Source organism: Theobroma cacao, chromosome 5, assembly GCF_053813885.1.
Source record: "Theobroma cacao isolate CCN51 chromosome 5, ASM5381388v1, whole genome shotgun sequence".
NCBI lineage: Eukaryota > Viridiplantae > Streptophyta > Magnoliopsida > Malvales > Malvaceae > Theobroma > Theobroma cacao.
The window spans coordinates 35,734,663-35,806,751 of record NC_142643.1 but is presented as its reverse complement, the minus strand read 5'-3'; the positions used below and the strand labels follow the sequence as shown (position 1 = coordinate 35,806,751).

The 72,089-nt window shown below is 33.8% G+C and overlaps 3 protein-coding genes and 1 non-coding gene across 5 annotated transcripts; 2 read left to right on the top strand and 2 right to left on the bottom strand.

Moving 5' to 3' along the window:
- Positions 1 to 10,984: 10,984 nt before the first annotated feature.
- LOC148762821 (small nucleolar RNA R71) lies at positions 10,985 to 11,091 on the top strand. Its single transcript, XR_016026775.1, has one exon. It is a non-coding gene; the product is annotated as a small nucleolar RNA R71 (small nucleolar RNA).
- Positions 11,092 to 18,539: 7,448 nt separating this feature from the next.
- Positions 18,540 to 23,073, top strand: LOC18599020 (target of rapamycin complex subunit LST8-1-like). Its single transcript, XM_007028796.3, is given in 12 exon segments — positions 18,540 to 18,682; positions 18,774 to 18,890; positions 19,474 to 19,575; positions 19,709 to 19,821; positions 19,933 to 20,002; positions 20,541 to 20,618; positions 21,282 to 21,398; positions 21,488 to 21,582; positions 21,702 to 21,781; positions 21,896 to 21,955; positions 22,742 to 22,854; positions 22,856 to 23,073. Coding segments are annotated over 11 exon segments (1,083 nt in total). The 5' UTR covers positions 18,540 to 18,682; positions 18,774 to 18,782; the 3' UTR covers positions 23,003 to 23,073.
- Positions 23,074 to 23,412: 339 nt separating this feature from the next.
- On the bottom strand, positions 23,413 to 44,141 carry NRPA1 (nuclear RNA polymerase A1). 2 transcript variants are annotated; one of them, XM_018121650.2, is made up of 21 exons: positions 43,967 to 44,141; positions 43,640 to 43,809; positions 43,142 to 43,301; positions 42,764 to 43,063; positions 41,126 to 41,398; positions 40,854 to 41,024; positions 39,685 to 39,850; positions 38,195 to 38,382; positions 36,654 to 36,917; positions 35,518 to 35,606; positions 35,143 to 35,290; positions 34,813 to 35,031; positions 34,209 to 34,568; positions 33,970 to 34,114; positions 33,227 to 33,435; positions 31,912 to 32,114; positions 30,642 to 30,840; positions 30,297 to 30,556; positions 28,903 to 29,043; positions 24,899 to 25,703; positions 23,413 to 24,255 (listed from the first exon to the last, which is right to left on the bottom strand). In XM_018121650.2, exons 1-21 carry the CDS (start codon positions 43,982 to 43,984, stop codon positions 23,665 to 23,667), a joined length of 5,079 nt encoding a protein of 1,692 aa, XP_017977139.2. In that variant the 5' UTR covers positions 43,985 to 44,141; the 3' UTR covers positions 23,413 to 23,664. The 2 variants fall into 2 exon arrangements, with proteins under 2 accessions (XP_017977139.2, XP_007028854.3); XM_007028792.3 differs by having other exon boundaries at positions 33,227 to 33,426.
- A 21,938-nt stretch (positions 44,142 to 66,079) lies between these two features.
- Positions 66,080 to 67,563, bottom strand: LOC108661988 (uncharacterized). Its single transcript, XM_018120985.2, has 4 exons — positions 67,249 to 67,563; positions 66,958 to 67,104; positions 66,485 to 66,867; positions 66,080 to 66,398 (listed from the first exon to the last, which is right to left on the bottom strand). The coding sequence occupies exons 1-4, from the start codon at positions 67,561 to 67,563 to the stop codon at positions 66,080 to 66,082; spliced, it is 1,164 nt and encodes a 387-aa protein (XP_017976474.2).
- Between the last annotated feature and the right edge of the window lie 4,526 nt (positions 67,564 to 72,089).

Sequence of the window (72,089 nt, the reverse complement as noted above, 5' to 3'; positions counted from 1 at the left end):
CCAAGCAATGGAGTGGCTCAGGTTCTCCTCCCTTCTTGTGTTGTATCGTAGGTTCAAAAGAAAAAAAAAGGTGCCATCGTGATTACCACATCATTTGGCTAAGTAATATTATTTTAGAATATTACTTCGTTCGATTGTGTTAAAACTCCAAAACAGATCCATGGGATGCGACATAAAAATTTTTTGTTATGTTTCATTTTATTTTGATCCATTTTATTTCGCTATGCATGTGTGATTCGATCGCACACTCTTTTGCTGTATTCTTACAAATAATGGATGCTTTAGACACATGATCGGTAGTAAGGAATCATTCAAAGAGTTGAGACCAAGGAAGCAAGGCAATGTAATTTTTGGTGATGACTCAAAAGGTCACATTGAAGGTATTGGTACAATTGCTAAAAATTCTTCCTCTTAAATTGAAAAAGTTTTGTTTGTTAATGGTCTTAAGCATAATTTGTTAAATATTAGTCAACTTTGTGATAAAGGTCTTAAAGTCATTTTTGAAGTCTTAATTTGTCATGGTATAAATGTTAAGACAAATAAAATTCATTTTTTGGGTCAAAGACAAGGCAATACATATGTTGTTTATCTTGATGAATTGTCTTCAAATAATGTATGTTTCATGGCTAGGAAGAATGAAAGTGCTTGGTTATGGCATAGGAAACTTGGACATGTTAGTATGAACACACTTGCTAAATTGTTATCTTTAGGTCTTGTGGTAAAACTCCTTAAGTTAAATTTTGAGAACAATAAACTTTGATATACTTGTGCAAAAGGTAAACATAGGAGAGTCTCATTTAAATCCAAAAAGAATGTGACTACAATTATGGCATTGCAACCTTTCCACATAGAATTTTTTTAGCCCAATTAGAACTACAAGCTTAAGTGGAAAGAATTATGGTTTGGTAATTGATGACTATACTAGGTTTACATGGGTTTACTTCCTTGCACACAAAGATAAAGCTCTAAAAGTATTTACATCATTTTGTAAGAGAGTTGAAAATGAAAAAGGATATGTTACTTCAAATGTTGGAAGTGACCATGGCAAAGAATATGAAAACTTAGGTTTTGAACAATTATGTGATGAAAATGGTTATGGTGATAACTTTTCAGCCTCTAGAACTTCAAAGCAAATGGTGTAATTGAAAAGAAGAATAGAACTTTAAGAGAAATGGTTAAGACTATGTTGTGTGAAAATAACTTACCTAGATATCTTTGGGTCAAAGTCATTAATACTTCATGCTACATCATAAAAAGAGTAATGGTTAAACTAATGCTAAAGAAGACACCCTATGAGCTTTATAAGAACAAGAAACCCAATATTGCATATTTTCATCCGTTTGGCTGCAAATGTTAATTATTGAATAATGGGAAAGATAATTTAGGGAAATTTAATGCTAAAAGTGATGAACGAATTTTTCTAGGATATTCTTTAAACTCTAAAGCTTATAGAGTATTTAACAAGAGAACACTAGTGGTTAAAAAGTCAATATATGTGTTATTTGATGATTCTAGCCTTTCTTCTAAAAAGGAAGATTATGATGATGATGTAGGTATCATTCAAGAGAAAGTTGAAGAGCTTAATCTCAACAAAGAAGGATCCAAAGAAGGTGAAAAGGCATCACAAGAAGAAGAGTAACATATTAAACAAATCATTGAAGAAAAAGAACCTAGCTAGCCCATGGTAAGAAAATAAGTTGATGAAAGCAAGATTATTGGTGATCCCACTCAAAGGGTAAAGCAAAGAGCGAGAGCCAAACATGTTTGTGAGTATGTTGCTTGTATTTCTTAAATTGAGCCTAAAAATATTGATGATGCATTAAATGATGAACATTGGATTTCAACAATGCAAGAGGAATTAAATCAATTTGAGAGAAATAAGGTCTGGGAACTAGTACCTAGACCACATGATTATCCCATTGTAGGTACAAAGTGGGTATTTAGAAACAAGATGGATAAACATGGCAATTTAACTAGGAACGAAGCTAGATTGCTAGCTAAGGGATATAGTAAAAAAAAAGGTATAGACTATGATGAGACTCATGGACCCGTGGCTAAGTTAGAAGCCATTAGGATGTTATTAGCCTTTGCATGTTACATGAACTTTAAATTGTTCCAAATGGATGTGAATAGTGCTTTCTTGAATGGGAAAATTAATGAAAAGGTTTATGTAGAACAACCACTCGATTTTGAAAGTCCAACCTTTCCTAACCATGTGTTTAAAGTTAAAAAGGCTTTATATGTTCTAAAACAAGCTCTTAAGGCTTGGTATGAGACACTTTCTAAATTCTTGATAAACAAAGACTTCGATAGAGGAAAGGTAGATAAAATACTCTTCATTGAAAGAAAGGGCAAAAATCTTTTAGTGGTACAAGTATATGTTGATGATATAATATTTAGTTCAACTAATGAATCTCTTTGTCAAGAATTTGCCAAAGTAATGCAAGGTGAATTTGAAATAAGCATGAAGGGTGAGCTAAACTACTTTTTAGGATTGCAAATAAAGAAAAGGGAAGATGGCACATTCATCAATCAAGCCAAATACACAAAGGACATGGTTAATAAATTTGACCAGAGCCTACTCTACTCCAATGATAGGTTCCTTACTCTATCTTATTGTAAGTAAACTAAACATAAACTTTAGTGTAGGTCTATGTGCTCAATTCCAATCATTTCCTAAAGAGTCTCATTTAAGTGCAATTAAAAGAATTTTTAGGTACCTTAAGAAGACATCTAGTTTAAGTATTTGGTATCCAAGGAATTCCTCTTTTGACTTACACTTTTTTTCAAATGCTAACTTTGGAGGTTGTAAAATAGATAGCAAAAGTACTTCCAATACTTGTCAATTTTTAAGGAAAATGTTGATATCTTGGTTCTCTAAAAAGCAAAAATAGTGTAGCACAATCTACCACTGAGGATGAATATGCAGTAGTTGGTAGTTGTTGTGCCTAAATCCTTTAGATGAAACAACAATTAGAGAACTATGGCATTACAATGAAAAAGATTCCCATTAAATGTAACAACACTAGTTCTATTAACCACACCAAAAACCATGTTCATCACTCTAAAACAAAGCACATCGAAATTAAACATCATTTCATTAAAGATCATGCTTAAAAGGAAGATATAGTTTTAGAATATGTAAATACTCAAGACCAATTGCTGATATATTTACTAAGCCATTAAATAAAGAGGCTTTTTATAATATTAAAGGAGAACTAGGCATTATGAATATGCCTTGATTAGATTACATGCTTTTTTACTTGAATTGTTGATTAATTTACTTGTTTAAAAGTTATTATGAATGTCTGTTAAATTTCTACTTACACAAATATACGTATCGGAAAGATAGTATAACGATAAGCAAAGTATCGATCCCATAGAGAATTAATCTAAAATTTTACTAAGTACTAAAATTAGAACAATTTAATCTTATCTAAACAATCAAAATCAAATAACTACATTAATTAAATAAAACTAACTAACCAAAATTTAAACTAAAAATGGAAAATCAAAGTAATAATAACTCGAGTAAAATCAAATCAAACCAGCCTAGGATTATAATATCCCTCACACTTTATCTAAATCTTAACTTTCTTCCTCAACTTATTTCAATGGGTTGAATTGTTAACCTAAAGTCCTCAATTATTTATAAAGGTCTCGTCTTATAAAAATATATATTTTAATCAAAATACTATATCCTTATATGATTTGAAATTAAAATAGATTCATTAAGTTCACGCTCTAATCTAGCTATATGTGGCCTATAGGTATATTCTATCCTATACGCAAATCAATTAATATAATCATATGCTATCCCAATTTTAGTTTACACTAAACCCTCTTTCCCAAATTTGTTTAGGTTCCTAAATCAATTTAATTGGTGATCAAGCAATTAAAAGCATTAAGAACAAATTGAAATAAACAATTTAAATCCCATTAAAGATAAGCAAGAAAGAGATTAAAAATTCGGATTACATGTGAGTTCAATTGCAATCCTAGAAAAATAAAATTAGTTACTCATAAGTGCAAAGATAAATAAAAATATGTGAAGTTTAACCATTAAGAGTAACAAGAAAAATAAAAGCTAAGGAAGAAAACAAAACAAATATTTGCAACCTTACTCTCCAAGTTTTAGCCTCAACTTCTAGCTTGTTGAATCTCTTAGGGTTTTCTCCTTTAATGTTTCATAAAAATATCCTATTTATACTAACAAACTTAACCTAAAATCCCCTAAGTTAACCTAATGATTCTAATTGGGCGTCAAATTGTAATGAGGGCCCAAAAATCAAATATCATCTTTCAAATTTCTATTCCCGCAATAGTACGCCTTATCATTTTTCGACATGATTTTCTCTATCTTTGAGGCAAAAATGGGCAAAGTGATATTCATGAAAGTTTTAGGTTTGTCTCTTAACTTTTCAATAGTCTAAGAATCACATCATTTGAAATCTTATAGTGCGAGTTATGGTTAAAAAACTGAAGCATATGCAAGCAGACTTCCAAGTCTTTCAACACCTTACTTTTCAAAATTAAGCTCAATTCCCTTAATTCCTACAAAAACATAAAACCCAATAAATAATAACCAAATTAAAGGAAATAAACATAAAATTAAAATAACTCATTTAAAAATAAACTAATTATAAAAATAAATAAAAATAACTAAATTATAATTGAAATTAAGGACTTAGCTAATATTTAATAACAAAATTAGAATAAAATAATTCTATAAATTAGAATTATCACACCCCCATACTTAAAATTTTGTTAGTCCTCGAGTCAAAGAGAATAAAACATAAAAGAATTTTTTTGAGAGATAGAAGTATCAAAGCATGATTTCTCAATTTTTCTCTTAGAAATTATCTTTAATTCCAACTTAAGGTAGCATACAGCTAATTTTTATAGTCAAGTATTAATTCAAGTGAAAACTTATTTTTCTAATAGACTTCCTATGTGTGTGTGAATAATCTCTTACAAAGAATATCATGCAATTCGGATTAGTTTATGCCAAATCTAAGCATAGGTTAGTACAAGGATCCCATAAGTTTGTTTTTCATCTCTCTCTCTACTAGTGTAGAATAATACTTATTCAAGGAACAATAGGTTTTTATTAAGCTTATAATGTAAGGCTAGGGTCAAGGTATGATAAAGGATATTTTTATACTCACATTCACCCTAAACACTTAATCAATCTAGGACCTATAAAGAGCTTAATAAAATTTTATAGCACCCCCAAACTTAAAGTATACTTTTCTTTGTACAACACATTTTATTTCTTTTCTTTTCTTTTCTTGTTTTAACTCTCAAGCTTATTTTTGACAATTACAAACAAGGGATAATTTTTCTAGCAGCCACCATCTTGTTTTTTTGTTTTTGTTTTTTTTTTTCACCTTTCTCCCTCAATTTATCCTTAAGCTCAAATCACTCTCTAAAAAGATTAAAATACTTAGAGGGTGAAAAGTTCAAATTGTTGGATTTAAATAAATAGACTAAGGTTAACATAATCGTGTATTTACCAAGAAGACGTAAATTAGGTTAAAAAGGATGACTAAGGATAAATATAACAAAGTAAACTTAAAAAAGCTCAAACTTTACAAAGATAGCATAAATCATTTCTTATCCTAAGTGTTATCTAAGATTTTACCTCGAGATAGAATAAAACAAATTTTAGAATTCTTGAATTCACTATACTTTTCATCAACATAAACTTTCTCTAAATCACATAAAAATTTTAAGTAAAAAAAATATGGCGCTCAAATTATTAAAAGTCACATTCTAAAATAAAGCTAACACAAGAATATCACATAAAACTAAATCATAGCCATATGTTTCTCAAAAGCTAAGAATCACAAGATAATCAAATTATCATTTTAGGATTGGAAAAATCATGGATAAAGTGCAAACTATCTCAATTTTTTAAAAAAATTATAAAAGCTAAAAATAAAAACTAACTAAACATGCAAAACAATAAAGCAAATAAAGATAAATAAAGACCAACAATTTTAAAAAATAACGACACAAAATAAACTAAAGACACCCCCCGAAACTTAAAACGAAATATTGTCCCTAATGTTTAAAGAAAAAGAAAAATAAAAATAAAAGAAAACAAAAACGAAAACTCCCCTTTTAAAGTAGCCATAGAAGGAAAACGGTCTAGATATCTTCCTCGTTATCATCATCTTCAAGTCTAGCAACATTGGGTGGATCATCTGCAAAAGAAAGTAAGCAGCCATTTATTTTTTTTAACTTTTTATTTTTTTATTTTTTTAATGGGACACCTACAAGAAGAAAAAAAATTAGTAATTAATGACAATAAATAATAAATAAAGAAAATAAAATAAATTAAAGTAAGCAAATTAAGTTAGAAAGCTTATGTTGCCTCCTAGGAAGCGCTTGTTTATAGTCACTAGCTTGACTATAGCACCCCTTTTTGCAGTTCTTCATCCTTGAAATATGGCATGTGGCTTAGCCCATTAATCAAGAATGTGCTCATATCCTCACTATCAATCTCAATTATTCCACAAGGATAAGCCTTTACTACTTTTAAAGGACCCCACCATCTTTCTTTGTGTTTCCATGGAAAAAGCGTGAAGTATGATCGAGAAAGTAATACTACTTGTTGTCCAACCTCAAAAAGACAATTAGATGGTGGTGGAGGATGCTCTTTCGATGACTTTTTTGTTGGTCCCAAAAAACGTGTTAGAAGGGAGGTGAATAGCACTTTTGAAATAACAGAAAAATTCTTTCCAAGAAAAGAGCTGATCAAGGGAATTTGAAAATGGAAGTTTAAAGCTTGTTGGAGGAGTGATTTTAGAGTTAAGAATAAAAGAAAAATAAAAGAAAGTAGACAAAGTGCAATGATTTATAATGGTTTGGTCCCCTTGTCCTACATCCACTATCTTGATCTCCCAATCAAGTATTTTCAAACCAATTTACTAAAATCGGTGGAATTCCTAAGCTTCCACCAAGCTTTCACAATGGCTTTTCACAAGCTCAGCACAACGTTTAACAATAGTTTTCACGGGATCAACCAAAACCCAAAACTAACTTTTCTAAGGCTAAGTTAGAACCTACAACAACAACCAAGCTGACCCAAACTTGATCTACCCTTTAGAGTGTCTCTCACACTCTAAGTAAACAAGAAATAGAGAAAAGATAAAGTACAATTAATCTCCTAGTTGATCTAAGGTGTACAAATTTAAGCTTAAATACTTTTTCAAAGGATAAGAGTGAAATACAAGTGTAAAGAGAAGGTTTTGGATCTTTTAAGCTCAAAATCACTTTAGATAGCTTTTCTATATTATTTTTTATTGTTGGAAAGGATTTAAATACTTGAAAAATCACTTTTAGCCGTTAGAGATAGAAACTAGCCGTTTCTGGCCATTATTTTGTTCTTTTGTGCTTAAATTCAAATGTGCATACAATACTTCATTAACTGGTTAAAGGCAAGCTTTAACCCATTAAGTCTTATCTAACTTGCACATTGCTTCTCTATGTTAACCAATTAACGACAGCTTTAATTAATTAATAACTTTATGTTTTCAAGCACCACTAAGTCTTATCTAACTTGAAAAATTAGTGGAATTCCTAAGCTTCCACCAAGCTTTCACAATGGCTTTTCACAAGCTCGGCACAACCTTTAACAATAGTTTTTCACGGGATCAACCAAAACCCAAAACTAACTTTTCTAAGGCTAAGTTAGAACTTACAACAACAACCAAGCTGACCCAAACTTGATCAACCCTTTAGAGTGTCTCTCACACTCTAAGTAAACAAGAAATAGAGAAAAGATAAAGTACAATTAATCTCTAAGGTGTACAAATTTAAGCTCAAATACTTTTTCAAAGGAAAATAGTGAAATACAAGTGTAAAGAGAAGGTTTTGGATCTTTTAAGCTCAAAATCACTTTAGATAGCTTTTCTATATTATTTTTTACTATTGGAAAGGATTTAAATACTTGAAAAATCACTTTTAGCCGTTAGAGATAGAAACTAGCCGTTTCTGGCCATTATTTTGTTCTTTTGTGCGTAAATTCAAATGTGCATACAATACTTCATTAACTGGTTAAAGGCAAGCTTTAACCCATTAAGTCTTATCGAACTTGCACATTGTTTCTCTATGTTAACCAATTAACGGCAGCTTTAATTAATTAATAACTTTCTGTTTTCAAGCACCTTCAAGCACAGTTTTTGACCAACCTCATTTCAATAGATTACTACTCCTTTTAACTAATTGAAGCTTCTTTCCATTAATCTTTAATTGATTAAAATGGGCTCCAACCAATTAAGAATTCTTTAACTTTAAATCTTTTGGTTTGGTGCCTTAGATGATCATTAATATTTTGAATTTGAATTTAAGTTTTGGTGCTTCTTGACACTTTAACTTTGACCTTTAACTAGTTAACTATTTTCTTTTACTCGATTAAAAGGCTTATGTATTGCATCCAACACCCGCTTAACTAATTAAACTCTGTATTAACCAGTTAAGACCTTTTTGTCTGTCCTTAGTGTAGCTCTCATAATTGCTTTAATTGATTAAGGATCTGTGTTAATCTATTAAGACTAATCTATCTTCATTAAGGCTCTTTCTTCTTTACTTGTTTAACTAATTAACCCATATTGCAACTGAATAAGCATCTTGACTTGCTTTCAAATACCAAATATATTAATGCATTTAAGCTTTCTCCTGCACACTTAAATAATATAATTAGACACCAATGAATGGGAATGTTTTGTTATCATCAAAAACACATGGAGTCAACACTCTCTCTCTCTTATTTTTGATAATAACAAAACACTCCTAGATCAAGAGTGTAATGTCTATGTTCAATATGAATGGTTCAAATCTTTATGCGTAATGAGTTGTTCCTTTTTAGTTAATGCATCTAGTTTTCTTTAAAGATTTGCAATAACATATTTATAACATCCATAGTAACAAAACAAGATACATTGAATATCCATAATAACTAGCACATAATATTCAACAAAATCATAATAAAGCATCACACACATAAATTAAACATGAAGACCTATCAAACTCTATTTAACTTAGTCTTCCTTCTCTTTTTTTTTATCATTATTAAAAAAGAGATTTAAAACTCTCCCTTAATGAATACATCTAGATTTTCTTTAATCTTTAAATCAAACTTTAATGAATGGGAATCATAAGCACTCATACACATAAGTCATACAAGCTTATAGATATAGTTCAATAACTTCAAGAGTCAAGCTTGTAACTACGAAAGAACAAATGTATGGGAGTTCATTTCAAGAACTTGTCAAGGATCACTCAAATAATGTTCAAGCAAATTTGATCATTTTGTCATAATCAAAACTATAATAATTTTAATACTAACATTGTTGGGTTTAATATTTGGAGGTGGTGGCTTAAACTCAAAGATTAGTGCTTGCTCACTAATAGACGGAGAAATAGGCTTAACCTTGCCTTCATCAACTAAATCCACTTCATAGCAACTATTTGTATATGGATACTTGATTGCATTGAAAATATTAAACTCCATTACCTCCTCTCCAACTTTAAAAGTTATCTTGCCTTCCCTGACATTAATGATTGCACCAGCAATAGCTAATAATGGTCATCCCATGATTAAAGGAATATTCACATCCTCTTCTATCCCAAGCACAATGAAGTCTATCGGAATGTAATGATGCCCAACTTTAACTAACACATCTTCAATCATTCTCACAAGTATTTAATTGTTATGTCGGCTAATTGCAAAGAAACTATAGTAGGTTGTATCTCATCAAGTCCAATTTTCTCAACAATTGACAAAGGCATAATTGAAACACCAGTACCCAAATCACACAAAGCTTTAGAAAATTTAAATTTTCCAATAATATAAGGTAAAGAAAAATTTAACTTTGGTGGAAGCTTGTTTTAAAGTATAGCACTGCACTGTTCAATAAGTGCAACTATTTCAAAGTCTTCCAACTTCCTCTTATTAGTTAGGATCTCTTTCAAAAACTTAACATTACTTGGCATGTTTTCCAAAGCTTTAGCAAAAGGAATATTGACGTGAAGCTTCTTGAAGACATTAAGAAATTTCTCAAACTACTTATCCAACTTTTGCTTTTGCAGCCTTTGTGGGAATGGTAGTGGAGGATAATTTGCTTAAGACTTAACTTGATTTTTAGCTTTCCCATTATCTTTTTTTTCCTCTTCAACTCCTTTTTCAACAATTACCTCTTCATCATCCACATTTTTCTTTCACCCTTTCAACTTTTTTTTCCACTCCTAAAGGTAATTGCATTGCATTGTTCCTTACTTTCGAATTGACTTGTGTGTCACTAGGTAAGGCACCTTAGTGTCTACTGTTGATGGAATTAGCAAGCTATCCCATTTGGGTCTCAAGATTTCTCAAGGAGGCTCCGTAACTTTAAATTATAGCATCGTTCTTTGATACATATTGCAAGAGAAGTTCTTCACTTGGAACTTTTCTTCAAGAATTGGTGGTCTAGCTTGTTGTTGAAAACCAAGAGGCATGATGGGTTTTTTATTAAAAGGCCCTAGGTTGCTATTCCATGAAAAATTTGGGTGGTTTTTCTAAATAGGATTATATGTATTGGAATATGGATTATTTTGTTGCCTGTTAAAGTTCCTCACAAATTGGATTGATTCAGAATTGTATGGACGTTGATCACTTGAATGGCCATCTCCACACATCTCACATACTACAAATGAATTTTGAACCACATGAACTCCCAGTGTGTTAAACTTCTTAGATAACGTAGCCACTTGTGTAGTTAAAACACTAAGTGCATCAATTTCATAAGCTCCAATAGCTTTTCTTAGACCAAACCTTTTTGAAGGCCATTGGTAATTATTTGAAGCTATCGCTTTCAACAGATTATAAGCATCTGCCTCATTCTTTTCCATTAATGCCCCACCAGTAGCAGCATCAATTATGGTTTTTATTGAACCAACTAGCCCATTGTAGAATATATGAACTTGTAACCAATCAGGAATTCCATGATGTGGACATCTTTTAAGTAGTTCTTTAAATCTCTCCCAAGCTTCATACAAGGATTCACCCTCAAATTGTGTGAATGAGGTGATATCATTCCTCATCTTTGCAGTCTTACAAGTGGAAAGAATTTTGCTCCTCCCATGTAGTAATAGACCCATTGGGTAGTGAATTGAGCCAGCTCTTTGCTTTATCCGTAAAAAGAAAAGACAGAAACAATCTCAATTTGATAGAATCATCAGTTACTCCATTATATTTGAAAGTATCGTAAATTTTTAGGAAATTAACCAAATGAGAATTAGGATCATTACTTGGTAACCCACCAAACTAGACTGAAGACTAAATCATTTGAATGTAAGCTGGTTTAATTTCAAAATTATTTGCATTGATGGAAGGTCTTCTAATGCTTTGGTGCAAGCCTTGCAAAAAAAAAAAAGAACAACATAATCCTGCAATGCTCTATTTTCTTCAGGAACCAGATTAATGGCATTATTACCATTGTTGTTGTTATCCTCAGCCATTGACTGATTTAAAGTTGTAACTTGCAAATTTTCCCTTCGATGTTTTTTGAAAGTTCTTTTTATCTCAAAATCAAAAGGAACAAGATTCAAGTTGTTTCTTTTTTGCATACAATGACCAAAGATATCCGCAAGCAAACAAAAACTATTATTAAAACAAGAAAAATAAAATTTGAAGTAAGACTAAATTGCTTGGTATTAGTATTAGTAAAAATTATAGAAACAATTCCTTGACAACGGTGCCAAAAACTAGTCAATTAAATTTTTACCTATGCAAGTATACATATCGAAAAGATAGTATAATAGTAAGTAGAGTATCGATCCCATAGAGAATTGATCTAAAATTTTACTAAGTACTAAAATTATAACAGTTTAATCTTATCCAAACAATCAAAATCAAATAACTAAGTTAATTACCTTAAACTAATTAACCAAAATTTAAACTAAAAAGAAAAATCAAAGTAATAATAAGTCCGATAAAAATAAAATCAAACAAGCCTAGGATTACAATATCCCTCACACTTCATCTAAATGTTAACTCTCTTCCTCAACTTATTTCAATGGGAGGAATTGCTAACCTAGAGTCTTCCATTATTTATAAAGGTCTCCCGACTCCTTATAAAAATTATCTATTTTATTCAAAACACTATATCTCTATACGAATTGAAATTAAAATAGATTCATTAAGTTCAGGCTCTAATATGACTACGTGTCAAACCCTGTTCTATAAAATAATTATGATGTCATTTACATGCTCAATAGAATGGTCACATATTTAGGAAGTTTGAGAAATCGTTAAAAGACGATATTGCCCCTAATGGTATCATTAAGTCGATTAAGCCTCGAATTAGTTCAAATAAGAATTTTAAGGTGAAATTAAGAGTTTCACAGTTCAGGGATGACTCAAAATGGTAATTCAGAGTTCGAGGATCAATTTGGAGTCAAACCGAAATTTTCACTATCCAAGGGCAAAATGGTCATTTGCCACTTGGGGACAAAATGGAAATTTTTAGAAAAGATTTTTTTTGGCCCCATTTGACTTATTGGAGTATGATTTGAGTATTGGAGTACGATTTGAAGTTTAGAAGTGAAAAATTTTAATTCCGGTATAATTTGGAGTATAGGGGCGAAATGGTAATTTTGTCACCCTAGGGGCAAATCGGTAAATTTTCACATCGACATTTGTCCAGACCAAGGGATTTTATTCATCATGGAAATGGATAAACATGAGAAATGTGTGGTGGAGAATTATAGAATTAAAAGTTAAATATTTAAAATTTGAACCAATAAGGAAATGCCATGTGTCATGTTTTTATTATTTTATTATCTCTTTATAAAAAGGCAAAAAAAATCAGCCCATTTCTCCCATAGTGATCAGCCAAACCAGGAGAGAGAGAGAAATAAGAACAAACCCTAGAGTGAGAAAATTCAAAGAAAAAGTGTGATTTTTCAAGGAATCAAGTGTTTAAAGGTATGATTTTTCAAGCTTAGCTTAAGATTTATCATTTTCATGCATTTTCCATCATTTTTCACGGTTGAATCATGTGATTTGAGGATGAATTCAATTTTGAAAAAATGGGTTAGGAGAGAGAAACTTGTTAGATTAATTTGATTCTAAGTTATGTTAGTGTTTTAAGTTAATTTAGCATATTTAGGAACAAAACAACAAGAAAAGAATTTATTTTCCTCCATTACCATTATTGGCTGAATTTTCTAGGGGAATATTGACTGCTGATCTTGATGTTTATTTGAGGAATTATGATGAATTATGAGCCTAGAAAAATAATGAGAATTTTCAGAGCAAAAATAAGAATTTTTACCCACTAGGGTATTTTCGTAATTTGCTATCGGGACTGATAAATTGAATCTCATTCACAGTCACTAAGGTAATTTAAGTATAATTGGAGTGTAAAAAGTGAGAAGAATTGATTTGGAGTTAAATTAGAGATAATAGGCCGAATTAGGTCAGCACCGCATTTAAGCGATAGTTGGATAAGTTGCATGTCATATCATGCATATATACCGAGCCTGAATTGATTTTATAATGGTCAAGCATTGATGTGGTGAATTATGTATTGTACATTGTGGATAGGTGGTGAGCAAATTACACTGGTAAAAGTACAGAAATTGTGCTTGAAGACTGGGATTAGGAGTACATCGACTCCTAGAACTGTGAGTGGACAATTTATCGTCTTAAATATCTAGAGTAATTATACTTGTTTGATGCTTTTATTGAATGGTGAGTTTAAATTATAAAATATTATGTTTTCCAATTAAAATGTTTTTTAATAAAAATGATATTTATACTGGTTTTGAAATCAAATATTGTTTTGGGAAAATTGAGTATATGGAGATTGTGTTGAAATTTATGATTTTATATGTTATTGAAATTGTGGCTTATGACACTATGGTAGCATGATGGCTAAATTTTTGAGGTTGGCATGAAATATATGAACAGTTTTAGATTGGTCTTGGTAGACTGAATTACATTTTATTCGCCATATTATGTTACTGGAATTTTTATGGGTCTGGTGGTATATTAAACGGTCACTGCAGTGGTGGGGGTTTCCGTGGATTGCCTATGAGAGGGGTACAGTAACCTAATTATATACTTACCTCCGGGGGGAGATGTTGGGTGAAGTATCTCTTGAGGTATGATTTGAGTGCACCTCACGTTCGGGCCACCACGTGAGAGTGAGACTCAGCCAACACCAAGGAACAGCTGTGTGTTAGATGTGAAAACATGTTTATGGGTATGGGTCATTGAACAGCCTTGGCGGTCTCAGTGGGATACCTTAACGAAGGTACCCATGAGAATGATTCTGGCAGGGGCCAAGTTTAAGAAACTCATAAGTTAGGAAAATTTTGATGAAAAGAAATTGTTTGGTATAGATTGAAATGAATTTTGCGTTATGAACATTATTGAGATATAACGTTTTTATATTGTCTCCATCTACTCGGCTTTAGATGCTTTTAATGGTAATTGTTTACTCACTGGGATTATGTAATCATAATCTCACCCCTCTTCCTATCCATTTTTCAAGCTCAGGATAATTTGTTGATAGTTGATTAAGACGAGAATTAATCTCGGAGTTGTATCTTAGAAAGTAAGGGTTCGTAGCCCTACATCTTTTTAGTCAGTTGGGGGTCCACGTGTCACTGTAAAAGTAATTTTATTCTTCAGTTATTTTATTTAAAGTATGTATGAACATATTGAGCTTTTACACCATATTTTTGGCGGGTTTTGGTGTTTTCGAAGAAAAATGACGAAAATACCCCTATGAGCTAGAAAGTAATATTTTATTGTTTTGATTTGGAAATGACTTATGATTTTTTTGAAATGTGAGATTTAATAACTGTCGCTCACTAGGGAGATGCGGAAGCTGATGCTAAGTCTTGCAGGGTTTCGATCGGCATTCGGGGTAATGAGTGCCTATCGGGACGTCACGGCGGTTGTCACGGGCTCGATGGGAGTTTCGGATCGTGACACTACATATGGCCTATAGGTATATCCCTATCATATACGCAAATCAATTAATATGATCATATGCTATCCTAATTTTAGTCTACACTAAACTTCCTTTTCCAAGTTTGTTTAGATTCCTAAATCAATTTAATTGGTGATCAAACAATTAAAAACATTAAAAACAAATTAGAATAAACAATTTAAATCCCATTAAAGATAAGCAAGAAAAAGATTAAAAATTCAAATTAGATGTGAGTTCAATTGCAATCCTAGAAAAATAAAATTAGTTACTCATAATTGCAAAGATAAATAAAAATATGTGAAGTTTAACCATTAAGAGTAACAAGAAAAATAAAAGTTAAGGAAGATAACAAAACAAATATTTACAGCCTTACTATCCAAGTTTCACCCTCAACTTCTAGCTTGTTAAATCTCTTGGGGTTGTCTCCTTTAATGTCTCATAAAAATATCCTAGTTATACTAACAACCTTAACCTAAAATCCCCTAAGTTAACCTACTGATTCTAATTGGGCTTAAAAGTGTAATGAGAGACCCAAAAATCAAATATCATCTTTCAAAATTTCTATTCCTGCAACAGTACGTCTTGCCATATTCCAACATGATTATTTTATTATAACGTAATGCAAGTTATTCATCTAAATTTGACTTTAGGTATAAATTTTTTTGAAATTTTTTTTATAGAAGGAGAATTCAAACTTAATTTTTGCAAAAAAGATAAATTAATATACATATTCTATAATCAAAAAATCAAGTAAAAAAATATTTATATATATTTTTTAACACCATAAATCTTGTACATTTAAATATATGGCTTATGAATAAGAATATCAATAATCTACTTAAATATTTGTATTTTTTAATTTTTTTTAATTTAGTCCCTCAACATCTCAATTTTGTTCAATTTAGTCCTAGCACTATATATTTTTGTTCAATTTAGTTCCTATAACGTGACTGAATTTTTTATTTTGGAAATTTTTTTAATCTGTTATGTGGCACTGACATGTCAGCATGTCAGTGTCACGTCAGCATTGCTTTGCTATCTTATTAGTGCCACATGGCATTGCCGCATCATCACACTTGTGCCACGTGGCATGCCACGCCATCACTTCAATGCCACATCATCAAAATATGCCACCTCAGCACTGATGTCATCGCTAACGTCATCCCCCTTAACAGCAACATTGGATGGCATTAGGGAGAGGGACTAAATTGAAGAAATTCTCAAAATTAAATGACTAAATTGTTTCGATTTTGAGTTCTATGATTAAATTGGATAAAATTGAAGAGTACAGGGATTGAATATGTCTTTTAGCCAAATTAGAACTCGTCAAGACAAAATGGATGACAATCCAATGAAAAGAAACAAAAGTATTGTGGGTCTCATAAATAGTGAGCGTAACACTAACGAGACCTATAATATATTATTCCTCATTGTGATAATGTGCCAAAATCTCTTGAAAATTCAAAACCTCGAATTAGCATGATGAAGAGACCAAGAGAGGAACTTAAATGGTTGCAAGATCACTATGTGTTCAACATTGACGAATTATAATTGCTCTAAAGGAATAGTTTAGAAGATCCTAGAAGCGTGAAAAAGGCAATAAGTCAGCACAATGCTGAAAAATGGCAAGAAGCCATGGTAGAATATATAACCTCCATAAAATATAATGAAGTTTGGGAGTTAGTAAATCTACCTCTAGAAAGGAAACCATTAGGTGTAAATGGATGCTTAAGAAAAAGTATGAAGTGGATGGCACACTTGACTAATATAAGGTCACCCAAAAATACACATGGCAACTTGGAATAGATCACTTTGTGGATACTTAAATCTCCAGTTGTGAAATTGCAGCAATTCAAATGATAATGGCTATAGTAGCGAGATTGGAATTAGAATTGCATTAGTTGGATATTAAAACTGCTTTTCTAAGTGGAGAATTGCAAGAATATAGGATAATAGTGCAGGATACAGCGTGATTAGGAGGTTCTGTATAGGGTTATAGGTTGGCATGTACACTTTGATTTCTTTGAAGGGTTACGCAGATAGTAACCCATCTTAAATGAAATACTTTTGGCTTATCCAAAAGGAAAATTTTGCAAGAAGACATCTTCATGAATCATGATGCAATCGGAAGGGTTCAAAGTTAAAAGACGTGAGCACAAAGCGTATAAACTAAAACGTTTGCTATATGGGTTCAAGCAATCTTCAAGACAATGGTACCTCAAATTCCATGAAGCACTAGTGGAATTAGGGTATGAGATGAGTCTTGGTGTTCATTGTGTATATATATGCAAGCAAGATAGTAATTTGACAATTTTATCATTATATATGTAGATGACATATTGTAAGCAAGTAATAGCATGGAAATGCTAGAGGAAACAAAGTTGTACTTAGGATCTAGATCCGAAATGAAAGACATAGGCAATGCCACCTACGTGTTCTTGGTATTAAGATTAAACGAGACAAAAATAGAAAATTGCTATATTTGGATCAAGAAAAGTATCTAGGGAAAATTTTAAGAAAGTTCAATACAAAGCAAAACAAGCATGTGGAAACTCTTACATGTAAAGGATTGGAGTTAAGCAAACATATGGGTCCTCGAAATGAGCAAGATTCCCTACTCACATGCTGTGGTAAGTCTAATGTTGTTCGTGACAGGTACAAGACGTAGCATTTGCCATGCAGTGGGAGTGGCGAGTTGATATTAAGCCACCAGCCAACCCATGGCTAGTGGTTAAAAGGATTTTCAAACACTTAAGGGAAATAATATCTTGGTAAGTAACCAATAAGGGAATAGCATACTTTTTCCAAGCTCGTGGAATGAAGGACATCTCATAATTTGTCATCTTACAATTTGAGAATCTACCGAAGTTGAGGTATCATCAAATTTAGACTTGCAAGTAACCACATAAGGCAATAACCAATAACGCGTTTAATTTTTGAAGCTTAGACATGCTGAATTGTCATCAATGCTGAGCTTGAGGGTTAGTTTTTTAGTAGCTTTTGGAGAGCAAGCAGCTGTCGACCCCCAACTGGAACCTGACCATCCATGCCTTGGATTAATTCCCATGGATCAAAAGAGTGATGGTGACAAATATAGACCACAGCACAGACGTCGCCGTCATGTTGCTTGCTTGAAGCCCAACATCCCAAGAGGGAAGTTGTGCTCATTTCTCAATATCTTGTCAACTCCGGTGGACGTCATTGTCATTTCTACTTGAGTGCGTAGGCATTCAATACATCACCAAGGGAATTTTTTAGCAAGTAGTCAAGTGATCTTTTTCTGTATGTTAATTGAAACTATTGCGTTATTGTTGGACTGACCATCCTTAATTGCTGAAAAAGCTTTGAAGTTGGAAGATAATTGTCTTTTGTCTTAATGGATGTGAAATTTATGTACGAGAAAGACTTCTTTATTTATTGTTAATTTTTTTAATAAATTTTAAATTAGATGTCTTGTAATTAAAAAAAAAAAGTGAAAAAATAGGAAAAGAGGAGCTTTGTTGGGCCGAGTTGGACCTGAACAAAGAAGTCAAAACATCTGACCTAACCAGCCCAGCTAAAAACAACAGGACGGTGCCGGCGCTTCTTCTTTCTGTCACTCTATTTCTCTCCCTCAAAAACCCTAAACGATTCTCATTTCCCGATGTTTATTACAATCTCTTTTATCACATGATCCGCCGGTAATTAAGCTCGTAATTTACTCATTTCTCTCCGTTTCTTTTCTTCGTTGTTCAAAATTTGTATTAGCCTGAGGATTAACTGTTAATTAATGATGATTAGCAGGAGATTAAGATGACACAACCGTCGGTAATCCTAGCAACCGCTAGCTATGATCACACTATTCGCTTTTGGGAGGCGAAAAGCGGCCGCTGTTACCGTACTATTCAATACCCTGACTCGGTCAGTTCTCTCTTTTTTCTCTTCTTCTTTCTTTCAAATCTGTCGTTCATTCTTGCAGTTCCTGTTTATTGTAAAATGTTATTTTTTTAGGAATTATTTAATTTGTTGAAGGGTGTGCACAAGCGTTGTGAATCGGAGGTCTTGATTTCAAAGCTCTGTCCCCCAACTTAATTAGCAAAAACTATAAAAAGAGGCGCCGGCATTGTAATAAATGATTGATATATGATGATCACACAAGAAAAAATTAATGATCTTCACGTTGGAATGACCTTAGGCTGGTAAAATTGGAGGAAGAACATTCATGTAGCCAACTCTAGCTAGTTGTGTGGTAGATGCTGAATTTGCATTCTTCTATGTTCAAATTATATTTAGAAAGTGCTTCAGGTAAAGAGATGAGTAAAGGAAGTTTTTGATCCAACTTAGCTTAGTTGTGTGTTTCTGCAGGTGTAAGTGTTTTAAGGTGGAACATCTAGATGTTTCCCTTGCTTTCTCATTGACCTAACCGTGCTTTTTCAACAGAAAAATTTTCTGTTGGCTGTAAATGTTTCGTGTGGGATTTAATTTTGCTGTGTGATGCCTGCAGCAAGTTAATCGGCTTGAGATAACCCCAGACAAGCGCTACCTGGCTGCAGCTGGTAATCCTCACATTCGCTTGTTCGATATTAACTCCAACAGCCCTCAACCTGTATGTTTCCCTCTACTTTTTGCTTCATTTTCATAGTGATCTATTTTTCATACAATTATTCTTCTTCTTTTCATGCCATTGACTTTTGATTTGGCATCATATTATACTTCTATACATAATGATTACATGACAGGTAATGAGCTATGATTCACATACAAATAATGTTATGGCCGTAGGATTTCAATGTGATGGAAACTGGATGTATTCTGGTTCTGAGGATGGCACTGTAAAAATTTGGGATTTGAGGTAGGTTTAATTGTGCCTAAAGACAAGACACCTTTTATATATTCACTTGAGATGCTTTTTCTTTATTGTGGATATTATATAGACTTATTCTCATTTTTAAGTCTAATGCAGAGCTCCAGGTTGCCAAAGGGAATATGAAAGTCGTGCTGCTGTAAATACAGTTGTCTTACACCCAAATCAGGTGATATATCATGTAAATCTTGCAGTGTTTAGTTGCTTGAATCCTTTGCTGAATATGCTATTATGTTCCACATAATTGTAGTTATGAAAGAAGATATATGTCTGTATGATGCAGATTATGTTCATAAGTAGGGATTATGTTGGCTTTTCTTAGTTGTAAATTCCTCCTTTTAGCTTTGGGTTTACCACTGTTTCTTTGTTAACATGTTTGTGTTCGTTACTGGATTCATTATGTACTTGTGTGATGATTAACGAGCCTACCTGTTTCTCATAGTCTTCATGCTTATATGGGAATTGGAAAATCCAGTTTGTAGTAACAAACTTATTGGTGGTTTCTAATCAAAGAAGAATAAATTGTTGGACAAGTATGTGAGATTGCAGTTAGCAGATTTCAAACATTTTAACATTCTTCAACAGCATTTACCTGTTGAAGCACATTTACCCAGTAGTTCTTGTTGATGCTCTTGTTCATTTTCTCTCACTTGTACAGCATTGATTGTTAGAAATGTTTTCTTGATTGCATATCCATGCTTTTGTAGACTGAGTTGATATCTGGTGACCAAAATGGCAACATTCGTGTATGGGATTTGACAGCTAACTCTTGTAGCTGTGAATTGGTATTGTTTTCTCTCTAATATCTTTCTTATAATTTTTTATTTCTTTATCTTGGATTTGCTGCTTTCAGTTAAGAACATATGTTTGAGATATCTCTTGCATCAACATGAACTCTGTGCTTTCGTGGGCATCTAGATTGCTAGTTCTATACCATATTAAAACTTGTGTTTTGTTAATAAAATAATAGGATTTTTTTTTATTTTCTCATTGGAAAAATTATGAAAAATTTTTAAAATATATCTATAAGTTTCTGAAAGATATCTGCTTTAAAGCTGTGTGGATGAGCTTGGAAACACTCAGGGATAACTGTTCTGGTCATCGCATGAAAAAAAAATAATCGATTGAATTTCGGACTGCAGTGTTAATAAATTTAGCCAGAAATTGTTTTTATTACTTTTGGGCTGTTTATATCATGTCCATACACTTAAATGGTTTTACTGTACCCCAAGCTAGCTGGAAAAGCTATAATAGGCATCCTGGTCCTATGTCTATCCAGAAAGGCCTAATATATATGCTAAGTTTAGGTCTCTGGCTATTCCATTTGCATCATCTGCTTCTTTCCCTGTCCTCCCCCATTCCCCACCCCCCTTTTCTGCATAGACTCAGTCAGGCACCTCAGAATGGTGTACATTAAGTAGTCATTATTATGAATTTTGTAAACCTAGGTGCCTGAGGTTGATACAGCTGTGAGGTCTCTTACAGTCATGTGGGATGGAAGCCTGGTAGTTGCTGCAAATAATCACGGGACATGCTATGTTTGGCGCTTATTAAGAGGAAATCAGGTTACAATTTTATCTCTGATTTAGTCGTGGTATCTATTATCTATCAACTTAGCTTGTTTTGCCTTATAAGGCATTATTTTTTCTTGCAGACTATGACCAACTTTGAGCCACTTCACAAGCTACAAGCACATAATGGATACATACTCAAATGTCTCCTTTCTCCTGAGTTTTGTGAACCCCACAGGTTCTACTGCTTAAGATTGAATCCTTTATTTTTTTTTTTCGTTTTTGACTTCTTACAGGCACCAATTATTTGTGTCTGCACTAAGATGCTAGGGTAGTTACCGTTGACATATCTCTCAGATATTTGGCCACTGCATCTTCTGACCACACTGTCAAGATATGGAATGTTGATGGCTTCACATTGGAGAAAACTTTAATAGGTATCCACTGAAGTCTCAACTTTTAAGCCATGCTATCATTCTGACCACACATATATTCTAAACTTTAAATTGATTTTGAAAGGTTTTTGTTTGTTTTGTGTTATTACTTATTAGGACATCAGCGCTGGGTATGGGACTGTGTTTTCTCAGTGGATGGTGCCTATCTCATAACAGGTATAAAATTGCATGTCCAAATCATTACTTATTAGGACATCAGTGCTGGCTTTAAAATTGCATGTCCAAAGCATGGACACTGGCCTCCTTACTCCATTCTTCATAGCTGCTTTGAGGTGATGGGTTTTTTGCTAAGTGCTGCACTGGTCAATTAACACCGGTTTTCCTAACTATTTGGGTGCCGTCACTACTTTTATGTCATCCACACATCTCGGGCTGTAGTTCCTCAAAAAGCATGCCAGAATCACTAGATTCTGGTATGACTATCTGATGTTACTGGCCCTAACATGAAGGCATCTTGCACTACATATAACAATGAATTTTATCTGTCTCTTGGCACATGCTTGCTGGTTTATTTTGTGAAGATTCTCTTCTTCTTCTACTTTCTTTAGGGTCTATTAGTATTTGCACATGCTTGTTTTGCAGTGGCCTGCACCTTGATCTGATAGGCTTACACACCCTAAAAATTTAAATTTTCATTTGCCTCTTTCTTTCTCATCCCTTTCATTGTCTCTTTTCCTTTCAATTATTTCCCTTATGAATGGATTTTTTATATGGCTTAAACGTTCCATACTATTTAAAGAAAATGAAGAAAATGATCCTAACAACCAAAGTATTTTTTTCTAGAAAATGTTTCATCACTCATAGATTTGTAGGTAGGTTACACTCTATTAAGTTAGTCAAGTGCCTTTCAAAAAAAAAAAAAAACAGGTTAGTCGAGTAGCATGATTTTGGAGCCTTCCTAAAGTTCAATTTTGATCCATTTTTCGCAAATTTGGCATGCAGCTTCTTCTGATACAACAGCTAAGCTTTGGTCCATGTCAAGTGGTGAAGAGATTAAGACGTATCAAGGACATCATAAAGCAACTGTTTGTTGTGCACTACATGATGGAGCTGAGCCTTCTCCATGTTGAAGCTAGATTCACATTCCATTTTATCCCTTTGTACAAGTTGTACAGTGATTTTAGTTGTGAGTTGTTACAAAACGAGCTGTTTGATGTTGTATTGTTTCTTCCCACATCAGTCCTAGCTAACATTCTGGAGTAGCTGCGATATCTGACTTTTACCTTAAAAATAGAAGTAATAATCTAAAAAATAATAAATTTTTAAGTCGAAAATGTCTAGCAATCAATTATTATACAGCATAAACCAACTGCAGCTGTGTACATATGATTAATACAGCATGGGTAATTCACTTGGCTTTTTGTTGCTCTAATTTTGCTAGTATTGCCTAGAGGTACAAATGCAATAATGTAGCTGGCCTTGGCGCTTGTGATATGCCGGAGAATTGGAAAAAAGTAGGCTGAAGTGGAGCAAATGCAAGGGGTAGTGCATTGAAATTGCATGCTTTGGACGCGTGGCATGAGGCAGCTTCATGAATTAAACAATGATTAATCTGCACTTTAATATACATCGAAGATTTTCCAATCATAAGGACTTTAAATAAACAAACAATATAAGAACCTTAAAACCTTCCTTTAGATATTGAATTGTTTATAAATTATATTACACATTACAGACTTGTGTGAGGACGAGTCCTTAAACTTTGTAAGCCTAATACAATAACCAACGCAATTCTTACCTGAATATTTTTTCCCCTTACTCCATGCGGGGAAAAACTAGCTTCAACAAGTCTTTTTGTTGTCATAGCCATGGATGGACTCCACTCTACAAGCCTTCCAAAAAAAATAGTGAATGTCTAATATACATCAAATCTCTACTTTCTGCATCAAATCAAAAGATCCAGTCCCCATTTTCACTGGCAATCCAAGGCAGATTCTAGATGATGGCGTTTCCAAATTGTCCACCAGCCCATGTTTTGCTGCTTCAACAATGAATTTAGAGGCAGTCTCAAAAGACATTTTGCTGAAAGGTGATATCGACTCAGCTATACCACCCAGTCGGCTCATTGGTCGATACCTTCCAGAATGGGTCATAAAATCAGCAATAAGTGTAAGGTGGCGGATATTGACAGCAATCCCGTAGGATGTGAAAACATGACTGATCTCCCTAATGATGGTTTCTCTTGCAGCTTCCACACCATACGTATTAAGCATTGCATGAATGCTATTGGAATATAAATACCTAACATCAATGTGATCTTCCATCTTCCAAAAAGCACCGAAATCCACTCCAGTTGTGTGTAGTGCTTGTATTTTTTCCTTGTCAGATGGACTCTTCCTTTTTTTGGGATCTTCCCCATAGTAAAACACTTGATTCTCACTGCAGTCAGTCACTCGACATTGGTCGATCTTTCCAAAGCTCTGGATGTAAACCTTCTTTGCAGTCTTCTCAGCAATCTGCAGACGATTATTCCAGAAGAGACCAAAAGTATGCATTAGTAGTTAACTAAAAGTTGAAATTCTCATAAGCAAGAAAGACACGTTGGTTCTTTTAGAAGCTACTTTCCTTCAAATTCAAATGTAGCCTAACAAATTAATTTAAAACATTAAACAAAAATCTTCCACTTTCTAGATCAATAAATAAGCTTGTTTCAAAGGAATTGATAAGTAGCTGATGGAAATGACTGGTTGGAGTCATATGGCACTTATGCATGTGCAGTCTAACCTTCAATTAAATCAATATTCAACTTCCAAAAATGGACAGTATTCTGAAGAAATCATAATAGTCCAAATTTATGATGCTGACCACTTCATCTTTCAAGTCATCCATCCAAAAGCAAATTTGTAAAGGAATAAAAGGCAGGAAATGAGAACATTTAACCAGAATAGCAGTATATTTCAACCTTTCACATCCCTGTTCCACAGGTAAAGGCTGGAAAGCAAAAGCTTCAATGAATATTGCAACAGAACAAGAAAATGTTCTTCCTTATTGTTGGTTCGATTTTCAATTTATTTCATAAAAAAGGGGCGTCAATGGACTAAAAAAGGAATGCTATGATGAATGCCAAGAAAAAGAGAAGGTGTATGGGTGGGGAAGTACCTGAGCCAGTAAAATGTGAGGTTCGTTTTTCAACTTAAAATGGACCTCAAAACACAATCCTCTAATGGCATTAAATATTGCTCTATCAGACTCCTTCCTAACAAATTTTGCTTTCATCTTCTTCCTTTTGGGTTCTGATCCAGTCTTTTCCTCCCTTGACTTAGGATTAGATCTGTTCTCTAGGTTTGGCGAACTTTGAGATATCTCATCCTTGCCATTATCTGATCCAATCATATTAATTTGGATAGTTCCAGTCTCATCCTCAGACATATCAATTTCACTTTCCAACGCCGCCAAAGATGCACCTTCATTTTGCTCCACTTCTGAATCATCTTCATAGTCCATCTCATCTGTAGTTTGCTGTTTTTGCTTTTGTGCATCTAGACCAAGATCCTCAGCTCTTTCCTCATCATCAGCATCATCATCATCATCATCATCATCATTCTTGGTCTCACGTGATCTGCCTTCAGAAACATCTTCATCCATCTCATTTGAAGCATTTCGTTGTGAATCCGGCATAAATTTTTTTATGCCACTAATTTTGGAGAGCAAAACCAGATGATTCTGTATGGCATCCTCTAACTCCCTCAAAAACACAACCTTTAAGATGTGCTCACAGTCTTTCACAGTTATATCACTGTTCTCAAAATACTTGTCAGGTTTGCCAAGCATCATCTTAAGCTTGTAGATACTACAAATATCACCATTGTCAACAGCAAATGGGGCGACAGATACTTCCATACTCTCTAATATGTCAGCTACTGTGATTTTCTTCATCTTATTAGCAAGACATAAGGCATCCTCCCTGCACATGCAAAATAAAGTAGCTATTAAAGGAAAAGACAAACACTGAACAAATATTTAAAGAATCAAATTTATCTAAATATCCAAAGTTACACCACTTTGCAGACAGTGCAGAAGTCTAGATTACTTGGGGAAAAAGACTAATTAGATAATAACTAAATAGATAAGATCATTTTTGGTTTTGGAAAGGGAAAGGAGGTAGAAAGGCAGCATCTCCCTCATTTGGAAAACATTTTCATTAAGGGAAGAAACTTGGAGGGATACACATATCTCTCAGAAGCCATCAAATCCCCTAATTTTTTAAACGCTTCAATTGCAGCAATTTGGAGAGAAAGGATTCCTCATTATTATCGTTACCTTTCTGATGTCCAGAGAAATTGCCCTTAATATTTCTTTTTTAACTTAAAAATGGCAAAAATTGTAAGCATATATTCAGTTATGACTCCTCTTTCTACTCATTAAGAATAGATTGTAATGTCTCCCCCCCCCCGTTAATGATAAATTAAAGGAACTTTGCCTTAGATCTAGGTCACTTTACTGGGGACTTAATGATGAAATCTATCTGATCACTCTATCAAAGAACACATGATGACTAGTTTTCAATTGAAACTCATCCTTAAAAATTGTTCACAAGGCTTGCCATTTGGGGTCAACATAAGGTGTCAACATGACACACCACAAATACAGGTGCAAAATGTGTCCAACACAGCATTGAGAGTGCAAATGCACTCTTCACCCTTTGGCTAGCTGTGAAAGCTATGGCAAAAGAAGAACAGAGAAAGGGAAAGGAAGGTGAAAGGGAATTCAAGAGTCCATTACCAAGGTTGGGCAGACAAAAGAAGAAGTCGAGATGTCATGGTTTTGATGCAGATGATTAAAAAGAAGAAAAAAATTAGGGCATTGATTTGAGCTTTGGTTTTTATTATAATCCACTCTAACAAGTGGTTTAATAGAAGTTAATGTCTTAGTCCAGCCCAAGAGCAGAAGGTTAATGTCTTATGTTTGTCTGGTTCTTGATTTTATGGGTTTGAGATTATTAAAACAAAAAATTTAAATACTTTTCAATTGAGCAAAACTATTTAAAGTTAATAATAACTAAAAACAATTTGATTGATGAAAATATTCTAAAAGAAGTCTATTTTTTGTACAAGAAAAAAAAAGAATTTATGTAAGGTATTTTACTATATATTTGAAACAAGAATTATCCAGTTTCCCTATCCTACCTTTTAGCTGACTCTCAAATCCAAAACTTTGAGCAAAAGATGAATCGGACATCTAGGCACATACCAATATCAGACACCCAGACTCAAGTGCATGTAACTTATCATCAAATTAATATATATTATTGAAGTACAAAAACAATATGATTAGAGAAAAATTTGAATCTGAAAACTTTTTAAGAATATAATCTATGCAATGGCAAAGATAACCTTACCATGAAAACTTCCAAATTCATAAGAAAAAGGGTAATTGATGTTACTAAATATAAATTTCTCCCACTCACAACTACAATAACACTCTTTAATTAACTCAATTGTTACTAACTCAACCAGCAATGAAGTTCCAAAAGAACAAGTAAATTTTGTTCCAAAAACAATAAGGGGTAGCCAAGTTACAATTAAAGCAACTAGTACAAGTGTCATGACATTTCAAGATGTGGACTTCATAGCTTGTTGGACAAATTGCATCCTCATTGAAAGCCAAAGCCCAACCAAGAAGTCATTTTGATATAAGGGAAGGTGCCCTAGGTAGCTGGTAGATAATTTATTTAAGAGTGTATTTAGTATATATTTACTAACCCCCTGGATCCACAGTCCAATTCATCATCAGAGATTCCAGGTCTTTTACATCCCAGACTGTTTGGGCGTGTGAACTAGAGCACCAAAATCATGGACCCAAATTGATGGGTAAAATATAAAGAAAAGAAGTTCGAAATGAGTAATAAAAGAAAGAGGCACAATGGAGAAGCAGTGAAGAGAGAATTGGATATGTAACAGAAGATATATGACCAGTCAAAAAATTTAAAAATAATAAAAGAAGCGAATGAAAGAATTTGGAAAATCAAATGTAGATGCCAGGTAAAAAGCTCAAAAAGGGTGGGATGTGTAGGCATGAAGAGAACACGTTTTAACTTTAAAAATTAGAATGTTTAGAATTTTGACCTATATTACGTGTTAATTGGGTTTCCTTTCAGGCTTATTAACTATAATTGGTCTATTTATGTGCAGTATTCATTTTCATAATTTCCTTTATTTAAAGGTAAATTAAGTTAATTGACTGGCACATTATTTGGAGAATAAAGAGGGAATAAAACTATTATTAAAATTTACTATTCTTATTTCCTCTATTTAAACCCGAAATGAAATTTACATACACAAACAAAAACCACATTAAAAGTAATAATCATTGTCAATTCTTACAATCATGAAAATTATTGACTAAAAAATATCTATCAACTTATATATTCATACTAAAATACACTTGTATAATTAACAAAACAAATACCTATATATTCATTTAAAAGTAAAAACAACCCTAAGAATACTTTAGAGTGTATCACGACCCAAAATGATGAACCAATAAAAACAAACCCCTCGAACTATAGAATATGGAAGCTGCATACCACTTTCCCCAAGCCCATCCCATAACCCAAGATATACCACATTCTTAGTAACTATGGTTTGGTTCACATGGCAATAAATAGGATAGAACAAAAATATCCTATCTAAAGATTGGCATTCACTCTAAGAGGAGTGTAGGATTATGAATAGGTGAGTCAACATACTCATATAGGATGTGTCAATTCTGTTTAATATTTATTTAAGCCTTATGGGATAGTATTGCAAGGTAGATACCCTTATTTTTATTTTTTACTTTACCCCCAAATTTTTTTCTTTAGACACCTTTATAGTTGAATTTAACAATTTTGCATCAAGGGGTTTCTTGGTAATTTTTGTTTTATTGGGGTTGGCCTTGGTCATGGTCCATTGTGTCTAATCTAGGATTTACTTAAGTTATTAGGTCCTACACATGGTCATTAGTTTTATATAAGTTGAGTCTTATTCCTAATTCCAATGATCTTATGCATCCTACTAGTAAATACACAAATAGTCCAGGAATCATTATAAATATTGATCAAGTCAATTGACTAGCAATCTATAAATATTGATCTAGAGAGGCTGAAATGACTAGCAACTTACTTCGTTTTTCCCTTATGCAAGGGGCATGTCATTACTGGAGTCCTGATATCAATTGAAGCAGTCATTAAGATCTCTTGCAAACGTGGAATACCAAGTGTAACATTCATTTCACCTCGCCCCGCTAGATGGAAAGTATTCAGCCTGAAAATAGAATATTCAAATGAGATTGACAAAGAAAATAAAGGCAAATCCATCAAAGAAATAATGCTTGCTTTATTGTGTGAAAAACATTTGCATATATCCTTACATCAAGGAAGAAAGTAGCATGTTAAGATATGGACAATTACATATGTCCTATGGACAGAAGAATGTAATTTCCCGAACCTTGAAAAGTAAACAAGAGAACTTGCTGTTTAAAACTAAAGAGATTCATCAGTCCAGACCACTGAATCTTTATAAGCAGTACTGCAAAGAGTACAGACCAGAATGAAAACTGGTAAAAGAAATTTGTTTCCAGAATTTTTCTCAAGTAATGATTAACTTAAAACTGTTGGAAACTAAATCCTCTGCAGATGCACCCTTCCAGGATAAGAATTTTATAACACATCAACAAAGAGAAACTCCACTGCTTGCAACAAATAAGTAGGCATGCTGGTTAAGCTCTAGTGCTTAAGATCTAACACTACAATGCAAACTATCATCTAGATTCCTCCACTGTCCAGCTTGACACATACAATTTTCTTAAACAAAAGTGTGCCACAATTATTCTTTTAAGTCCCAAAACAAAACAGTTGGAACTATGATCCTTCCATTAAAGAACTCTGTTAAAAATAAAGAAGCATCCATATGTCAAAAAGAAATGGAAGAATTAAAGTCTAGTGATGTAAAGAGCTTGCGCACACAAATGAGGCAATTGAAGGATTAGGATCAAAGTCAAATGTTATTAAAAAGGTTAGAGACAAAGAATGCCCAGCCACCCCAACCCAAAGAGAGAGAGAAAGCTCAATAGAAGCTAACCCTAAACTTTCCATGCAATATGAGAATTCTCACTACAAAAATCATATTATTAAACAAAAGACTCTAGTACGAATGAAGTTAAGGAAGACCAAGAAATAGCATGAAAGACTGTTTCAAGGATTAATTGCAAGAGAATGACAAAGTTTTTATTACTCCAAAATTACAAACTCAAGATTCCAAAATGTTCTTTCCAGATGATATTCGATAGAAGAAGTTGAAGGTGATGATGATAAGGACAATGATGACAAACATGCCTTAGCTCAGTTGAAAACTTTAGAATATCAATACCATCTTATCAATCAACAATGATTTTCAGAAACTCAAAAAGTGTTACTCACTGATACCTAAAGCATGTAACGAGTATGAAAAGTCTTTTATACTACATCATATCAAATTAGAGCAGTTGACTTTTTTCTGAAAAAAAAAAGGCATCTTACGTCATCTGTGTTGAAGGTTCTCCCACAGATTGAGCAGCAAGCACCCCAACCGGTTCTCCAGGCTGGGCTAGACTTGAAAGAAATTTAAGCTTCAACAAATTTAAGAAGTCTTTTGGCTTTATTTTCTGGTGCTGGTATTTCTTTATTTCCTCACGTATAAACTGCTCAGCTTTGCTCCTAAGACCATCAGGCAATATTTTGTCAGAGTCATCAGGCTCTCCAAGCTGAGAACAAAGCTTTTCTGACATCATATCTTGATTCTGAAAATAAAGAATCAGAGTTAAAAACAATAAGGAACTAATTTTAATTAGGATTCAGACTCAGAAATTAGGAAGAAGTTCTCACTAATGCCAGTGCTTCAAATTTAGCAATAAAACTGGTCTGATGGACATCAATACCATCTTCACCATAGATAAATTGAACAATGGAGCCATCAGCATCACGAACAGTATGATCATAACTGATCTTCAAACACTCCAGATTCTTTATAAGGCATCTCTGCAGGTATCCACTGCGAGATGTTTTGACTGCTGTATCTACTAGACTGTAAAAGAGAAAATAAAAGTTAAGCAAGGAACAGCAACACAATCTCTAAGAGAAACTACATCATACATGGAAGGAGAACAGAAAGTTGCAAACAATTTTATTACCATAAAGCTATAACCATCATGACAAGTTCATGTCAGGATGCCATAATTCAGCAAATGAAGCATCACTTTTGACATGTTAACAAAGTATACCGTAAAAACGAAGTTCATGAATAGGACTGTAAACAAGACCAGTAAACTGCATTTTAGTCCATTAATTAAACACATTAAATCAACAAATTCCACAACCAGTCAAGCTCCTCATAAACCTCAGATGGGGCTTTAATAATACTGTTTCCATTTATACCTCTATCCCTCTAATATATAATTCCACATTTTTCTCCTATGATACTTCCATAAAAGAACGGAAAAACATAAAATTAAGATGTCAGGGAATAAAATCCCAGATGTCCTAGACTAATAAATTCATTCAGATTTAAGGAAATAATTTAAAAATCAAAAAGCGTGGATAAATGCATCATGAGTTCTCCACTAGCATCTGCTTCAACTTCAAAAATTTTGCACAACCATGACCATACAATCAATCAGAAAATGTCTTCTCTTCAATATCTATATCCATTAAACATGTTCCATAAGCCCAATTCTGTCTAGCAGTTAGTCATCCTAGCCACCTAAAGATCAAAAGCATTTCAAGCAAACATATCTAGAGCCCATCATTGCTGTTCATAAACTCCAACACAACATAATAGTAAAACCGCAGACTCATAAATTGAACACCCGTCATGTGGGAGGCTATAGGAGAATCTGGGCTTGAAGAAAACAACATAAAACCAAATAATATCAGGAAATGTGTCTGGTCACTTCTATTCCTTCCAAACTATAGAAGCTTATGAAGATTCTGCATAATGCATGTCCACTAGCTCAAGAATGAGGTCCTACTATGAGTATGATGTAAAAAGCCATACAAACAAGCACAAATTAGCAATATTGGTTAAATTCGAAAATATGGCTTCAATGAAAGATAAAGCATTCCCATTAGAAGAAACTAAGATAAGCTGAAGATTTACCCTTCACGTCCAGCCATACAGTGGAAATAATATTCTTGCGGCCGAAGACCACTAAGAAATCGATCACTGATGAAACCACCAGCTCTAGCTGCCCAATCCCACGGATGGAAACAAGGTAATGTTTTACCAGAAACCATTCGAGGTACTCGTTTCCCTTCTAATTCTTGTTGACCCAGAAAAGATGAAATTTGCTGAAAGTTAACCTGTTTGAAAGCATAATTCAAATAGTTAGAACCAACCTATCTGTGCTGTTCATGGAAACCATTGAGGCAATAGCATGAGTACACAACTTTGTCATAAGACAGGTTTTTAAATTGTTAAGGGCTTTCCAGTCACTAAGGGCCTATCTACAACTCTACCCTTGTGATGAAGAGCTGGAAGAAGAGGTTCCATGCAAGAAGAGATCATTCTTTGATTGATACTCAAGAAGGAAATTTGAAACTGTATTTTTTGAAACTTGCAACAATCAACCCAATGAAAATACAGACACATGATTTACCCACGTTCCTTCTCTCTATTATGGCTGTAGAAACAGTCCGTAGGTCCTAAATACAAATGCGGCATTCGCATGTTCGCATATTCGCAAATGTATGTGTAATAAAACCTTAACAAGTTTTAAATAATGAATAAAAAAACCTTTATGCAAACATGCATGCAGGCACTCATTCTGAAACAACCAAAGCGCATAAAGGATTCAAAGGAACAGTCAAACATAAGAGTATTAACTTAAAGAAATTCCCCTATTCGCAATAGACACCAGTAAACGATACCTAGGGAGAAGCTAGTATGTATGTATGTATGTGTGTGTGTGTGTGTGTGTGTGTGTGTATCTATATCTACATATATATATAACGAGAGATCAAGTTACATAATGTTGACACCCTTCTATAACTTCATGTACTATTAATATTTCAACAAATCAACTGTTGGATTTAACAACCCACTCATACCTGTCATGCATGTCATTCAAGTCAATCTAAAATCCCTATCATATCAATCAAGAATAATGTTCTTTCAATATATATTTTAAACTTGAAATTTATTTTTATCATACAACTAGTTAGACATTCTCAATTAACTTGAAATTTGGCATGCAGGATCTACGTGAATCAGGCATGAAATCCAAAGCTTGGATTATCCAAATATAAATCATATAAATTGATATAAAAGGGTATAAAACTTATATTGTACACTAGTATAAGTGGACCCCACCCCCCACTTCTCTCTCTCTCTCCCACCCCCCCCTATATATATATATATATATTTATATATAACCATAATAATATCAGTAAAATATGAAAAGCAGAAAAATTACCTTGCTACCTTTAGCCCCTGATGTAGTCATAAGAGATATACAGTTCTCACCCATAGATTTTACTAAACCCTCAGACAACAGCTCAGTAAGAACGCCTTTGCTTGAGTTCTCATTAAGCACGCTTATCATCTTTCTATCCAAGGCTGTCAGTGCAGTCTCTCCATCTCTGCGTATAGTTCTCTCAATTTCCAATTGCAATTCTGTTGGAGCTGAAACAGATCAAGACTTTGCATTTGTGTTATGCATATAATTACTAGTAAGAATGTTCTTTTCACTAAATCACAAAAATTTACCATGGGAAATGTATAACAATTCACAAATTCAGGAAAACTTAGTAGTATTGGTAGCAGAATAACTCCTTCATAAGCCTTCTATTTAAAAAAAAAAAAACCTATGTAAGTCAAGCCACATTGTTTTTCAATAATTTATTAATATACAGGCAGCACCAATATGCTATATCAACTGAATAAAACACTTAAACCAACAAAAGAAGACATAGACTACCTGGAACAGACCCAATGTCAATATCGCACACAAACCTAAAATTCTGTGTCGATTACCTCATAGATGAATATTATATTATATATATGTATGTATGCATGTATGTATGTATGTATGTATGTATACGTATGTGTGTGTATATATATATGTATATTGTATGTATATATATACTGGCATAAACTAGACATTAACTTACCATAGAAACAGCATAATTCTAAGAAGCACTCAAAAATTCAACATACCTGTTTCACTATTCACCTTGACTCCAAAAAGCTCATAATGTGCTTCTGTGACTTTCTTTTCACAATCTTCAAGTTGCTTCTTCCTTTCAATGTCTTTATCTTCCATTATCAAAAGGTCATCTACTCCACATGTGAAGCCATGCATCTGCATCATGAATGATATATGAAGCAAGTTTTGAAAATCCAATTCAGCATGCTCCACATTATGAATTGAATTGTAGCAATTAAAGTAAGCTGACCTGCAAGAAAACTGTAAAGAGACGACTAAACACCGAAAGCAAAATGCCTGCAGTGTTTGAGCCATAGAGCTCCTGAACTGTATGAACTAGACCATAGTCAGCAAACTGAGCCTTATCAATCACACCACGCACCAAGTCATTTCTGTATATCAATATCTTCTCTTCATCCGGTTCTTTCTTTGAGTTTTTTTCAGCAACCTTGGCTTTTTGGCCATCATTCTTTGGTTGATTTTCTTCTCTTGAACTTTGTTTATTTTTATTTCGTCTGTTTCTAAAAAAATCACGTGGGATTTTCGCAGTTTTTCCCACCGTAAATGGTGGGCGACCCCTTGTAATATGACTTAGCACAGAACTGATGACCTAGAAACATGGAAGGAGAAGCAAAAAAAAAAAAAAAAAACAGTTAGCTGATACCAAAGATAATTGATTGACTCTGTCCCAATTCATATTCACCAACTTATCGAAACCTTGCTTCTGGAGCAAAGTTCAGATATAAAAACCTCTGCAAACTTAGGCACACTTAGAATTGTACCATACACAAAAAAAAAAAAAAAAACATGAGTGTATAATACACAACAAACTTCGCAGACTATCAATTACTAACCTGCTTCCCTGTCCAAAGGGGTTTTGGTTTCAATATTGCAGGTATAATGGGCAGCATCCCTTCTTCAGAAGTTGATACGAAAACTTTCTGGCCAGGTTTACCAGAGAAAGAATTTTGGGCTAAACTGGAAACACCTGAGCTATACAATAGCTGATTAAACTCATCACGACTTAAGAAAGTATCCCTCTTTGTGAGAAGTACAGCACTTACAATATGATCCTGAAATTTAAGATAAAATAGAATATTACTAATATTGTACCCAATTATATTCAGAAGAGGACATAGAAGAGAATTCATCATCACAAAAAATGACAGTATTGCATTCAAAACCTGAATTAAGGCTCTGATTGGTTCACCATTCGAAGGCCTGACATATTGATTATTTGCATTAACAATGTTGTATGCTTCAGCACGAGAAATTTCATCTTGTGGGAAATGTACATTTATTTCATCACCATCGAAATCAGCATTGTACGTACTGAAATCAGAACCAACAGATATCAGAAATGACAGTGGTTATTAGGTTTGATTCCACGTCTCAGAAACAAACCATTAATAATTAACTGTATGCATGCATGTCATGTATAGGTGGGTGCAGTATCAACATACCTAACATGTATGTACAGTAGTGCATGTGTGTGCTCTTATCTATTATACATCTTACTTAAGCATGCATGCATTATTCAAAATCCATTTAATATCAACCTGCAATTTGCATAGTGCATACGAATTGTCTTCTCCCCCTTCAACACACGAACTACATGCGCCATTATACTTGGCTTGTGAAGTGTAGGCTGCCAGACAAATAGTATTGAATCAAACTCAGGAAACATCAATGAAACAAATGATATATTTAATTAGAAATGTGATTCACACCACATGAAAAACCTCAACGAGAAGTGCAAGCTTTGATTCAATAAATGTGCAAATACTTTCCCTTTTTAGCACACACTGACAATCTTTTTCATAATTCCATGAACAAGTTGCACTAGGACATAAAGCCTCAAAAGAGATAAACAACATGTTTAACAAGATGGTATACAGCTCATGCTATCAAATGACTAAATACCATAATTCACTGGCTCAACAAAATTTGCATTACCTACTAAACCACATAAGGTCTTAATTCATTTCTTTACAGAGCATGACACCATCAAACAATAGCACCACCATCCCAACAAACAGTGTTTGCCATGGCTAGATGCAGAAGGCAAAAGCTAAAAGGAACAGAAAATGGAAAAAAAGATTACCTACTCATTAGCACATTCATACACTGCCAGTCAATTTGAAGATATAGATAGTAACCACAAACAAGTTTGTCAAGGATTACTGCTCCAACAAGAAATAATGAGGAATAGGACTAAGAACCTTCCAATCAAAATAAAAAATTTTAAAAGCTAATATCTAGAGAGCTGTTTCCAGAAGTTTCCTCTTATCCTTTAGCCACATGTACCCTAAGAACAAGATAATAAAAACGAAAAAGGTAAAAGGAAAGTGTTTAGAGAGTAAAAGATGGATGCAAACTTCATGAGTAGATTGGACAGCAACAGAGCCAATTCATCGGTAGGAAAACAGGATCAAGCTGCATTTGAGTCTGTTACACACCATAACTTTTCACCCAAAAGGTGATAGTCATTATTTATAAATGGGAATTACTATTTTCTTTCCGTTCAATTTCTTCTCATGTATTTAGAGATCAATAAAAATAACTTAAACATAATCCCTACTATTATGCATAGACTTTCCTGCACTTTTCACCTCATCAAGCACATTTTTATTTTCTAAGACAGCTGATGACTTGCATGGATAAGCACTACAAGTAATTGATAAGGTGTAATTACCTGTCGGTTGACCAACACAACATCCCCATCTTGTAAGTGCCGGAGAACAATTTTTCCTTCAAATTCATAGTCCAAATTCTTTCCAGGTTGGGCAATAGCACCTCTTGACGAAGGTAATTTTCTTGATATGGAAATACGTGCTTTTTGGCTTGGTGGCAGCCTTTTAGTGGATAGCTTATCAACATAGTGCGTAGCCCCCGGATGAAATTCAGAGCCATTTATAATAGCTTCCCTCAGCTTTACAACATTCCAAGGAGTCACTCTCTGCAACAAGATCAACATTGAAACAAAAAACATAAAGAAAAAATCAGAAGTCAATGGTTTTCGAGCACAGCTAAGAGGATTTACTTCGTTAAGAAACAGGAAATTTGTACAGAAAATTCATATATATTTGGAACTAAGCAGCATTATCAAAATAATTTTACATATTCTCAAATAGTAACTTACAAATTTAATTTGGTAACTTGGCTAGTAATAAAAAATTCTAAGCATTTTTTTTTTTTGGAAACCAAAATTCTAAGCTTTATTGAACTGTATCTTAAATGGTGACAAAGGTTACAAATCTGTTTTATTTTTAAAACTTAAAATCGCTTTAACCTTGAATAAGATTGAGGTCTAAGGTTGGAATTCCCTCCCCACCCCCCCCACCCCCACCGCCAAGACTTCCTTATATGTGTCCCAAGAAAAAAAAAAGAACAAAAGGCAATATTTTCATCAAGCTATATGTTTCATATAATGATAGTTATTGATCATGTGACGATGTATACAAGTCTAGGGGGGAAAAACAGACTTCTTGTCTATTAACTTTGCATCAACAAATGGGGTTTGACTGGTTATCTGCACCGTGTAACAAGTCTTATGCTGTTTAGAAGTAAGTATTTTTTTTTTCTGTTTACAACAACTTCCATACGTCAATAGACCATTAACTAGCGTCAACCCTATTCTAGATCCAAAAATCTATGTATGTCTACATATGCATAGTTATACTTACAAGCATATGAATAGTTAGCAAATTATGAATGTTTCCTCTGAAACTGTAATACAGACCCATCAACTTGGTGTCTTGTCCTACTTAAGCCTTAAACCATACACCACATTGTTATGGCCTCACAGATCTACTGCCAAATAATCCTTTCACAACTGCTAGCTGCACATTAATGGAGGCAACCAAGATTTGTAGTTTCTCTAACCGCTTTTATATCATTATTCAATCAAATGGTCACAAGTAAAACCAACATGAAGCACTCATCTTTATGATTGACTCCATAACTAAGAGACCAAAAAGAAATCATTCGAAGGCAAGCAACAATCTTCTCAAATTGCAAGTCAATCTCAGGAGTCAAGACCAAGCAAAATAAAATATAAAGAAGAGAATGTAACAATCTACAATGCACTCGTTGAACTCCAATGCAATAATTTTTAAAGAAATGCTAGATCATAAAGATGTTCAAATAACTACCTAAAAATACATTAATCAACAAGATGAAGTAAAAAGATAAGATGCTTTATAGGTACAAAAAACATGATTATTGACTGCTTACCTCAGGATAGGTTAACCTTAATGCAAAATAAGGTGGAATCCCAATCTCATTAACAGCTAAATAAGGATCCGGAGATATAACAGATCGGCATGCAAAATTAACCCTTTTCCCCATCATTTTCTGGCGAAACATGCCTTCCTTCTTTTCCAGCAATTGACATATTCCTGAGCTCACATCTCTCCCTTGACCTACCATAAAGAGTAGACAGTCCACTTAACTGGCACATCAAATGCTTAATTCAACAACATCATAATTATATTTGTAAGATCTCAATCCAACAACGTTATAATTCGTTTGAAGCAAAGAGCCACACATGCAAGCCATGTATTTTAACATCACATGCCCAATTGAGATGCAGCCAGAATGCCACTCTTCCCCTCCAACCTCACCCACAAATATGCATACATGAAGGACAGAGTAAGAAAGACAAAAAGAGAGTGCATTCTCCTCTCTCTTCTATTGCAGCATACAGTGCGGGCATTGTAAGTCTCCTGTTTATATACCCAAACAACCTTAACACTTCCTCATTTTTTGTCCTCAGGGGATATCACCCCCATCATTTTTCTTTTGCATTCATACATAATCATATCTTCTCTTTAATGCCCACAAATCCATTGTAGCATTCCCATCTGCACCATAACCCCCTTTGTATGTTGATACCTAGTTGTCCAACATTCTGTCCCCTAAAACATTGCTGTTCTGCTGTCATTTCGTAAAATTTCCCCTTAAACTTCACTGGAATTTTTAAACTAGATAATATATCTGGTATAAAGATATACATATCATTAGTTCTGTTTTTTATTTCAAATATTAGTCCCAAATATTGCAAGATACTGAATGACCTATTTTTTCCAAATTTGAAAGTGTTAACTCATTAAAAGCTTCCCTCTTAATTCAAAACTATTTTGATAATACATTTCAGACAAAAACTATGTAATGTTACTCTAGGAATTTCATAACAGTAATTCCCTCTAATAGAAAGTCAACCATTCATGCAACCACATTTAGCATGAATCAGAGAAAAAAAGACATTTAAACAAAGATAATTCTCCCTTATTATTTTTCATAAACAAACCAATCTGAAGAATATTGAATGTTAATTTCAAAGAAACTCATTCAAGCACACTCAAATCACATACTATCATCCATTAGCAACTAAAATTAGTACACTCAAACATGCAAATGATATGACACCAAAATTGTCCAAGAAGCAAGCTTTGTAGTACAAGTCAAGAATAAGAAGAATTAAATTGCAAGCATTAGAAAAACAAGCATGCCATGTTCTTTCTAGCTCATCTAGTGCAAAATACAAATTAGCAAGTGCTATCTAACATAACATGCTAAATATACATGTTATTATGCCACTGCAGGGAAACTTTTAGCTCTAAAGCAATCTCTCACCAACCTACACTATGTCTAATACGCTAAAATAATAACAAGGCCAAAGAGCAAGCAGTTTACATTGATTCTCACCAACACAATGTACTTACTCATTGCAGTTTTGCTATCAAACAACAAATTTACAGATTGCTGGAGATCCATCCACAGTCTAACTACAGCCTTTGAACTCTGCAAATTGTTTGTATAAGCATTTCCTAGCGATATATTGGCCTGCAACACCTTACTTAGCAAAACAGTTTGAGGATGCTCCATCACCTACAAGAAAAAAAAATGAAAATGAGTTAGCAGAGATCCATTCGTGAAAGAAAATGCCTAGTTAGTATGCTGCAGCACCAACAACAAAGAAACAGAAAATTAAAAGAAGCTAGGGGCAATTCTAAATTCTGAAATTGATTCTCAACATCAACATTCAATTCTCAAAATTTCAACAAGCCAAAAGGCCTTTCATACAAGTCTCTCGAAACACTTCAAACTTTATGAGAGTGTCTCAAAACCCTAATGTAAAGCACACATAAAATAAAAAAATCCACTTAAATAAAGCACAGATAGACATGGCTACATTTTCAATATTTTTCACCTAAAGCATGTGATATAGCATTATGGGGAAAAAAAAAGTTCACCTGCATTACTTAAAAGGCGCCCTCAATCAAGATATCATTTAATAGAAAAACAGCATATGCATTCCCATCTCATGCTCAAAGGAATAAACTAGCAAGCCCAAATATGGGCCCAGGAAATTAACTACTTAAGTTGTTATCAAAAATCAAATCATATAGGTCAACATATCACCAGGTTTCAATAAGTATACAGACACGTTTAAAAGCTTAAATTGAAAAGAAAGAAAAATGCAACACAATAATGGTAACAGAGAAAATCTAAAAGCCATGTCATAGTTGGTCAAGTGCATAATCATCCCCAAACTAATTCATATACTTCATACGACTTGGATTCTTATCTACATCATGGATAATATGTTAAGCATAAAAGACTCCTCGTCAGACCATATTCCATCAAAAAATAAATTGCTACCCATCTCCCAACATATGTATGTCCAACAAGCCATCCTGATTCTTCATTCTTTGTTCTTCTATATGCACTAGTAGCATTTATAACAAATGAAACCACCCATCATTAATACTCTCAACATATAATAGGGAGTAAATGAGCTGATCAAGCTTATCACAACCACCCTCCCCCCTCCCCCCTTCCTTTTCTCCCTCTTGGAAATAAGGAAATACTATCAAACTTTTGTACTTACAGAATCACCTCCCTTGGTTGGAGCACGGAACTTAATAGGAGGAACAAGAATGGTCTCTAAAAAGAACATAGAGTAACCCACTTTCTTTCCAAATCCTTGCTGCTGGATATCACTGATAATTGAGCAAAGTTCAACCTCATTTTCCCACAGAAGTTTTGTAATTTTCTTAACCTGTGGCAAAATAAGAATTCTAAAGTAAATATTCAAAAGACAGTTAACAAGGGCAGTCATGAAGCTAATACTAGAAATGTTGGCATGACTAACAGTCATACCTCTGATGGCAACAAAGGTCCTGAAAACAAATTTTTCTGCTTCATGAACTCAAGAGGGACTTGCGCCTTCTTTTTACGGGCTTTTGCACCATTACCTTCAGATCCTGTGAAGCCAATTTCAGAAGTATCCATTTCAGCTATATCAACACCATTTCCAGAGCTAGACACATCATCAGCATCTTCTAAGCCAGATCCTGCTTCATCAGAAAATGTGTCTACCATTTTGCACCCTCTGATAACATTTTCCCTCATTTGAGCACCCAACATGCCATTCTGCAGTTAGCAACCAAGACATGTAAGTATTAAACCATTAAAGCTCAAGTTTCCAAGTTGGAAAAGTAGATTATGACAACTAATTCAATCACAAAAAATCATAGGCAACAACAACTAAATCACTATGCACATTCATCCAAATGGACAAGATATTCATTTGAAAATTTCAAAGCGGGTGGAATATCTATAGCCATGAGACTCTAATTATTGAGCAAATCAAGGACAACCACATATATCCTTGTTGTACGATCCCCACAGTACGAAAAAACTTAGTTTGTTATTGTTGCTGTTATATATCCTTATGGCAAGCTATGCAACTGACAACACAAGCAATCTGCTAGTGCTTCCACAAGTTAAAGGCAAGGAATTCTTCAACAATGAACTGGTCAGCAACTGATAAAATATCCTACAAAAAGCACACTCTTACACAAACTAAAATGGCTAGACACTACAAGCTTTAATTTTATCATCATAAAACCCATCATATAGAACCTTCAAGTACCTATAATTAATAGTCCCGGACTAAAAATTGGTGAAGGTCATCTCACAATGAAATTGACAGAGAGAAATCTCAAAAACCATAAGGTCAACCCAGCCAGTTTGCCAATATTGTAGAATGTTTACTTCAAATTATATTGGCTTTGAAACAAGTAAAACATGATATCCACAGACTCACTTCAGAAGAGTACTACTGACAGCATAAATGTCACCTGGTTTCATAGCATGGTTCAAAAGTTTAGGAACCATTTACTCCTAGAAAATCCAGTCCATTTCCATTTACACTGTAAACACAATAAATAGATAAGGAAAAATAACTAAATTTGGAAAACTGGAAAACAAGGGTTCCCAGGTTTAGTTCTTAAATTCGTTGATCATTTATAACATAAAATGCCAATGAAAAATGGAAAACATTTGAACAACTTAATGAACCCTTGTCTTTTTCTGATTATTGATTGCCTAATGCAATAAATTTCTCTCATGTCTAAGGTATCACTTTAAAACTGTACAGAAATCATCATGAAATAGACTCTGTTGAAAGACTAGTTCTTACCCTCCACCACTTCCCCAAGTATTATCTCCCATAGGTCATTTCAAATAAAGTCTTTAGAATCTAAAATCATAGGCACCTCTGGCACAAGGAACAAAAGTTAGCAAATATAACCCCCCACCACTTCCCCAAGTGTTATCCTTCTTCCAATAGGTCATTTTCAAATAAAGTGTTCAGAATCGAAAATTATAGCCACCTATGGCACAGTGGAGAAAGGCTAGCAAAAATAACTATTAAGCAAATCACAAAGTAAAAACAGCATAAAAATGAAATTTCAAGAGAAAAAAAAATGAAAAGATGGGAAAGAGGAGATATACCATGTGTAACCAACCGAAAACAGGTTTGGTGATATTAGGATTTTTTGCATCGCAGTTCTTACACTTGTTGTATTTCAGTTTTAGAAAGTTATTTAAAACTGACATTGCTTCCATAAGCTGAAGAGAAGTCCATTCCTTCGGTTTTACAGCCTCAGAATTGTGTACTATTGAACCTGATTCTTGACTCCCTTCATTATAATCTGAATATGATGATGCATCTGCGGAGTCTGAATCTAACCTTTTGGCACCAACAATATCACCGTTTCCAATGAGTTTCAATTGCGAAACACATCTCTCAACCTTAATTTAATTTAAACCCAAAAAAATACATTAGAGAAGGTAAAAAAATTTCAACATAAAAAAATCAAAATTGCTTACCTCAGTCTTTTCTGCCCTAAAATGATAACAAAAGAAACAGATCCTCTGAAGAAGGGTATGAAGAAAATTGAACAGCAAGGGATTATAAATCGGAGACACTAAGTCAATGTGACCACAATGACCCGGGCAATGTAATTTCAAGAGGCCACAGCTTTTACAACTGCAATTAAAGGTCAAAATAATGTAACTATATACAAAAAAAATACATTTATTCTAGTAGCATTTGGCTGTGGCTTTTCCACTTGCTTTTGCTTGTGGAAGCAAAACAGCAGCATATGTACAAACGAAAATAATATCGTTAGAGAAAAAATGCATAATTTTACATTTATATAGCATAAATTGGTTTTAAAATTTTATTCATCTATTTTACATTTTTAATCAATTAAGATTTTGCTAGCTATCATTTTATTTCACTTTATAGCAACTTTTTATGAGGCAAAAAAATTTAGCGGAAGGAAAAGTTGTTCAAATATTGAGAGGAAAAAGAAGAGAACATACGGAGTTCGATCCTCAAGAGGCCCTAAAACGGCGTCGTATAATCCACCAGGCATAGGGCGGTCCATGAGGTCAAGCAAATTGGCGTTGGTAACTTTCAAAAAGCTGTGTTTACGAACCTCTTCGGTTGTCATGAAATTGAATCTCACCGCCTCCACTGAATCCGTCGCCCCCTACAAATATTTAAGAAAGACAAAAGAAAAACTCCGACTTCAAAAACCTTCGAATTTTTAGTTTCAAAAATAATACTTAATAAAAAATAGTTGAGGAAATTTTATTCATTAGCAAAATTCTGAAGAAAAAAAAATCAGTTGAGGGAGACAAAGAGACCTCCGTGATTTGGGCCATGGCGGTGGTTGGCGGTTAAATAAAAGGAAACGGTGAGGGAGGTGAAAGCTGATAAAGCGACCGGCGGCGAGGGAGAATTGACAGTTGTCGGCGGTAGGGATAGTTGAGAGTAGGGGTTTTAAGGGGGTTTAAGCGCTGGCTTTTGCCCTTCCTCTTTTTGAATCACTTTTATTTATTATATATACTTTTGCCATCTGGAGAAAATAAGTACAAGTAAACTTACTTTTGTGTGGGTTGGCTTTAGGCCCAGCTATGGGTTGGCTTTGCACCCCCGTTATCTTCTGGTAAGACCAATTTTATAATAAAATTAAAAAAATAACAAAAAATCTGTTAAATAGTATGTGTAATATATTATCTCACTCATTTTATTTTAAATATTATGCCATTTTTTATTTTAATCTCACTCTTTACGTTAAAATGTAAAATTATTTTTTTAATATTAAAAATTATATTTAATTACTTTAACAAGATCAAATGATGTTAATGCTATGTATTATATCAACATTTAAAGATAATGTTAAGCTCGTTACATTAACATTAATGTTATATGAAATTAAATGTTATGTATTAAAATTTTAAATTAAACTTTTTTTTAAATTACGTAATTTTATTGCATGATGTCAAAGATAATTCTTCCGACTTATTAAGACAAAATACAATAAAAAATAAAAAAAAATCAAAATAACCCCTAAGAATAAAAACACCGGATGTGTGGATGTTCGGATCCAAATAAAAAGCCCAATAACCTCACCCAAACCTTAGGCACATCATACCTATTCAAGACAAAGCTATTCAAATGTAGAATATCCGCCGGGAAAGAAGCCGTGTCGAAACCGGAGAAACATGTCCAAGTTCAGACCACATAATGGCAGTAGCATGACCATATTAGACATTATCCAGACATGAGCAACTTAATTTTCAGAATTAAATGACCCTTTCAAGGATGGCATCAACCGGCAAATTTTACAGTAAGATTAACCTTAATGTAAAGCCACGACTAAGATTCATTAGATTTAAAGGGTTTATTTTCAGTCATTGATCAATAAAAAAAATTGCAACCTGTTTACCTATCAAACAAATTAAGAAAATAACTTAAATAATTCAAAATAAATAAAATTAAAAAAAAGACCTAACAAAAAAATGTTAATTACAGGGAAAAAACTATCAAATACAATAACAAAATTTTTATGAAAATTAATCATTTACATTTATATTCTTGAATAAAAAATGTAAACCATTAAAAAATATTTAAATAAATATTATTATAAAAATTTAGTTTAATTAATAATTATTTTAACAACAATATTTATTTTTATTATTATTCATTTCAAAAGTAAAATTTATAAACCAATAAATACTTTTAGCTCGATAATAAAATTTAAATGTTTAAATTTCACTAAAATTAAATTTATTTTACCTTAATTAACTTGTTATATTAAATTTCACACATTTATATTAATATTTTGACATTCTCAAGTAAAAAAACTATTAACCATTGAGAAATTTTTAAATAAATATTATAATAAAAATTTAGTTTAATAAATAATGATTTTAACTACAATTATTTTTATCATTTTTTTATTTATTTATAAATTAAAATTTATAAACCGCTAAATACTTTTAGCTTAATAATAAAATTTTAAAAATTTTAATTTTTACAAAAAATTTTATTTATTTTGACTTAATCGACTTATTACGTTAAATCTCACACATTTATATCAATATTTTGACATTATTAGTTCCATCGTTATAATTTTTTACGTTAATTCTTACAATTTTACATTAAGGTTTTTTAACTATTTATTTTCACTATAATTATTTTTATCCTTATTATTATTTATTCATATATTAAAATTTGTAAACCGTTAAATACTTTAAACTCAAGAATAAAAATTTAAATGTTTAATTTTTCAAAAATTATATTTATTTGACTTAATTGACTGTTACATAAAATCTTACACATTTACGTCAACATTTTAACAATATTTGTTCCACATTTATAATTTTTTATGTTAATTCTTACTGTTTTATGTCTGCATTTTTCAACTACTAATTTTCACTATAATTATTTTTATCTATATTATTATTCATTCATGTATCAAAATTATTCAGCCGTAAAATACATTAAACTCAAGAATACAAGTTTAAATTTTTAATTTCCCCAAAAATTATGTTTGTTTGACATAATTGACTTGTTATGTTATATCTCACACATTTACGTCAAAATTTTTACACTGCTTATTCAACTTTTATAATTTTTTATGTTAATTCTTACTACTTTATATCAACATTTTTCAACTAATAATTTTCACTATAGTTATTTTTATTTTTACTGTTATTTATTTATAGATTAAAATTTGTAAGTTGTTACATACTTTAAACTCGAAAATAAAATTTAAATGTTTAATTTTCTCTAAAACTATGTTTATTTGACATAAATGACTTATTATATTCAATCTCACATATTTACGTCAATATTTTAACAAGCCTTGTACCACCTTTATAATTTTTTACATTAATTCTTATTGCTTTACATTAATGGTTTTTAACTACTAATTTTCACTATAATTATTTTTATCTTTATTATTATTCATTCATATATTGAAATTTGTAAACCGTAAAATACTTTAAATTAGAGAATAAAAATTTAAATATTTTATTTTCCTAAAAATTAAATTTATTTATCATAATTGACTTATTACGTTAAATCTCACATATTTAAATCAATATTTTGACAATCCTTATTCTACATTTTATAATTTTTTACATTAATTCTTACTACTTTACGTCAACATTTTTGAGCTATTAATTTTCATTATAATTATTTTTATCCTTACTATTATTCATTTATAGATTAAAATTTGTAAAATATAAAATACTTTAAACTCCAGAATAAAAATTTAAATGTTTAATTTATCTAAAAATTATGTTTATTTGACATAATTGACTTGTTATGTTAAATCTCACACATTTATGTCAATATTTTGACAATACTTATTCCACCTTTATAATTTTTTACGTTAATTCTTACTATTTTTCATTAAGGTCTTTCAACTTCTAATTTTTGCTATAATTATTCGTATCCTTACTATTATTCATTTATAGATTAAAATGTATAAACTGTTTCATACTTTAAACTCGAGAATAAAAATTTAAATGTTTAATTTCTCCAAAAATTATGTTTATTGACTTGATTGACTTGTTATGTTAAATCTCACACATTTATGTCAATATTTTGACAATCCTTGTTCCACCTTTATAAATTTTTACATTAATTCTTATTACTTTACGTCAAGATTTTTCAATTACTAATTTTCACTATAATTACTTTTAGCCTTCCTATTATTCATTCAATCTCCGACAATAATTTCCAATTACTCCAACAATTGGATTAAATCAACGTTTGTCAAGACTCTTTCTTTAGCTAACCCATCTATAATACTATCCTTTTTCCTCTCTATATGTGTCACCTTCCAATAGTGAATTTCATTATGAAGATTCTCAATTTGCAATAAAACCTATCTGAACCTCCATGGAGCATCCTTTAGATTATTGACTTAACTTACAACGTTAAGAGAGTCACTTTCTACCCAAAAATTCTATAAATGTAGATTCATTAAGCCAACAAACAATTGAAAAGCTTCTTTTATTGCAAGAATTTCAACTAAATTCAAATCTTCATGTCTTATGCATTTCAAGAATTTCAAAAGAATATTACTTGAGCTATCTCTCATAACTCCTCTTATACCAACTAGCCTCGAATTCACTTGTGCCGCCCCATCAACATTGCATTTGACCCAATCAGCTTGTGGATACTGCCAATTCACTACTTGCTTGGAGATACTTCCATACCATGGCAATGAAACAGAAAAAAGGCATCTAAAAATCTTCGTTATTGTCTTTGTGATTCTCGGTCACTTTGCTTTACTCCATAAGGTTATTCGTAATTTAATAAGATCATATAATTGTACCACATCCCACTTCTTATTGTTAAATAAAATTTCATTACAAAAAAAGCCATATGGACCATACAATAACATAAATCGTAAGGGTCCATACCCTAGACTTATCACCACAATTCCATAAAGAGTTCCAAACAAGGAAGTAGACTCTTGGATTTTCATGAATCACCCAATTGATATTCCACACCAAACACCACATCCCCCAAACTTTCCATACCTCCTCACAAGAAAAAAAAGAGATAATGAACTGTTTCAACTTGTTGATTGTAAATCACATAATTTGCTTGACTAACATCTAGCATCTTCCTTCGAAATAATTTATATTTCACTGCAACACACTCCCACATCAATTGCCACATGAAATTTCCACTCTGTACGAAACAAACCCACCTAAATTTTCTTCCATAAAACTCTGTCCTCAAATTGTTGGCTATGAGTAATGTTGTAGAAAGATTTTGATGAATACTTACCACTTAAAGATGGTTTCCAAACCAAACCATCCTTATAACTTTTTCCAAGAGTAAATTCTCGAAGATAACTTCATAGTTTGGTCCATTGAGCAAATTCCCACCAAAATAGTTGTCTTCTCAACTCGATCTTCCATTGCCAACCTTGAACAGTCCATATGTCGTATTCACAAAGACTGCCATATTTATTAATAACTAATGCAAATAATCAAGGGAATTCCCTTCTTAAAACCAAATCCTCAAGCCACATATCTTGCCAAAATCAAACCAAACTACCATCCCCTAAAACAATGCCAAAATTAGAAGTAACCTACAAGAAAAATTTGTCAAAAGGCAATAGAGGAGATAAAATATTTTTCCCAGTATTAGAACATTTACAATTAACAACAATATTAGGTAATCAGGCACTTGGTTCATTGTCATTCTTCGCTGCTATCACTTGTCTCCAAAGACTATCATGTTCATTGTCATACCTCTAGATCCACTTCGCTAATAGCCTCTTATTCTTAACCTTAAGATTCACAATACCCAACCCCCTATCATCTTTCTTCTAACAAATATTTTCCTAAGAAACCTAATGCACACCTCTACTACCATTAGAAAACTCCCATAAAAACCTTTTTGGGATCGAATCTAACTCCATTTTAACTTTAACTAGAATTTGGAATAAGGACATTAAAAAGATCAACATACTATTAATCACTACTTTCAAGAGAGTAACTTTACCACCTCTAGAAAGCAATTTCAATTTCCACCCTCCTCGTTTAGTTTTCAACCAATCAATTAAAGATCGCTAAAGTTCAATTGAAGGTTGATTACCATTTAACGGCGGCCCTAGTTAAATTAAAGGTAACATCTCACATTTGCAGTGAATAACAGATGCCCAATTCGCCATAATTTCTTTATCAATCCCAATCGAAAACAAACTACTCTTTTGGAAGTTAATCTTTAAACCAAACACCAATTGAAAACAACATAGAATTCTTTTTAAATCTAAAAGATCTTCCAGCTTTGATTGAGAAAAACAAAAGAGTGTCATTTGCAAATTGGAGATGGGTTAAAGAGGGCCCTCCACCACTAACTAAAATCCCACTATAATTATTTTTTCTCTTAGCCCAATACAACATATTACTAAATATTTTAACCACAATATTAAACAAAAATGGTGACAAAGGGTAGCCTTGCCTTAACCCTTTCTGTAATTTTATTGGCTTTGTTGAAATCCCATTAACAAGAACAGAAATATATGCAATAAAGACACATTTCATCACCCATTTAATCCATTTAACACCAAACCCCATCTTCCTCATAGAAAACTCCAAGAATTTCTAGTTAACATTATCATAAGCTTTCTCAAAATCAACCTTCAAAAATAGCCCCCCTTCCTTACTTTTGGACAACATATCAACCACTTCATTAGCTATTAAAGCTAAGTCCAGAGTTGTCTTCTAGCTATAAAAGCAAATTAAGACTCACTAACAACTTCCCCAATAACATTTCTCAATCGATTTGCTAATAGCTTGGAAACAATTTTGTAGACACTACCCATAAGACTATTGGGTCTATATTCACTTGTCATTTGTGGATTTTTCTTCTTAGGGAGCATTGTGATAAAGCTTTCATTGACTCCGTGTCTAGGTCTTCCAGAATTATAAAAAGATGAAACAAAGTGCATTACCTCATTTTTAATTACTACCCATTAATCTTTTAGAAAATTGAAGTTAAATCCATCGGGACCTAGAGCCCTATTTTTATCACAATCCTGAATAAATCCCCATACCTCCTTATCAGTGAAAGGTTTTTCCAACTCATCCCTAGATTGCCCAAATAACTCATTCACGCCACAATTCCAATTAGACAACCTAATAACACACCTAGTTGCATACAACTTTCCAAAATGTTTTATGATCTCATTTCTTATTTGTCTTGGATAATTAACTGTCTCATTATTCACCATTATATTCTTCACACTGTTAGATCTCTTCCTTACAGACACCATAGCATGAAAATATTTAGTATTTTTATCACCCTCCACAACCCATTTAGCCCAAGATAATTGCTTCCACTTACATTCCTCATCTCTGTATAACAACCATAACTCTATGCGCTTTCTCATAACATCCTCCTTTACCCCACTTTCCACCCCATCTTGCTGCCATTGCATTTCTAATTCTTGTATCTCAACTTCTAAATTTTCAATCTTATGTGAAATATCACCATACTGCCTCTTATTCCACTCAGAAATCAATGATTTTAGATTTTTTAGACCTTTCCATAATGCTTGTTATCTAGGATCCCTTGCATTTGCACTCTCTTAATTATTCTTAATTAATTCCTTAAAAGAATTATTTTCAAGCTAGAAGTTAAAAATTTGGAAAGGTTTTGGGTCCCAGTTAAGACTCTTACCTCTTAACAAAACCAAGTTGTGATCTAAGAGAGAATTAGGAAGACACTACTATAACATATCATTATACCTTGCCATCTAATCAGTATCAATCAAGAACTTATCAAGTTTACAGAAAGTAGCCTCTTCTCTTCCACTACTCCAAGTAAATCTATCTTTGGACATAGGTAAGTCCACCAATCTCGCATTATGTATGAAGTCAATAAAATCAATAGTAAAACGAGCTGCATCAATCCTACCTATTCTCTCATCATCACCACAAACGTAATTAAAATCCCCACCCATGCACCACCAAATATCATACCTACCCATTATCTGCAATAATTCATCCCAAAAAAGTATCTTCCCTACCTTATGAAAAAAAGTATATATGTTAAAAAATCCACACAAGAGAGAGAAACCTTGTACCTTGTCCATTGCCAATATATAGTTCTTATGACATAAATGATCCTCCACACTAAAATAATCCTCATGCCACATCAAAATTAACCCACCTGACTTATCATCCGATTCCATAAATAAACTGGTAACTTGATCACTACTCCAAATTGACTCAAACAAGTTCTTCAAATATCTTTTTAACTTTGTTTTTGGAATAAACACCACATATGGCTTAACTTGTTAAATTAATTTTCTGATCGCTCTTCTTTTCCGCCTACACAACTCTCTAACATTTCAAGTTGACAAATTCATTAAAAAATAAAACACCACCCCACCGACCCACAAATACAATTAACACTTATTCCTCATATGCTCATTCTCTAATTTAGCATTAGCAAGCACCACTTCCTGTTAGGAATTTTGAGAATATGGCGCCTTGGAAAGTAAGAATATTCTCATGCTTAATTTCATTGAATTTGTAATGAAAGTTCATTTTGATAATATGATAATTCTATTTTATAGAATTATTTTAGTCCAATTTTGTTATTAAATATTAGCTAAATCCTCAATTTTCAATTATAATTTATTTATTTCTAATTATTTTTATAATTAGTTTATAATTTTAGTGATGTATTTTAATTTTATGTTATGCTTTTTAATTTGGTTATTCTTTATTAGTTTTTATATTTTTCATAGGAACTAAAAGAGTTGGACTTAATTTTGAAAAGTAAGGTGTTGAAAGACCCAAAGTTTGCTTGCATATACTTCAGTGTTTTGGCCATAACTCATGCTACAAAACTCCAAATGATGCGATTCTTAGACCATTGGAAAGCTAGGAGATAGAGCTACAACTTTCATGAGATCACTTTACCTAATTCTGCTTTGAAGATAGAGAAAATCATGTCAAAAAATGGCTAGATGTACTGTATCGGGAATGAAAATTTGTAACGACTAACAGTTGATTTTTGGGCCTCTCATTACACTTTTAAGCCCAATTAAACCCTAGTTCAACTTAAGGAAGTATAGGTTAAGTTATTAGTATAAATAGGATAGTTTGAAGAACATTAGGGGAGACAACTTTTGAGAGATTCAATAAGCTAGGAGTTAAGGCTGAAACTTGGAGATCAAGGCGGCAAATATTGTTTTATTTTCTTCCTTGGCTTTTATTTTTCTTGTTACTTTCAATGGTTGAATTTTATACAATGTTATTGTCTTTGCAATTATGAGTAGCTAAATTTCTTTTTCTAGGATTGTAATTGAACTCACATGTAATCTAGATTTTTAATCTCTTCTTACTTATCTTCAATGAGAATTGAATTGTTTATTCTAATTTGTTCTTAATACTTTTAATTGTTTGGCCACCAATTAAATTGATTTAGGAATCTAAACAAACTTGGGAAAGGGAGTTTAGTGTAGATTAAAATTGGGATAGCATATGATCATATTAATTGATTTGCATATAGGATAGGGATATACCTATAGGCCATATGTAGCCAGATTAGAGCTTGAATTTAATGAATTTATTTTAATTTCAATTCACATAGGGATATAGTATTTTGGTTAAAATAGATATTTTTATAAGATGAGTTGAGAGACCCTTATATATAATTTAGGACTCTAAGTTAGCAGTTTAACTCATTGAAATCAGTTAAGGAAGATAGGTAAGATTTAGATGAAGTGTGAGGGATATTATAATCCTAGGATTGTTTGATTTGATACTTTCTTAAGTTATTATTATTTTGATTTTTTCTTGTTGGTTTAAATTTTTGTTAATTAGTTTTAGTTAATCAATTAATTTTGAGTGTTTGGATAAAATTAATTTGTTTTAATTTTAGTACTTAGTAAAATTTTAGATCAATTCCCTGTGGGATCGATACTCTGCTTGTTTATATACTATCTATTTGATATGTATACTTGCGTAGTAGGATTTTAACTAACATAATAAGACCAAGAGTTTGTTTTAAGTAAATGAATGTGATTCACTTCAAGGGAATAATGAGTCTCAAATCATCGAAATGATTAACTCAAATAATGACACTATAACATGAACTAGAATCATGTGAAAATCAAATTTAAATTTAACTGTTACTTAAATCTTGATCTTACACTTATGCATTTGTTTATAGTAGAATAGAAATCCTGATGGATAGTAGACTTGTGCTTAATCTCCTTATAATATTTGATTTACCATGAACATGATCATCATAAAGCATTGATCTAGACTATGTATTTTGGGATTATAACCAAGACGAACATCTAGGAACATATATCCAAATAATAGAGTTCATAGCATTAACATCACTTCTAGTGATTTTAGGAAGATTAGTGATTAATTTAGGCCTAGCGGATTGATGAATTAGCTATTCATCATATCTAGATACTCAACAGATTAGATCTAGAGTATTAAATCACTAATTGGAAGAAATTTGAGACTAAATGACAAAATTGACATAAAAAGTAAATAATAATCTCACCTTTTGTCATTAGATGGTTATGAGGGTTTACAATATAAAGTTTGCAATCGGACAACGAATAATTAATATCAAGTATTGAATTCTTTCTTATAATTATAATTAATCCAAGAGTGCAACCATGAATCTAAAATGGAGTGATTTTATGGTTAATATGCTTAAATTATTTTTAGTGCCTGTTTAGCTTGACTTTTTTTTAACTTATCTACCTCATAAAAGTAAAAGTCAAGCAAAACATTATTTTTGAGAAAGCTCTTTAGGAAAAAGCAGCTTTGTTTAAAGAATAAAATTTTAAAAAAAAGAGCTTATAAGAAAAGCTCTAAGGAAGAGCTTTCTCTTTTCTTCTTTTAAAACGCATCAATTTTTTATGAAATACCTAGCTCTCAATCAATCTTCCTTTCTTCTCCTTCCCTCTGCAAATCACCATTCTCCAACGCAAATCGTGATCTTCCTCTCCTCTGCCTTTCTTTACAAAAACTACTAGAAAAAAAAACAGAAGACCCAGCAACATAATAGCAAAATTTAGAATTTTTTTGTTCTTAGAAAGATTAAAAGAAAATAAAATCTGAAATTCAAAAATACATTCAAATACTATTTAAAAGTTTTCTTTCATTTTCACCAAAAAAATTTTTAATGTCAAATACACCATTTCCTCTTCTTTCTCTTTTTTTTTTTTTTATGAATTTAAGCATCATATTCTGATTGTTTACTAGATCAACAAAAATATAATATTATTGCTACTATATAAGTTTGAGAGTTGTTCCATTTCTTTATTGATTTATTAGATTTTAACATCTGAAATCATATATAAACTTGAAGCATTCTGTTATAGTTTGTTAGGTGTTAAAGATAGCATGAATACTTTTTATAGTAATTTTAACAAAAGTTATAGCTTATATAATTTACTTTATTAAACAGTTTACCAAATAACTTAAGCTTAATTTTAAAAGCTATTATTTTTCATAAGAGCTTTATAATAGCTTTTAAGTTAAAAAAAAAGTTAGGTCAAACAAGCTCTTAATAAAATTAAGAATAATTCTAAGTTTATTAGAGCTTGGAATATCTATATCCAAATAGATTCCCTGCTTAGCTTCGTATAATTCAACTTATTTAAGTTGGAATGCATGTTTTAATTTGATTAATTAAATTATGTACAAAAATGACAGCTTTAACATATTTGTCTTAATTTAGACAAGAAAACATGTTTGGTCTTAATTTAGACAAGAAAATATGTTTGTCTTAATTTAAGAGAAGAAAAATATTTTTTGTTTTAATCTAGACAAGAAAATATATTTGTCTCAATTTAGACAAGATAAAATATTTTTGTCTTAATTAAAGACAAGAGTTGTCTTAAATTAAGATAATGTTAGGAGGATTCTTGCAAAATGAATCTAGACATCTATGTTAATAAATTGAGACTTAATGTTTGACTATCATTCTTTTATTTAGTATTAATTCTTTTTAAATAAAAATGGATAATAATAAAATAAGAGTTATTATTCAATAAGGAGTTTTATTTTATCAAGAACTTTAAATGATAATTAAAGAATTAAATTATTTATTCTTTAATTTTAGTTTTGATAATTATGGAGCATGTTTAATACTTCCATAACTCTAAATGGATGGTCAATATCGATTCAAAGGTGTTTGATTTTAATTAAACCTTTGAGGCAAGAGTTTTAATAAAAAGAGAAGAAATTGAAAGAAAAGAAACATATTGAAAAAGTTTCAGCTGCCGCTTCTCTCCTCCTCTTCTTCCAAACTTTGTCGTTTCTTTCTTCCTCTTTCCCATTCTTGGCTAAATTTTTTGAAAAAAAAATAGCTATTAATTTTTAAGAAGAAAAAAGAAACAAAATCGATTGTCATCTTGTAGTCTAGCGTTCCACACCTTGTTCATTCAAGGTTCAAGTTGAAAGCAATCTTGAAAAATAAGTGGTAAACTTGTTTGGTCGATAAATTATTCATTGGTGTGGTGGTATCCAAAAATAAGAATCTCAAAATAAAATATATTTTTTCTTACTTAATAGATTCTTATTTTTTTCAGGGCATGATTATATTACTTACAATAAGAATGATGTGTGTTTTCACTTGTGTAATTGGATTGCTTGCTTCCTTTATAATTTTTTTTAAAATCCATACTTTACACAATCACATCAATCCACTAAGATCTTACTCCAACACTTCCTCCTTAGAATTTTTAAAATTCATCCCCACTTTTTTGGAAACATCCTAAGCAACTTCAGCTTCGCGACTAGCATTATCCTTTTCCCTATTATTTGCCACAATGACATCCTCCAAATGACTTCAACTACGTAAGACCATACCTCCCACATAAGATTTTGTCTAACCTTTCTATTTCTTCTTGTCACATGGTCTGCCTTTACCTTTTTTTATAACACACTCGCTAGTTGCGGCACCCCACCAATTATTTTCATCCTCCAAAATTTCTGATGTCCTAAGAACAATATCACACAGTTGTATCCTGTTTGTACCCAAACTTAGCATTAGATCAACTTGCAATGAGCAAGTCTTGAAATCAATAGCTAATGAACTTATCATGAAAGGCTCATTGTCACCAGAAATTATACAATTTGAATAATCCTCAGCCATGTTTAATTTTGGGCTATCTTCCCCATTTAGACCATCAATTGCTAAATACGAACAACTTAAACTACGATCCATTTTAAAATTCTCCACTTAATTGATATGGCAACCATCAATATTATTAAAATCATCCTTTTCATCATTTACTTTAGGACATATTTTAATTCCCTCATCCAAGGAAAGATTATTGTTTGAATCAACTTTAACCACATAATTAATCAACCGTTCACGTGATGTTGGAGATAAAGATTCAATATTTTTTGAGTGTTTTTCATAAATGGGCCTCAAGCATAAGGCGTTTTTTAGAATGGTCCTCTTTATAATTTTAACTGTTTTTAGCCAAGAGAAAAAAATAGACAAAATTATCTTTAATGAAATCGACCCATTTGCTAGGCTCCGTGCCTCAACCCGAAACCTATTAACGGGTCATGTATGTCCTTTATGTGGACCACAACTCTTCGGTTTTCATCAAGAGACCGTACATATGCTCAGAAGCAAGTCTGCAAAAGCATTCCTCGACAGTTCAACTTTCGAGCATTTTGGCAGTGGTAGGAGCCTTTTGGAGTGGTTATTATTCGCACAAAGGTAGTTCACATATTGAGTAGTGTGAGGAAGTTGACATTACGTTGAGAAAGTTATAATAATTTTTTATGAATTTTTTTATTTTATTTTGAACCATGTGGAGGTTTTTGACAAAATGGTTATTGTTCATGTTTAGGGTTAAGGTTTTTGAGCATAAACCTATACATATTACACGTTCATATTGATATTTTTGTTATTTAAAATTTTTGAATATAAACATAAAGGTGGTATTGTTGGTGTTGTTGGGGTGGAAAGGTGACCGGCCATGCGTGACTAGTTGATATGTATGTGTTAGGAACTCGGTTGATGGTTTAGATATTGCGTGAGTGAGGGCGTGCTTTGGTGGTTGGCACCTTTTGCGTGAATGGATTTTGGCATGGGGTGACGTTGGGGTTGCGCGATTGAAAAAAGGTTTAACTTAGCGTGACTGATTGATAGGTCATTGCGTGACTGATTTCTATGTTATTGCGTGAATATTGTTTAGGCATGGCATCAGTTAGTGTGTGCGTGTGATTCGATTAGTTGTTCTTAGAATTGCGTGACTTGTTTATAAATCATTGTGTGATTTAATGTTAGTAATTACATGACTAATTGATTAAGCATTGCGTGACTATTGTTGTAGGAAATTGCACGAGTGTCATAACTGCATGAAATTTATCTGCATGGGTTCATTTTGTATTATTTTGGGTCAACTGTAATGCTTTAACGTATATATGTTGATTTACTTAATAATCCATGCTTTACACTTGGATTAATTATTCTGTTTCAGGGATGTCTAAAAACAGTTAAAAATATTGTTAGGGTTATTTTTTGAGTGAGCTTATGAGGAAGGCTATTTCTTAGAAATTTCTCTAGTTTTTTTGTTAATCTACAATGATGGTATTGACATGACTAAAACGGGAATGTTATCTGTTTTATGTTGCAGATGGCCAGCACAAGAACAAAGCAGGAAAACGTGGAGTCCTTACTTTGTGTGCCGAGGCATCGATGGGGGTTCAATGTGGGCATTAACATCCACTGTAAGTGGTCGCATCTGCACGTGATACATGAGATGATGTGTCAAGTGAACGGGCTGGAAAGATTTAAGAGAACATGCTTCGAGCACATGATGGATGTCAAAGCAGACAAGAGTTTATTCTGCATCAGTCTCGTGCACAATCTAATGCTGCGCAAAATCAACGAACCTGACTCCACGGAGGCAGAGTTATGGTTCGCAATAGGGAAAACAAAGGCCCACTTTTCAAAGAAAGAGTTTTGTCTGGTGACAAGACTGAAGTTTGGTCCCCTACCTACCTTTATTGTCAATCCCTATGAGGCCCTCCTTGGAGGAATTCACCTAAGATATTGGGGACTTGGGAAGGAGGTGAAGATCCAACAAGTTTTAGACATGTTCAAGGGAGGGCAATTTCAGCAAAAGGGAGACGCGAGCAAAATGGCCCTCGTCTTGATCACAACCAACATTTTATTCGGTCAAGACTACAGACGATCTGTCGTTCCATGGTTGTTGTCGCTGGTCGAAAACATCGACGAGTGGAATGCATTCCCATGGGGCACATACGTTTAGAGTCTGACCGTGGATTACTTGCTGAGGGGTTTCGAACCTCTTGCTGCATGTGAAGCAGATAAGAAGCGCTACCACCTATACGGATTCATATGGGCTTTTCAGGTAGTCTGCCATAGCCTAATGTTTATCATTATCATTATTGTTTTCGCATAAGAATTTATGAGGTGACTAAAAATGTCACACAATTGATGTACAGTTTTGGGCGTTGAAAGCAATACCTGTAATCAGAAGCTTGTTCGGAAGGCAGCGACAATCCAGACAGGTTTGGCCAAGAATGCTTAAATGGCATTGTGATGAGAGGCCTACAAGGTTCCACGCCAATATTGCAAGTTTAGAGAGAGAGAGCAAGGTGAGTAAAGAAACCATATTTTTTTGGGGCCTAATTAAATTTTATTTTTATTGTCATAGGGTAGTGAGGGTTATACCTAATGGCAATGTATGTTTTGGTGCAGTTATAGGCAGTGAAGACGTTAAAGCCAACGACAGAAGAGATGTTGACCGCATACTGGGCGGACATTAAGGTCAATATCTCCAAGGGACAGCAATACATTCCATTATGGAAGTTGGAGGGTCGCCCAGAATTCGATCCCCAGTAAAGGAGGAAAATAACGGATCGTAAAGGGAAAAGTCCAATACGAAGAGCCGTTAAGTGGAGACGCACCTCGAACGAGGAGGTTCATTCCGATTTTGGTGTTGTTGAGGCACCTCATTCTCCTTTTGTAGCTTTTCATGGTGCTTCTCCTGTTACTCTTTCTCCTACTTCTGCTGCTGCCCCTCCTCCTACTTCAGGTGCTGCCCCCCATGCTGAGTCACACAACTAGGCGCTGCATCCGCAAATGAGTACGAGCATTAAGCAAGAGCTGCAAAAGATGCGAACATAGTGGAAAAAAGACCTCCAGTCATTGCAAACGAATATGCAAATGCAGTCAATGCAGTTGGAGATCTAACAGTCAATGCAGTTGGAGATCTAGCAGGCGATGCAAATGCAAATGCAATCAATGCAGTTGGAGATTCAGTGGGTGATGCAGATGCAGACACAGTCACTGCATGAGCATATCCAGCACTCACTGCAAGGGCTAGAGGATCGAATTGTTGGTCGACTGATCGACCGTTTTGAGGTATGAGGTTTTACGTTATTCATCGCGTGAGTTATAACATGTACGATGTATACACTGTTCTAATGTGTTTGATTTTGTTGATCGTTTAGGGTCGAAGCTCACCTCCCGGTAACGCGATTGAACATCATCTTGCGCCTATCCCATATTCGGTAAAGGTAGCCCAGCATTCTCAGCCCACACCTTTTCTCGAGGCTCCACCTCCTCCGTTTGAGGTCGAAGAGGTACCTCATCCTGCGAGTAGCGAAACTACAACTTCTGCGCATCCTGCTCATATCCCAACTCCAGTAGAGGCCCCCTCGTATGGTGAGATCAGACCTTTTGCTAAGCGTCCATCTCGACCTGAGCTCGAAGATGCACGTGTGATCTTGGCCAGCAAATGCCTTCGAAGCCTATACGTTAACCCGCTATTAGTCCAGCACAAAGCGAAGGACGATTTGAAGGACAGATATGAGTCCTTCTTGAAAAACGACCAAGCCAGGTAAAATGAAAATAGTAAACCATATTAGGGTTAATGGTTCTAGAATATTTATTAAACAATCCGCAATACTATAAATTTAATATAACTCTATTTTAAATTTGCAGGGTTAACATTTTGGGCATCGAAAGGTAGGAGGGCCCTGAATTTTTTTGACAATTGGAGATGCCGACAGAGTTGATGGACACCCAACAGATTGATGCATGCATCAGAGTGTTGTGTAAGAGGGCACGCGAGCACCATCCACAACACTACAAGTAGAGAATATTGATCGTGGACACCACATTCTATGTAAGTATATTATATTTTATTGAGTTGTAATTATTCAAATGTATAGCGTTTAGGGTTACTTAATTGCATCTAACTATTGTGCATAACATAATTGACAACTTATTTTGCTCCATTTGCGTAAAAAAATGTAGCCTTTCCCCACTGATAAGACATTCAAGTCGAGTGAGGCGGTTATGCCAGATGATCTGCTTGAGTATACAAGGGGTGGGAAACCTTTGTGGGGTTTACCATGGCATGAGGTTGACGTAATTCTTGTACCGTGCTTTTTCAATGGCCACTGAGTGGTAGTGCACGTTAACTTGCTGAAATGGACTATGATGTTAGTGGACTTATCGTACGGTAGACAAGAAGCACTGAATTTTGGCTTGCGTGATAAGCAGATGAGTCCACTAACATCATTGTTTCCCATTATATGCTACCGGGCGGGGTACTTTGTCAGCTCGCACCGTCAAAAGTGAGGTTTGATGCGGATGAAATATATGCTAAATGAGAATACCCCGATACAGCAAGATTCTCAGAGTTGCAGGGATTGGGTTATAGCCTCGTTGCAGTGGTTGATCAGCTTTGAGGATCAGACGCTGAAGGCAAGCGCCATAGAGGGCATTCGAACAAAGTTTGCCTTTAAGATTTTTGTCAATAGCTCAAGTTGTTAAATTTTTGATTTTGTTTATTCTTTTTCATTCTGTAATTAACACTAACATTATTTTGTATCATCTCCATATTATTCTTTGTTGTATCATTTACATATTATTTTTTGTATTCATTCATGTGATACGCATACGAGTCTAATAAGAACAACATTGTTTTTTTCTTATTCATATCACAAAGTCTGTTACTATTTTACACAATTTACATAACAACGTTCATTCGTTTGCATATGCCAACCCTCCTTTGCTTCTTTACTTTATAGCCTATATGACATGTTGAATTGCATTGCGTGACATAGGGTTGTAAGCAGTTGCTATTGAATGGCATGAATGGTGTGGATGGAATCGTGTCACCAGTTGATATTGATTCACGGGAGAATTTGTTATGGAGGCACGTGAATACTAAAATTTTGAATCACGTCAGTTGTTACTATGGAATCGTGTCACTAATCCACTTGGAATCGTGCGAGGAGTAAATATGGATCGCGTGAACTGTTAAGATTTAGAATCGTGTGAGTATTTGATATTTACTCCCGTTAGTAGTAAATATGGAGTGTTATTACTAGTTAATATGGAAGTGCGTGACATGACTATTTTGTAGAATCGCAGCACTAGTTTATATTGACTTGCGTGAGTAATATATGTGGAGTGGTGTGGCGTTAGTAGTTATTATGGAATGGCGTGAGTATTTATTCTAAAATCGCGTGAGTAGAAAAATTGAGTCGAATGACTGCTATTATGGAATTGCTTACTAGTTGATATCGATTTGCATGAGTAATATATATGGAGTGACGTAATGAATTCATATTAGATCACGTGAGTAGATGATATGGGATAGCATGACTAGATGCTATTGCATCACGTGACTCACCTATTTTGTGTCATGTTCTTCGAATAAGGGTAAGCCAATTATCATTGACAATATCAAACCATAACTCAACGGGAAGACTGCAATATGAAAGAAACGGTTGGAAGCTATCTTATGCCCTTGTTGTTTTTTTATTACAAAGGTCGACATTAAGAACAACTATTAGTATTATTATACATCATTTTTTGGGCAAAAATATGAAGCAGGATGCCGAAATCAATCACGCAAATATTATTAAATATTTTATGCTTTATTTAATGGTTTACAAAGAAAAACAAATTATGAAGGAGTACAATAAATTTGATGATCCAACAAATTGGCTAAGTACTCTAACTTGAATTTTATGATCCAATTGGCATTTTGTTACATAAGGGGAACTGTAGTCAACTATATGATAAATATCTAATTTTTTTCAGCACTTTCTCCTCACTTCTAGTAGCTTCTGCTCCCATCCTTCTGTTTCAATAAATGTTCAGTTGTTCTGGACTTGCCCGAGTATCGATAGCTTATCAATATATCGATAGCTGCTCTGAAAGTGGATGGAACTTGTATGAAAGAGCAAACTGAACTGTCTAGTTGGGGAATGAAAAGTAATATACACAAGATGTCCATATGGAAGAGAAAACCTTCAAGTCCTATCTTCAGTTGTTTTGGACCTCCATTATTCCCTAACTAGTTCCAACGGCCCCACCATTGGACTTGGAGGTTTTCTCTTCCATATGGACATCTTGTGTATCTTACTTTTCATTCCTCAACCAGACAGTTCAATTTACTCTTTCATACAAATTCCATCCACTTTTAGAGAGACATCTTGTGTTTTAGATTTGCTTTTCTGCTGGAATATGTGCAACTAGTCCCTCAAACTCAAAGGCACCTCTTCCCCTTCGGAGGTTGCCTTTTCGGAGGCTGCCTCTTTCCCCTTTTCGACTCTTGGATCTCTGGACGTCATTTTTCATTTATTTGAGATTGATTAAGATAATTGAATTTGATTCAAATGGTTAATGGTTCCTTTTATTTATAGGCATGAATGTTGACTCTTTGTTTTCTACACCCATATGAGTGCAATGAATGGGGGCTAAATTGGTTATTAAGTACCTGTTCGGCCTGCCCTTTCATCTTATCTATCTCTTAAAAGCAAAAGCCAGGCCAAACATCATTCGTTTACATATGCTAACCCCTCTTTGCTTTTTACTTTATAGCCTATATGGCATGTTGAATTGCATTGCGTGACATAGGGTTGTAAGTAGTTGCTATTGAATTGCGTGAATGGTGTGGATGGAATCACGTCACGAGATGAAATTGATTTGCGGGAGTATTTGTCATGGAGTCACGCGAGTACTAAGTTTTGAATCACGTCAGTTGTTAATATGGAATCGCGTCACTAATCCACTTGGAATCGTGTGAGTAGTATGTATGGAGTAGCGTTACGAATTCTTATTGAATCTCGTGACTAGATGATATGGGATCATGTGACTAGATGATCTTGCATCGCGTGACTCACCTATTCTGTGTCATGTTCTTCGAATAAGGGTAAGCTAATTACCATGGACGGTATCAAACCATAACTCAACCCTAAGCACCATCATAACAAAATATCTAGCTAAAGAAAACAAACCACAAGTGAATTATGAAATACAAACTACAGTATCCATAATCTAGTTAACCCATAACTCTCAAATATAAATGTTCATCTGGAATGGTTGACTCAGCCCTGGAATATGACAACTGACTTCATTTTTCTCTACGGTTAATGTCAGAGAAACTCATTTGATGACAGTTAATTCTGTCGCCCTTTTGCTGCCCGAACAGCTGTATCTATTCTTTGCATTAGAAGATTCTCAACATTCTGTATCTTCAATTCCAATGTTTGCATTGTAACAGTTTGATTATTGAGTTTCTTATCAATCCTCAAAAGCATATTATACATCACATCATTGGAAACAGGAACTCTAGACGGTTGTCTGGATGGAGTATCATGGGCAAGATGAACTGGGCTGCCTTCGACAGAGTTCGATGGCTCATCAAGACTCAAGTCATATCCTCTTTTCATGAGCCATCGGAATGAGAGATTACGAGGCCTGCAACTGGTCCAATCAGCTAGATACCTATTGCTCCATATCCCTTTCTTTTTAACTAGAGCCGATATGATGTTCCCGTATAGAAGGGTTGTCTCTTATCGCATGGCAACTTCTCTCATTCTCGTGATCATATATTCTGCAATATTTACGCCAAACTCGCTTCTAATTATTTCCATCATCCACAGATCCTCAGTGCTAACATGTCTTAAACGACTGCTCCTTCCTTGTAATATGGACGTCAGAAAATTATGTACCAACCTATCTTGTGCAGAATTCAAATGACAAGCAAAACATGACTCTCTGGTGCATGGTTCTCTTTTGCATGTCACTTGGGCTCACATGCGGGACAGGTCATATGATGGTAGAGGTCTATATTGTTTGTGTCTATACTCCGTTTTCAAGAGCTTCCCAATATCAAAGCAAGTCATTGTAAACTCTATACCTCCCAAAAACACGTTCAAAATGTTAGAGTCAAAATCTATAGGATTTTCAAATTCATTTTCACTCCGGCGAATGCTGGAGTAAAATTTCCTAACAAGTGTCGAGCTAAAATCAAAAAATGGAAAGGTACTTAGACACTTAAGTTTACCTATGTCGAAAAATGAAGATATGTCACCCTCAAGGTTTATGTTTTCCTATAAGCTTTCCCAATCTACCACTTTCCCACACGATATTACGGCATTCTCTATTATCCAATACCTACCACCATGTGATATGTCCCTAAACCGTAAGGGAGAGCACAGATCATTACCTGGTTGAATTGAAAAACCAATTGATACGGCAGGCAGTTGAAGATCTAGTTTCCATTTCTTCTTTGATCGTAGGGTAGAGTATTCATCATCACCCATACTTTGGTCACCATTGTCATGGACATTGGGTCTGCTCGAAGATAAGGCCATTGCTTAAGACAGTTCAGGACGGTTCGGCTTTAACGGTTCAACTTCCCTTCACCCTTAAACTAAGTTTGGAATAGTTGGAAGATGAAACGGCGGCTATTGATAGATATTGGGAAGACTGAAATATGAAAGAAATGGTTAGAAGCTATCTTATGCCCTTTATGTTTTTTGATTACAACGGTCGACATTAAGGGTGTGTTTGGTATAAGGGATGAAAAGTCACATTCCTTACAATGTGTCCAATTAAATTATATTGCAGTGTTTGTTTTGTAACAAACCACTACAATGTAAGATTGCAATCAATACTTCTAAAGAAGCTAGAGCCTGTACCCGAGAATTCAGTTGACTTCAAATGGAAATGGTTTAAGGTAAACTAAAATTTCTTAAACATAACTGGCTTGAGTATAAGAATCTATTAAAAATGCAATCACATTAGGAGAGAAATGACACATGATCCACTTGAGGATGAAATGGACGAAGAGTATGTGGAATCATAAACGATGGAAAATGTAGATACGATCCAATGCATTGAGACATCAAATGCATGGACTACTTGGAGAAATACTTGTAGATGGAAGTTGTATCATCTCAAGAACAACTATTAGTATTATTATACATCATTTTCTGGACAAAAATATGAAGCAAGATGCCTAATCAATCACGTAAATATTATTAAATGAAAATTTTGTGCTTTATTCAATGGTTTACAATGAAATATAAATTATTAAGGAGTACAATGAATTTGATGATCCAACAAATGGGCTAAGTACTGTAATTGGAATTTGATGATCCAACTATGCAATGGCATTTTCGTAAATAATGGGAATTGTAGTCAACTATAGAAAAAATATATAATTTTTTCCAGCACTTTCTCCTCACTTCCACCAGCTTCTTCTTCTTCCTCAATAAACATTTTCTATATTGCATGGAAGCCATCCCTTGAAACATCCATAACTTTCTCAAAGTAACTTCAATTCTCATGCTTTGGTACACTTTTTCAAATCTCCATAACTAGCATAAGGTCTTTCTTTTCCATATGGACATTTTGTGTATCTTACTTTTTATTCAAACTCTGTTAAACTCAAGTTGAAATAGTATTATTCAATGCAAATATCAATGGCAACTTCAAAACAATTCCTAACAACTGACGTTTGAAGGGCCACTGTCTTCAGGTACGACACCGATAACGTTATCAGAGTTTGTAGTCCGCATTGGACAACAATTTCTTCTGTGCCCTGGTTGTCTGCAAATTGCACATGCCTTGGGTCGACGTCGTTGAGCCGTCGACTAAGCAGATGATGTTTCCCAGTTTGTCGGTAGAGATGCAAACGGAGTCCGGTAATTTTGTCTATTATGACCATAGTTCTTGCATTGTGAACATCTACGTCGTCCGCTGCCTTCCCCAACTGATGGAATCCTTTTCCTCCTAGGTCTTCCCGCTTGACTTAGCCAACTTAGTGGCAAAACGACATTTTGTTGAACGTCATCGGGGATGTCCCACTCACTGGGATGCCCAACTAGGCGAATGGGAACTGCATATCCTTCCGCCCAAAACGGAGTCTTGTAGTAGTCTGAGCAAAATTCAATGGCTGCACATTTGCATTTACTACCAAGGCAATGAAATCACAGATGACGAACAATGTAAAAATTCAATTCATCATGCACAATATAACAAAACATGATTGTTCATACCTTATTGTCGCCATGGCATGAGTGCAGGGGAGTAGATCGAACTGGAACTCACCGCATGAACACTCCTTGGTGGAGAGGTTCACAACTCTGTCCTTACTCTCGCCTATAACTTGAAACTTCACCCAATCGATTGCTTGTACGAAAAAGTGACATGCTTCATTGAACCGTCTGTTCAACAAATCGGTAGCCCAAGGGTTGAGGGGCGTGGTCAAATTCAATGCCTCATTGTGCTGATCATGGAACCAACGTTGAAACATGCCTCTAATGCACTCGATCAAGATTGTTATTGGCATTTTTCTTGCATGCCTCAAGCAGGAGTTAACACACTCCGCAGTCTTGGATGTCATTAGCTTGCATCGCCTTACTGATGACTGTGCACGTGCCTATCTCTCAGGGCCTAATCTCATGAGGCTATCATAAGCAGGTTTGCAGAGCTATTTCAGCTGATTCATATGTCTGTCAAAATCGGTGACCCTATAATAGTTGGCGGCCATGGTGAAAATCACTGCAACATCTTCGTGCTTGAACCTGTTTTTAACGTTTTTCCCTAAATGGTAATTGCATAGACCGTGATGAGTGTCCTTGTACACTTTCTCAACTACATTCTTAATGCCAAGATGCTGATCAAAAAAGAACATTGCATTTTCAGGACAACCAATCGCACGACACAATTAGTTAAGAAACCACGACCAAGACTCTTCGTCTTCGACGTGGCCAATGCCAAATGCAAGTGCATATATCTGCTCATTTGTATCTTTACATACCGCCACAAACAGAATACCCTTGAATCTGCCTTTCAGATGTGTGGCATCAATAGCAACTACAGGCCGCATTATAGCACTGAACCCCCGAATACATGACCCGAACGCCCAGAAACAATATTTGAATTGTTGTTCCCTATCAATAGTGACACACGTCACAGTACCAAGATTTTCACGTTCCAACATATGGAAATATGAGAGGAAGAGTTGGAATGACTCTTCCGGCGGATCGAACACAAAACTCTCTGCGTACTCCTTCGCTTGCCAGGCCTTACCATATAGGCATCGCAATCCCCACTTACGATTCATCTTTTCCATTATTTTCTTTGGTCTCAATAGGGTTACACAATTTCCTTACACCCTGTTGGATATAAGCTCACCAATTACCCTCGCGCTCGTAGTTCGGTACCCACATTACAAACCATCGACAGTACACGTGTATACCTTATGCAACGTCCGAAAATGCCAATATTCTCCCTTAGGCAACTTCGTTGCACGCAAAGCAAACTTGCATGCCTTATCCTTACAACCAACCTCAAAACGAGCATGACATGACTTTTTAACTCTAAACTCAAAATGCTCTTTTAGTGCCAACATGCTCAAAGCTCGTTTCAATTCAGCCTTCAATAGAAACACTTTTTCGAGATATAAGCGGTCGTCCATTGATCTGGATTCCTCACTCCCAACTATTTGAAAGGATATCATATCTAGCCCAAGAATAATCCATTGACGAGATACCCCTGTATTGACCCTTTCTTAATCACTGTCATTAGGCAAACGAATGTCGTTCTCAAGTGTGATGGCATTCTCGTAAATAGGGTCCGCACCCTCAACATCTTCTAATTCAACGGTTATGCAATGGTCGTCCAACTCAACCTCTTCTAACACAACAGTTGTGGTATGACCTCTACCGCCATCTGCATGATTGCAATAAGAAATGTCGGTCTGCTCAACCTTGTCGTCTTCTGAACAGTCTTCATGTCCGCCAACGTAATCATCTTCACAGTTATAACGTAACTCATGGTTTCTATCCACCGTGTCGCCTCTTCAACATCATTTTCAATCTGATCAAATGCATCATCATCACTCACAACCATCATAGTGTCGTTTGCTAATGACAATGGACCCAATGCATTTTCGAGCGATAGTTGTGTTTGTTGCAAAGTATCGAGTATTTCGTTCGATGCACATTCCGATCGAAATTGTGTAGACATCATTTGCAGACACCTCATGCGTGCGTCGGGCTGCTGAAACTCATGAGGATACATCAAACGTGATTGCCATGGTTGTTTGTTAGAAAATGCATGGTCTGGTATGTCAGAATAATTAACATTTTGTTCTTGTTGATTACTATATTGGATATCGTGCTCATGTGGAATATTCTTTGCATTTCCTGCCTTAATTGTCACAAACACAACAACTACCCTATCATCTCGCAGAATACTCGCTACATCTTCATCATCCTTGATAACTGCGCGCGAAACCCCTATAGCATGGCTGAACGATGCATGTAGCTTGATTTCATTATTATGTGAGTTGACCCCAACAACCTCTTCAACTAGCTTCACTAGTCCCGAAAATGACAAATCACTCCCAACAGCCCTCACTTGTGTCTCACCAACCTTGTAAGTGTCATCGACCCAATGACCACCGTATGTAATCATAAGCTTCATATTTGGCAGGCTGCTAAAATTTAACAGAAAATAAGTGTCACGATCAGTCAATTTATCAAAAATAGTCCCTCAATGCATAGAAACCACTTATGCAATGCCTAAGTCACATTTGGCCGGCTACAAAAATTTAACAAAAATTAAGTGTCGCAAAGTCTAATACACATTAATGCAATGCCTAATAACTAGTGAACAAACGCCCCTAAACAAGAGGCGAATTGCACAACTCACGTGCCACCGCTCTCGCAATATATAACAATAGGTCACGTAATACATAAAAACTAGTAAACGCAATCCTAAAAAACTACTGAACAAAAGCCTCTAAACAACACATGAATTGCATAAGTCACGTGCAACCACTCTCGCAATACATAACAACAGGTAACGCAATATATAAAAATCGATCACGTAACCCTAAAAAACACTGAACAAAACCCTCTAAATAACACATGAATTGCACAAGTCACGCGTCACCACTCACGCTACAATAGGTAACGCAATATATAAAAACCAGTAACGCAAGCCTAAAAAACTACTGAACAAAAGCCTCAGAACAACACATGAATTGCACAAGTCACGCGCCACCACTCTCGCTACAACAGGTAACGCAATATATAAAAACCAGTCATGCACTGCCTAAAAAACTATTGAACAAAAGCCTTAAAGTAACACATGAATTGTACAAGTCAGTCACGCACCGTCAGGCTCGCAACACCTAAGAATAAGTCACCCAATGAATAATAAGCCTCTAAACAAGAGGTGAATTGCATAAGTCACGCACCACCAATCTCGCTCGTAATACCTAATAATAAGTCAATCGATGCCTAATATCCACTCACGTTATGCCAACTTAAATAGTCACGTGCTGGCCCAAGGTCACGTAATACATAACAACACATCACCATAGGTATTCTATTCCATATACATACAAACCACTCATGCAATGTCTCAACAGAAGATATGCATTGCACAATTCACGCATCGTGTATAACCCACTCTCTCAATACCTAATAATGGGTCACCCAATGCCTAACATCCACTCACAAAGTTATACAACATAATATAACTTAAACGAACAAAATAACTCAACGAAATATGTACTCAATGAAAATAAAAATTGTATAAATTTTATTCAAATTTTATTAAAAATACCCCTTTGAAAATACAAGGAGATGATACAAAAAAAATGAACCGTAGTTCATTTCTTCATAAGTTCATTTACTTTAAACTTTATCTTGGCCAGAATCTTTTCGTTGCTCAAGATGGCAGCCTCCAGGTCAAAAGTCCTTTGCATCAGGTTGTCGATGAGGACTTGCATCTCCTGCTGGAATATGTGCAACTGGTCCCTCACACTCAAGAATATGTGCAACTGGTCCCTCACACTCAAAGGCACTTCCTTCTCTTCGGAGGCTGTCTCTTTCCCCTTCTCGACTCTTGGATCTCTTGACGTCATTTTTCAATTATCTGAGATTGATTAAGATAATTGAATTTGATTCAAATGGTTACTGATTCCCTTTATTTATAAGCATGAAAGCTGACTCTTCATTTTCTACAGCCATATCAGTGCAATGAAGGGGGGCTGAATTGGTTATCAAGTACCTGTTCGACCTGCCCTTTCGTCTTATCCACTTCTTAAAAGCAAAAGTCAGGCCAAACATCATTTTTCAAGAAATTCTTAATAAAAAGCAGCTTAAAGGTTTTCTCTTTTTTTCATTAATCAACAAGGATTTTAATGTTACCTCTTTTCTTTTCTTTTTTTTTTTTTAATTTAGGCATCATGGCAGATCAACCAAAATCTATTACTATTGTTACTATACAAGTATGAAATTATATATAAACTTCAAGAATTACATTAGAACTTATTAGGCTATTGAAAATAATCAGTAGATAATCACCTTCAGCATTAGGTAGATAAAGTCACGTAATGCCTACAAATAGGTCACGCAATGCTTAATAAATATTCAGTCACGTAATATTAAGTCACGTAACGCCTGTCACGCAATGCTAACAAATATTCAGTCACGTAATGCTTATAAAGAACTCAGGCAATGCTCAACAAATATTCAGTCAGGTAATATTTAGTCACGTATTAATTGTCACGCAACGCTCAACATATATTCAGTCATATAATGCCTATAAAGAACTCACGCAATGCTCAACAAATATTCAAGCACTTAATGCCAAATAAACAGGTAACGATTCCTAATATCCAGTCACACACCCTAATATCCAGTGACTCAATGCCTAAGAAATATTCACGCATCGTCTATAAACTGATTGATTTTGCTACCCCTAGCCAAATTTAAGTTTCCAAACTCATATAATTTACCCATCAACTTTTTCGTTCTATGAATAACCCTAAATAAACGCAAGAACCCATAACAAATACCTTGATGTCATCTCTGCACTTTGGGATCATGAGAAAGTTGGCTGCCGATTTAGACCTCGTGGCGTTGGAGAGCTGGACGGAGGGATAACTAAATCTGAATCGAGATTTAATTTTGAAATTTTAAGCTGAATGGCAGGAGAGCAGAAACAAAGAAACTGAGACGCGCCTTCATTTGGATTAATTGGATTAAAGGGTATTCTTGTCAAGTATTGTCAAAAATTGACTAAAAACAGTTAAAATTATAGAGACGGTCCTTTTTGAAGTCACCTTATTACGAAATTCATTTTTCACAATTTTTTCATATTTTTTCTACTTAAATTATCTACCAACCATTGAAAAGTATCCTTTACTAACACAGTGGCAAAATCCAACTCAACCTTCCTTGGTTTTAAATTTGAATGAGTTTCAACCGCTTGACACTTTTCTTTATTCAAATTCAAAACCTTTGAAACAGCCACCCCATTCGTTATTTCAACCTTTCCACTCTCGTCCAAACACTTATTTTCAGGAAACTCAGTACATGCCAACTTCACTAGAAATTGAGGATATTTATTCCGTCCGGCCACCACCATCTCTGTGACCACCGCACGAATCACAAAGATCTCTTCCCTAACCTTAATCTCGGTGAATTCGAGAATATTTTGCATCCCATGAACTGTAAATCAAGCTTCTCCATAGCTATGGTATGCGGATCCATTTTAATAAAACTCCCCCAAGAACATCCAAGAGCAATGAAGAAACTTGGATGCTAAATATGAATTGGAACATCCTTAATTCTCACCCAG

Bases quoted from the DNA above. Each gene is read 5' to 3' on its own strand.
- LOC108661988 (XM_018120985.2), bottom strand. From the start codon at position 67,563: ATGGAAAAGATGAATCGTAAGTGGGGATTGCGATGCCTATATGGTAAG. The intron at 67,105-67,248 runs GTATGTAAAGAT...TTTTTTGATCAG, and splicing joins AGGGTATTCTGTTTGTGGCG to CATCTTGGCATTAAGAATGT. The intron at 66,868-66,957 runs GTCACCGATTTT...CCTGAGAGATAG, and splicing joins TGGCCGCCAACTATTATAGG to GCACGTGCACAGTCATCAGT.
- NRPA1 (XM_018121650.2), bottom strand. The intron at 43,064-43,141 runs GTAAGCAATTTT...AATTAAATTAAG, and splicing joins TTAGGGCAGAAAAGACTGAG to GTTGAGAGATGTGTTTCGCA. The intron at 32,115-33,226 runs GTAATTTTTCTG...GCTTTCAAACAG, and splicing joins CAGGGGCTAAAGGTAGCAAG to GTTAACTTTCAGCAAATTTC.